This window comes from Coenobita brevimanus, chromosome 61 (genome assembly GCF_032717465.1).
Source record: "Coenobita brevimanus isolate Jiangsu-jjx chromosome 61, ASM3271746v2, whole genome shotgun sequence".
Lineage (NCBI taxonomy): Eukaryota > Metazoa > Arthropoda > Malacostraca > Decapoda > Coenobitidae > Coenobita > Coenobita brevimanus.
This window is the reverse complement of record NC_137014.1, coordinates 8717165-8789253: the sequence shown is the minus strand read 5'-3', so window position 1 is coordinate 8789253 and position 72089 is coordinate 8717165.

Sequence of the window (72089 nt, the reverse complement as noted above, 5' to 3'; positions counted from 1 at the left end):
TCAGGCATTTAAAATCTTTCAGTAGTCCTAATACTTCTCCATGCACTATCACATAAAACTGGGAGTTTCCTTCCCTTTCCATAACCATCACTTGCTTTTATCTATATGACCTTTCGAGACAAGACGCGCACAGGCATCTACAAAACTCTGCACCAGACTTCCAAGCTATTGTCCAATATCTGTAAGCAGCATTACATCTTCTGCATACATCAGACTGGAGATACTCCACCCTTAGCTGTTCCATGGCTTGGGTTTTTACGTCTCTCATTTGTAGAGAGAGAGAGAGAGAGAGAGAACAGCCAGAGGGACACAAAGCTGTCTCGCACCTTCTCTGATCTTAGATCATTGACTTTGTTGCCAATCTTTACGCATGTTTCACTATCATCATAAAAACTTAACGACATTAACCAGCTTACCATCTACACCATGTATGCGCAAAGCCTTCCCTCTTTACTGGCTTTGTTGTATGCTTTATTCCAGATTCATAAATGTCATCAATACCTTTTGGTGCTCCCTACAAGCCTTCTCTATTTGTCTCATTGCAGATATTTTATCCCCACATCCTCAACCACTCTTGAACCTGTTCGTCACTCACCTGTCCTTCTAACATATCCCTTACTTTCTTTTTGATAATTCTTTCATAAACCTTTGCAACAACACTCAAAAGCCTTGGACAACGATAGCCTTTGTACTTACCCGAATCACCGTTGTCCTTGTGTAGGGATTTAATCACAGCCTTTTTCCACTTTACTAGTTTTGCTTTACATATCCAAGCTTTCATACATATCTTACAAGCACCTCATTCCATTCTCTCTACCACACTTAATCATCGGTGCCTACACCTCATCAGCACTCAGCCTTCCTATTCCTCAGCCGCTTCAACTCTCCGCATCTCCCAGTGTCATATCATCTGGCACTATATTCCTTCTCTGCTCGCACTGGAGCCAACTATATCTATAATAGCTCTGCTCTCATCATAGCCATTCATCAGTAACTTAAAATATTTTTTCATGTACTACTACAGCTACTACTACTACTACTACTACTACTGCTACTACTACTACTACTACTACTACTGCTACTACTACTACTACTACTACTACTGCTACTACTACTACAACTACTATGGATAATAATAATAATGATAATAATAATAATAATAATAATAATAATAATAATACGGTAATAATAATAACAATAATAATAATAATAATAATAATAATAACATAAACAGCATTAATAATAACAATGATAATAATAATAATAATAATAATAATAATAATAATAATAATAATGATGATGATAATAATAATAATAATAATAATAATAATAATAATAATAATAATAATAATAACAACAATAACAACAACATCCTGCCTTGGGCCATAAAATTCTCGGTGAATCAGTATCCTCCCTATCATCGATTTCCTTTCAGTTTACTCATGAAAGTGACGTGCTAATATTCCTTTGCTTACGAAATGAAAATTATTACGGTATGAAGAAGATGAACAAAACCTAAAGTACAGGTAATTATAGACTTGTAATAAGCAAAATAAGTGACCAAAGGAGAGGTGCTGACGATTCTTCCAAGATTACGACATTGCGGCTGTGTCACTGAAATCCGCTCATAATATTGCCACTCAAATTGTTCTATCTCTTTGCAGGTAATCGTGGTTCATGGTGTCCTCCTTCCGTGTTGACTCTGGTAAGGCTTTAGGTAGATGGAAAAATAGATAGGCAAACATATAGACGGACAGACACATAGATTGATGGATAGATAGATAGATAGATAGATAGATAGATTTGGGGTTGGATACTCTAGATATGAAGGTGGGTAGGTGGATATGTAAGAAAGTTTGTTTAGTTTCGTGATGAGTTTTGGGGTGAATAATTTGTTTTGGATCTTGGGCGGCTAGAAAGACGGATCTGATGATGAGGAATGATGTGGATAGGTAAGTGAGTCGTTTTATTAAATCATTTTTTAATGCATCTGACTCTAAGCATAGGCTTTAACAGCCATTTCTCTAGGACCCAATAGTCCTCTTATGTACCATACACCTCCACATGTCACCATTTCGGCCCTAACACCCACCGTCCATAATGAATACTTGCTAGGGCGGTCCCATAAGAGACTGGTGTGTTGGTATAACGGGTGTGTTTTTGCCACATGTCGGCGTTTTTTTGGCAGATTAGTAAAGTCTTTATCGAGATTAAAATCCATTAAACTGTTCCCTTCCATGGTCGGGACTCGAACCCGTGACCATTGGAATGACAAACCGCCTCTCTACCAATTCGGCAACCGCCTCTCCCATGCTGAGTGGGAGTGTGGAAGAGCTGTTTGTAGGGGGGTGAGTAAACTTATAGGTGTGCAGGACAGTCAGTTGGTGGATGGGTGTAATGGCTGGGTAGGTGGTGAATGAATGGGCGAGTGGGTAAACGAATAGGAGGATGGATGGTTAAAGAATCTCTGGAGGATGTGGTGAATTTGGTGGATGGATGGATGAATAAGTCGGGCCGATATTTGGATTGTTAGTGAATTGAATGAAGGATTTAATGAGTGGATGGATGATCTGTTGGCTGAATGAATCGATGTGGAGGGTGGGTGGATTGGCAATGAAGTCTGGTGGGTGAATATGTTGATTTGTGAATGAGTGGTGGGAGTGAGCTGAGAGGAAAGGAATGTATTATGCAGATGAGAGTAGCATAGAACTGTCATTTCTCGCCGCAGTGATATTGACGGGTTATGGGAGAGAGAGAGAGAGAGAGAGAGAGTCCTATCACCCTCACTTCAACGTATAACTCATTCAACCTTGTATCTTTGGACGATATCCTTGTCGGCTTAGGATATACCCAAAAGCACGGCGTGATAATAATTTCTAGCACCGGGTATATGAATTACGAAAACTGTACCCTTGTCTGACGGTGATATTGAAAATTAAGCTGGAATATGGCTAATAAACTCTTCAGGGAGGGGTGCTAGAGAGCTTCCTAAGATCACGAGAATATGGCCTTGTGAATCACTTATGTATCTCATATACCTGTATAGTCTTCCTCGTCTCTCTTCAAAGCATATCTTAATTATATTGTTTCTCTTCATTTACTGTTTCCCAGAATATTTACCTTGTAGAATTTTTGTCCTGTGTGATCTTCCTCAGTTTCATCATCATTCTTTGGTTTTAGGGACTGCTGAGTTGACGGGATTCTTTCGCTTTACTAACTTCAAGGAATAAGTACCAGAGTCAGTTTGTTAGCAAAAGTCTCCCAATAATAATTTATGTAAGTATGTTGGTTTCTTCTCAACATCTTTACCCTCTCACCTATCCCTTTCACTCCTCATCTCTCTCTTCTTTCACCCCTCACCTCACCCCTCCCTCCCTATCCTTTCACCTCTTTCGTGTAATTTTTTCATCTTACTTTCCCCACCCTACCTCCCCAACTCTGTCCTTCCAACCTCATCATTTCCTTTCCCTCTCCCTACTTCCTCGCTTGTCTCCTCCCAAACTTTTCACCTCGCTTCTCATTACCCACCGCCTTATCATGCATCTCATTACCTCTTCCTCACCTCTGTCTTTTTTTTCGTTCCACCTTCACCTAACTCCCTCCTGTCAGTTTTATTGTTCATCTTGTCTACTGTTTCCTCACTTCTCCTCTCCTAACGCTCCACGTTTGTCACCTTTCAGCTCCAAACATTTTCACCTCACACCCTCTACCTACTATATCTTTTTCCCTCTCCACCGCTTCCTTACCCCTCCTCTCCCCTCCCGTCCCTACCTTTCGTTTCAATTTGTTCACCTAATCACCGCTCCTAACCTCGCCTCACCTCCTTTGTGGTCGGCGTGTTAGGTAAATGGTTGGTTTGGTGAGGTTGCCGGATGGTCAAGCAGGCAATTCCACCTGCACCGTGTAATTTCATGGCCAATCATACAGTTTTATTCGGAAGGGGAGTGGGGGGGGGACAAATGGGAATGGGTGTGGAAGGTTGAGAGAGGTGGGTCTAGTGGGGGTCAATGAATGTTGTGGTGAGTCAGATGGGAGGGTGAGTGAGGCAGTGGGAATGGTGGGAGGGTGAGGGAATGAATTAGTGGATATAATGGGTGGGTGAGTGAATGAGTTGGTGGGTGTAGTGGCAGGGCGAAGGAGTGAGTTGGTGGGCGTGGTAGGAGGATGAATGAATGAGTTGGTGGGCAAAGTGTGAGGATGAGTGAATGAGTTTTGGGTGTAATGGAAGGGTGAGTGAGGAAGTCGTTGGATGTAGTGGAAGGATGAACTAATGAGTTGGTGAGTGTAGTGGGAGAATAAATGCATGAGTTGGTAGGTGTAGTGGGGGGATGAGTGAGTAAGTTGGTGGGTGTTGAGGCAGGGTGTGTGAATGAGTTGGTGGGTACAGTGGAAGGATGAATAAGTTGGTGGGTGTAAAGGTAGGATAATGAATGAGTTTGAGTGAATGAGTTGGTGGATGTAATGGGAGGGTGATTTGATGAGTTGGCGACTAAATTGGGAGGATGAATGAATGAGTTCGTGGGTGTAATGAGAGGATGAATGAATGAGATGGTAAGTGTTGTGGAAGGGGGTGTAGGTGAGGGTTTGGCTACAAGTGCTCGAGTGGAGGGTGGGTAGGTGGAGGTCTGGATATAGGCATGGGTAGGTTGGTGGGTGGTTGGCTCACGTGAGAAGAATAATAAATAAGGGGATTTAGTGGGAGACGACGAGAGCGAAGGTGTGTGGGTGGATGGGCTTTGTGTGTGAGTATTGGAGTGGTTTTGTGGGCCTGTTGGAAATAACTGTGGATGGAAGGATACGTGGTCTAGTGGGAGGGTGAGTGAATGAGTAGGTGGGTCTTATAGTAAGGTGTATGGGTAGACGGTTGGGTCTTTTTGAGGAGGGATGGAAGAAGTGAGATGAATTTAGTGGGAATAACTGTGGATATATGGATGGATAGGTGTAGTGAGAGACTCTGTAGACCACCTGGTGGAACTTGTGAGAGGAGATGTGGCTGAGTGCAGAGGGTGGATGGACTGGTAGGTCGTCACAAGTGGTTACGGTATGTGGCGCCCACCTTCCATTCACTCTATGCAGTGCTGTTGTCAGGTGATTCTGCACTGAGTGAAAAGCCAAATGGTTTCTTGTGATTCTAGGAAACCATTTACTGCGTTGTGTGGTAACTATGTGAAAAGCCAAATGGTTTCTTGTGATTCTAGGAAACCATTTACCGCGTTGTGTGGTAACTATGTAATTTAATGACGCCTGATGATCTGAGTTAAGTTGCTCCAACCAGATGGGACTCATAAGAGTGTGCATCTGAGGGAGGCTAGGGATCAGGGAAATGGAATAAACAGTTCTTGTATATAATGGAAGGGGATATGGGTTGGTGTGGTGGGTGGACGGGTAGGTAAAGCTGTGAATGATTGGTGAAGGAGCTCCAGAAACAGACTGGGAGGGAGTATAGTTGGTTGGGTGCATGGATGGATGAGTTTTGAGACTGAGGTGACGAGTTGCTAATGCTATTGGTAAGAAAAGAGAATGAAGGAGTGGACTGAGAGTGAGTGAATGATGAGAGAATGAGTGGATATTGGGTAGTCGTGTAAATGGGTAGGTCTTATATATGGGAAAATGAATGAGTTAATGAGTCGGGTGCGAAAAGATGTGTGGAGAGAGGCAGATAGGAGTCTTCGATGATGGTATGAATAATTGGGAATGATGGGTTGTGGGTGGGTGAATAGGTGAATGGATGGATTGATAAAAGTTTCCGGTCGGTGAGTGAAGAAACTAATGCATGGATGAATAGATACGTGGATGTAGTGGATGAGTATTTTTAATCTTTTCCATCAAAGGGGGTTATTTTTAGAATGCCTTTGCTTGGCTTGGAGGACTACATGAAAACAAAGTAAGCATCGCAATTCTGAAATAACTAAGAGATTAACAGATGCAATATTTAACCCTTCCAGGTGACAAAATTTCCCCAGAGTTGAGTATAATCGTCCTGAGAAAGCAAGAAGGAAGGAGTGGAACGGTTTAAAGGGTGAGCGAATTCTGTAGGCACCGTGGGAGTGAATGTGTGAATGGATCATTATGGAGACTGGACTGGTTGGTAGGTAGATATAGTGGATAATTATGGTGAATGGATTGGTTGATGGGTAGATGTAGTGAATGATTATGGTGACTGGATTGGTTGATGGGTAGATGGAATGGATGATAATGACAGGATTGGTTGATTGGTTAAGATAGTGGATAATTATGGTGACTGGATTGGGTGATGGGTTAATACAGTGGATAATTATGGTGACTGGATTGGCTGATGGAGTGGACTAGTGTGCATGTGGATGTGAAGATGCCTATTAAGTGTACAAAATTAGAACTAAGAAACTTTCCTTAGCAAAAAATAAGAAAACTCACATGGGGGAAGTAATTTTAAATAAGCAATGCATTACATTACTGAAGTGTTCATTTGAGATTAATTAATGTTATGGTTACTCTTCTGGTGTCTGAAATTTAGTCGACTGTGAAGAGTTAGATTCTCTCTCTCTCTCTCTCTCTCTCTCTCTCTCTCTCTCTCTGTCACACACACACACACACACACACACACATACACACACACACACACACCAGAACATTAGTTATCATCCCCTTCTCTACGACGCGTTGCCTTACTTTACTGTTTCCATCAAGCGATTTAATATAACTTAGGAGAGACTTGCCATACTTAAAGGGCTTTCTGAGGTCAAAATCAACCCCCCCCCATTCGAAATATTTCTCCAAACATATATATATCGTCTAAAGAAAAAATAATATTCGTTGTGTGACTTAATGTGTTAAGATCATTAACACGTATTTAGCTCCTTTAAAAATGATGTGATAATTTCCACTAATTGTTCCACATGCATCAGACACGAATGATTAAGTAAAAGGGAAGTTGTTGGGAAATACAGTAACCACGTATATATTGTGGAGAGAGAGAGAGAGAGAGAGAGAGAGAGAGAGAGAGAGAGAGAGAGAGAGAGAGAGAGAGAGAGAGAGAGAGAGAGAGAGAGAGAGAGAGAGAGAGAGAGAGAGAGAGAGAGAGAGAGAGAGAGAGAGAGAGAGAGTTTGCCTGTTCTTGTAGATGAATTTATAATAGGAAGTGATGGTACTGTCTTGGCAATCAGTCTCCTTACCGGTAGCATCCCAGTGTAAGGCACCCAGCATAATGAAGATAAATTCCACACCGCTTGATTCCTATAGTTTACCTCTTGCTGTGTACATTGACTAGCTGTGCAAGATCTCTGTAGGTTGAGGCATATCTTGAGGGTAATGTATAATCTTTAGTTTTGCAAGATTTATTTATTTCGTATATATGTAAGGCAGTGTAAACTGATTAGACTTGGAAGATTTTTTTTCCCGCATTGACACATTGAGGAGGTAGTGTAAACTGAACTGAAGATTTTCGCAAGGTATTTCAACATTCTGAAATCTCGCAGGCAGTGTGAATTGATAAGCTTCGTCGGAGATTTTTAGGTCACGACAGTTTCCAGGAGGCGTAAATGAATAAACGAACTCGACTATTAAATATTTACCCATGTCACTACTAGAAATCATTCTTATTCTTTAAAATAATCGTGTGGGGTCGGTACAAGGGAAACAGAAATATTTTTTTTTATACGTATTGATAGAAGCTGTTTGTAATACTTTCATTACAAAGCTCTTAATTAAAGTCATTGGTCATTAGCAGGCATACACTAAAAGGTGTTTTCATACTGAAGCGAAAAGCTCTACAAAATACTATTCTGAAAAATAAATAAATAATAATAATAATAGTAATAATAATAATAATAATAATAATAATAATAATAATAATAATAATAATAATAATAATAATAATGAAAATAATAATAACAACAACAATAATAATAATAGTAGTAGTAGTAATAGTAGTAGTAGTAGTAGTAGTAGTAGCAGCAGTTGTAGTAGTAGTTGTAGTAGTAATAGTATAGTAGTAGTAGTAGTAATAGTAGTAGTAGCAGTAAAAACAAGGGAGACAGGACAAACGTAGGAGGAGCATTTCATAATTAAGAAATGTGAGAACTGCCGTGTTAAAAAATCGTCAGACAGCCTCTCAGACGAAATTCTAGGAAAGGCCAGAGAGTGCTCAGAGTCGGTAAGAAAAAATAAGCACAACGAGGCTAAGAGAATGAAGAAATGCAGCAAAAATGGAAGACAAACATTGCAGTAACAACGAAATTGCAAGGAAATTGTTGCCCAAGAGAGACTAGACTAATCTCGTTATTACTAGTGTCTTTTGATGAAATTTCGAAACCATTTTATTTAGCTTTGGTGAGACTTTTCTGACTTGGGAGGCAAGATACTAAGCCTCATTAACCTGTGCAATACAAGGGGGATCTCGTAAGTTAAATATGTGTATGACTTTAGCTATGTCAGGATGAAAAAGAAGCTCTCGGGATGAAGGGAATAGCGATCGTGGAATAAAACGAATAAAATAGCAAGTAAATATTGATAAGAGAATGTTACTGTCATATATTTTGCCCGTCACTACTTTTACTTAAGGATGAAAAATCTGTTATACTATTGCAACCCCAAATTATTTTATTCAGCCTACTGGAAAACTCTCATAATGAACGGATGAACCTCTAATAATCTTTTTCAGTATGATGACGCTTAATTTACTTATTGTTACCACCACCAGACGATTTTACTCAACGGGCGAAAGGACAGTAGTAATGAAGGGGCTGACAAAGAAGAGAGCAGTATGACAGAATCGGTGTGTTATGTAAAGGCTGACTAAATGCTGAAACTAATCGCACAGTCACTAATTACACTGAAAAGTATACATAATTTGCACAGAACAGCGATACAAAAATTAGTTCTTACGATAGGAATAACTCTGTAATCTCTTCCGGATGATGACACGATTTTATTCAAAGGTTCGCATTCTCGTCGCTTAAGGAGGCTCCCTAACACCTCTTCCTTAGCGATTTATTTTAAGATACTGCCCTTTTGTACGTTAAATATGCAGTGTGGCGATATTTGAATGATTTATTTAACACAGAAGGAGCCAATAATGTGTAATAAGAAAAATAAATCGTTTAGGAAGAGGTATCAGGGAACTTAAAACCGAAGGAAATACGGGCCATAGAAGCGAGAGCGTGTTAATACTGTCACCATTAACCCTCTGAAAGTAAGGACAGCTCTAGTATCTCATTCCTTGCGACGACAGACGATTTTATTGAGCAGGGAGTGAGATTAAAAGCTTGAGAATGCTAATAAAGTGTCATAAAAAATCTGCCAGTTACAGAAACGAGTTGTGAGTGAGGGTGTAAAAGAGATAATGGATGTAATGGAACAGGGCAACGCTGCGGTAGTGAAGAGAACAGTATTAGGAAATCTGCAACTTACGGTTAAACATTACGACAGTGATATGTTAGAAATTACGAGTTACATATAACACAAACTAGTATTAAAGATGAACAGAACTGGGTTTTTTAACAGTAATTAAAGGGGAGAAAAACAAACGACAAAAGTTAAATAACTGGCGGATCAACAGGCTTTAAAACGTAAATTATGGACAATATAGTGATGAAAAAGTATATAAAAGTTGTACAGATTATCATCATCATCATTATCATTATCATCATCATCACCAACATCATCATCACCATCATCAGAACCGTAATTCCTACAAAACAACGTCACAGAAACTAACAGGACGTCACAACAAAGGCTGAGATATTTTAAGTAACTTAGGAACGCGTCAGCAGGATAAGATGGGTTAGATTCTTCACACGGAATATCATCATCATCATCTTCAAAACGGTATTTCCCATATAATCATGTTACAGAAAGGAACAGAATAGCATTGCAAAAGCCTGCAAATTATGAAAAAAAGTTACAAAAGCAGCGATAGAAAAGACGAAGATTATTCAGTACACAAGAGACACCACCACCACCACGATCTTCATCATCATCATCATCATCATCGTTCGAGTCCTTTTTCCTACATGCTATTATTACAGCAAAAAACAATACGGTACACGAGAATTTGCGAGTGATTGAGGAACATTACAAACATGGTACCAGAAAAGGCGAAGGTTACATAATAACCTACACAGATCATTATTACTAACATCATTAAAGCTTTACCGTATTTATCATTATCATTATCATCATCCCAACCCGATTTCTCACAAACCACTGTTACAGATCCGACAAGAATAGCATTACAAGACTCAGTGAATTGTGGAAAAACCTTAAAACGACTTTGAATTAAAAAATAGTTACATAATTTACACGGCAGTATAGGAACTAACAGCACTGCGTCACAAATGTGCGAATTATGGAGAAATGTTACGAAAGCGAGCGGGTGAAGCTGAGCAAAGGAAGAGAGGTACAGGGCCTGAAACAATGCCCAGCCAACACAGACAAAGGCTCACTCCATTCACCTCCAACTTTGGTACGGGTGGAGTGAGGAAAGGAGAGACGGAGGGGGACGGGGAGGAAAGGCGAGAGGTGAACGAGAGAGAGAGAGAGAGAGAGAGAGAGAGAGAGAGGGGAGGAGGAGAAAGGTATGTAAAAGGAAGGGACGGGACGAGGAAAGATAAAGGCGAGTGGGGAGATGGAGGGAAAGAAGAGAGGAAGAGGAGGAGGAGAAGCAGGATGAGGATGAGGAGGAGGAGGATGAAGAGAAGGCAAAGAGAGATATGTTATAATGAGGAAGGGAAAAAAGTAAAACAAGGGAATAAAAAGGGAAAGAGTGGAAAGAAACAGAGTCCATAGGAAAGAACGGAAAGTACAGACAATACTGGTCTTACTGACCAATAACAGGATTCTTCTATAGAGCAAAAAATCTACCAGAGATCTCACTAACACATGTGTGAGATGGACAGAGAACAAGAAGGACGAAGTGAAAAGGAGAAGAGAGAGAGAGAGAGAGAGAGAGAGAGAGAGAGAGAGAGAGAGAGAGATGAGGATGAAGTATGAGGAAAGGAAAGAGGACGAAGGGCATGATGAATTCAAGAACAGGAAGTGATTCGAGTGGGATGAGAAGCGAATGGGACAGGAAGGAAAAGGAATAGAGAGGATGGAGGAGAGGAGAGAGAAGAATGGGGGTGAAGGAGGGGAAGAGATGAGGAAGGAATAGAGAGAGAGAGGATTTGGGAAGGGGAAGAGGAGAAGAGAGGAAGGGGAACAAAGACCCTGAAAGCCAAAGAATTCCAAAAGAGGGCCGACTTCAAAGATTGTTCGAATTTTTGAGCGGGCAACAGAGAGGAATTAAAGAGGCAGCCTAGTTCTCTTGTGACGGGTATTGGGTCGAACAGAGAGAGGGGAATGGCAAAAAGGAGAGACCGAGATTGGGTGTGCAGGCTGAGTGACTTGCGAGGGATGAGGGGATTACTGTACGCTTAGGGGGCATGATCTTGAGGGCAGGGTTAAGCTTGGGAGGCAATTTATGTCAGACTAACTGCGTATAACTGCATTAACTGCTTATATCCACACACACACACACACACACACACACACACACACACACACACACACACACACACACACACACACACACACACACACACACACACACACACACACACACACACACACACACACACACACACACACACACACACACACACACACACACACTTTATACTTTGGGATATTGGGTTCAGCTCCGGATACTTCAGGGAACAATTTGAGGATCTGAGTTCGATATCACTGTATTCACTGCCCTTTACATATGGCCCCACTGACATCTCAGAAAAATAGAAAACTACAGGGTGCCCTAGGGGGGAATCACAGCAGCCGGGAGCCGATACATAGCTAGCGCGGCACGGAATATGACCTTGACCGCGACCTACTTTCGCCAATTTCGAACTGGTAGGAAATTTTCATCCCCTCTACACACCTTTAAAATTTTTTGATGATATTTTGAGCGATTGCAAAGTTATCGTGGTAACAGACACACAGACCTTGACCAACTTTTACAGATTTCAAACTCGTAGGAGATTTTCATCCCTACTACACACCTGTAAAATTTTATGACAATATATTGAGCGATTGCGTAGTTATCGTGCTAACAGACACAGAGACTGACAAACTGAATACTCATAGATTTTCATCCCCATTACACACCTGTAAAATTTAGGGATGATATCTTTAGCGGTTTTGAAAGTTATCTGATAACAGACAGACAGACTATGACCTGCTTTCACCTTTTTCGAAGTCGTTATCGTTTATCTCCCGACTACACAGCTATAAAACTTTGTGATGATATCTTGAGCGGTTGCGAAGTTATCGTGCTAACACACACACACACACACACACACACACACACACACACACACACACACACACACACACACACACACACAGGCAAACTGGAAAAAACAATACTAGCTTCGCTATCGCGGCTGATGTAAATAAGCGTGGTCGCAAAGATCGTACGAAGAGCTCTGATTGTCTTACCCCAAGATTATTGCAACTCGGATAGTGGGTAATAATGTCCAAGGAAAGACGTTTGAAGTATGCTGTGGATGAACCCTCCGTTGTGTGTGGTAGATGGGCAATAACCTGAGGTGGATGTAGAAAAAAAAAAAATTACCCAATTCAGCCAGCACTTTTGCTCTCCATCCACCATCGCCCATTGTCATCACTGCATAATTTTTCACTCATATTAACCAACACCTCCTTAACCTCCTTCCACTCACAGCTATTCATTTTGCACCCATATTTCATTCTCCTTGTCCCATTGCTAGTTTCCTAGCTCGCTTCTACACCTGTCATAAACTAGAACTCTGGTAAATTCCAGATCTCACACTTTGCTTTCTCAACAAGAAATAGTTAACTTGGGAACCTAAAAATTCACAGGATTCTACGCAGGAAAGAAACACACACACACACAAAAAAAAAAAAAAATCAGCCTATCACTACAAGAAAGCAGAGTTAGAGGTTTGAGGCTTTTCTCAAATCTTAAACCGGTGTGACAATTATGTAGTCGCTTCATACCTTAAACCGGCATCGCTTACTGTCTTAATGACCGGTGTGCAGTAGTTGAGCGTAATTTCTTATGTAAAGTGATAGTTATTGTCATACTCAATATTATTACTGTATTATCCGACGAACCTGGATACTTGCCATCTCTCTCTCTCTCTCTCTCTCTCTCTCTCTCTCTATATATATATATACATATACACACACACCAAGGACAGTACGTCTCTTGTTTAGGAGTTTTATTAAATTACCCATCATTGTAGACGAGTTGGCTATATAAAATTAAAACATCGGAACATAGTAGTTCATACAGTGTGCCGGTAATGAATCTCCTTAGAACTGTGACGGATGGCAGAGTTATATGGTGACTTAATCATTTTCAGTAGTCTTTGGTAACTACGTAATAAATGGTGATGCTTCCTTAGAAGAGGTGACACCAGATGTGAAGAGTTAACTTCGTACACAGGATCATAGAAATCATCGGGGAAAGAGTCCAATTACAGCAAAAAGAATAAAAAATAGCATAATGGTGTTTTTCTCAGCAAAGCGCACCATTCTAAAGGAGGATGTTGGGAGTGCTTCAAATAACGCTAACCTTTTGCTGAATTTCTTGTGGTATTTATTATACAGTCACTATATATTAATGGAATATTTTAGATATACATGATTGGCTATATTATTGACCGGAGATAAACTTTCATCGATTTACCATTATGACAAATAGTGTGGAGAGGCAGAGAGATGCATGGAAGAAAGATGTACGGATTGGCGGATGGATGTAGGTTTGATACATAAGTGATTCAGATGCTGGATTGGTAATTAGTCAGATGTACGGATACATAAGTGGACTGTTAGCTTGGTAGAGGAATTGATGAATGGTTGGTGAGTGGATGGGTTGATGAATGGATGGGTGAATAATGACTGAACAGGTGAGTAAGTGCCTGGATGGATGGTATATGACTGATTAGTGCACTGAATAGATTGATCGCTGACTAGATATAAATTATGTTAAGGACTGGAAATACTTTAGTTAATGAATGTTTAATGAACAGTGATTAGACGGACGTTGGCTACCTGGCTGCATAAATGAATGAGAGAATGAATGTATGGATGACTGGTGGCTCACATGATACGATGAGTCAGAAGGATTAATTTTTAAGTAACGAAGATATATTCGATACGGAAGTAGATAAGAGTTCCATTAAGCATCCATGTACCTTAAAACACATTAACAGAGGAGAGAGAGAGAGAGAGAGAGAGAGAGAGAGAGAGAGAGAGAGAGAGAGAGAGAGAGAGAGAGAGCACCTTCCCTTTTCCTGTAATGCCTTTCAGGCCACCAGCTCGTGACGTGACACCCCACTGGAAACCCACAAACAGCCACCTAAGCATGGACTCAAAAGGCCTCAGTCTGTCGGCCAAACAAGACCCCAGACAATTAACCAAACAACCCTAGACAGCCTCCCAGACGGCCACTTAGACCGACCGTCATATAGCCAACAAGAGAGCAAATCATACAAGTCCAGAAAACCATAACCCAAGACACACAGCGGAATGCTTCTAATCAGCCCCCCAGGTTGACATCCACAATCATCCAAATATCTCTTTACATCTACCCAGATTTCCCAAGACAACGACCCAGGCACCCCTAGTCTGCCACCCAGACAGCCACCAAGAAAGGCACCCAGATTGCTACCCATACAGTTACTCATACTCGCCTAGAGATATCCAGTCACCCTCAAACAACCACTCAGAGAACCACCCGTGCACCTCAAGGCAGCCACTCAGAGAGCCACCCATACACCTCAAGACAGCCAAATGCACACCTCCAGGCAATCACTCAGATACCCACCCAGACAGTCCCTAAAAGATACTCCAGATCACCTACAGTACTCAGACACCCCCAAAATGCCGCCCAGACACTCACAGACTTCAGGAAAGTAAGTCAGCCATACATTTCCAGACAGTCACCCAAAACCTCCCATACATACGCTCAGAAACCCTCAGACAGTCACACAGACAGTTGTCCATGCAGCACGAGACAGTCACGCAGACAGCCAAAGAAAGCCATCCAGTCATGCGCAGACTGCCACGCACGCAACCCCAGACAGCCACCCAGACATCTACATCCCCCACACTGTCAACACAAAACTCGTGCGATGAGGTTATGAGTCAGTGAAAACTTGCTGTCATAAGGCCATAAAAATCGCTTTCTTTATGCTGCTCCACAGTTTAACGTGCTTTGAACAACACAGACTTTTTTATTTCTTTAACTTTGTGTGGTAGCTACGTCTGTGCAGAGGCTTTGTTTATAAGACTGTAGAATACTGCAAGTGAGCACACACACCACAAAGCCAGCCAGAAGACAGGGCGTGTGTGCTGGGCAATCCCCAGGCCCTGTCTTCCCCCTTACGTTTTTTACGTCAGCCCACACCCCACTGACCGGGCTAATGTATGGCCCGGCCTGCACTATAGGTGCAGGAAATCTTTAAACGAACGAACGAATGCAAGTAAGCTCAGATTACACAAGTCTCTTAAAAAGGATGGAATAAAATACTTTCATCTCTTCAGCCCCATTCCTCTTGCTGACTTCTTTCATATGAAGAAGTGTGATATTTGGAAGAATAGCTGGGCCTCAGGGAACGAACTGGTAAGTCTGTACCCGACAATGGACGCATAGGAATTAACCGTCATTCACAGTGTTCCATCACTCTCTCTGTTGTCATTACATTAAACACTAAACTTCTGAACTCTTTGTCTATATACCTGTCTTATTACTACCACATACACCCAGCGTACGTCTGTCAACACACTGTTGCTGCTATTCTTTCCATTATTTAATCGATACTCAGGCCTTGACGTACAAAAGTAATCTCATCTGAAACAGTCTTCCTCAGTCAGTTTTTTCCTTTGTGTATGATCTTCATCTTTTAAGGCAACGTATTCTGGCATCTCGAAATGACCTGATTTTGACTCTTGTTTTGATTTGCTCAACGTAGGAGTAATATTGTTTCATAAAATACAAGTCTTTCTTGGTAGATGGTGGCGACAATTAGCCACTCAGTTGATGTTGTGCTGTCTATGTCTTCCTTCATTTTTATCACTCTTATTTTTTTTGTCTCTTGCTTTCGTCACCCATTGCTCTCACCCTTCTTGCCGCTTTTTATTGCTCGTCTTTCCACATCAGGTGACTCTATACTGAATGACAAGCCTGTTGGTTTCCTGTAGTCCAGGAAACCAATAACAATGTTAGATGATAGTCATATATGCAAATAAGGTTGTAATGTGGAGCCTACTATGGTGCCCCTGTTAGCTTGGTGGAGAGACGCAAATGCTGTGTCCATCCTGAAACCAAATTTCAACACTCTTCCTCACGACTCCAGTGATGCGTTGTCTTCCACAAAGGAATATCGGTTTGCTGCTGCACGGAACATCCTTGCAGGGACAGTTGTTTGCCTGTGATTGATGGGTCTGTTCGGCCAGGCATACAGGGGTTGCTCAACAACAAGTCTTATAAACCGTGGGTCTTTTGTCTCTCTTTACATAAAAAAAAGACACTCAAGCACCCCCAGATGGGTACTTCAGCATCTTCATACAACCTTCTAGATACCCTTGGAAACCACTACTGTAGATACTCGTCGACACTCCCAGACGCCCATCCACACGCCCACCAACAGCCACCCATACCCCCAGCAACAGCCACCCATGCACTCCCCAACAGCCACCCATACATCCACCGACAACCACCCATACACCCACTGACAGCCACGCATTCATTCACTGACAACCACCCAAACAACCACAGACAGCCGCGCATACACTCACCGACAGCCACAGATATATCTGTGCTTATACACACCGACAGCCGCCCATACGCCCACCTACAGCCATCCGTACACCCACAGACAGCCACCCAGACACCCTCACACTGTGACCCTGTTACCTCCAGATAGCCACCCAAACATCAGACAGCCATCCAAGCAGCCATACACCTCCACCAGACAGTCACCCAGACAGACCCAAACAGGCACACAAACACCCACAGACAGCCGTTCACACACCCCTTAAACTGCCACCCAGACACCCCCAGACGGCCACCCAGACATCACCAGACATCTCTCCAGACAGCCACCCAGAAAGCAACACAGACACCCTTTGACACCAACTCATCCCGTCACCTATGTAATCATCCAGACAGTTACCCAGACAGCCTCAGACAACTACCAAGACATCCCACGACAGCTACATAGACATCCCAGCGACCTACCGAGACACCGCTGACATCCAAACACCCACTGACAGCCACCAATGCATGATCAGACAGCCACCTAGATAGCCCCAGTAAGGCATCCAGGCACCCCAGGACAGCCAGCTATACACCCTTTAACAGGCACCCATACTTCTTCAGAGAGCCACCCATACACATGTAGACAGAAACCTGCACACCCCCAGATTATCACCCAGACAGCCTCCTAGACACCCCGCGATACCCCTATACACCCTTAAATGGCCAATCAGACATCCACCCAGAGACCTCCAAACAGCCGCCCATACACCCATTGACAGCTGTCTATACACTCTCTGAGAGCCCTACAAATAACACACCAAGACAGCCACTTAGAAAGCCTCCCAGACACCCCTTGCGAGTTATCCAGACAGCCATCTCTATAGCTTCACGGCCACCCCCAGACTGCCAATCAGACAACCGTTCAGACAGCCACTTTTAGATATCCCCGTTCACCCCTAGACCGCCTCCCACACTCTCCCCACACAGTAAACACACAACTCGCCTGATGAGGCTATGACATGTCCAAGTGCGTGGTCTCTTACCTGCTTTACTGCGTTCGTTATGGGAAACTTGTTGTTTTAACGCAACAAAAACCGCTCTCTCCGTGCTGCTCGACAATTTCTCACACGAGAACCATATTGGCCTCTGTTCAGCAGTACACACTGCTTATTTCTGTAACTCTGTTAACTATATTAGTCTATGTAAGTGTATTATACCCCAGTGTGTAGACTACACTTCCCATGTGTGCGAAGGGACTCACAATGTAGCTCTTTTAAACAGGGTGGAGCCAAAGGCTTTTGTTTCATCATCCCCCTTCAGCTATATTGCTGCCGGTGCTCAAAGAGATGACTTAAGTCAGCGCTCTGAGTTGGAAATATGCACACTGACACGCACACAAACACACACACACACACACACACACACACACACATATATATATATATATATATATATATATATATATAGATAGATAGATAGATAGATAGATAGATAGATAGATATATATATATATATATATATATATATATATAACGGATACAGTAATCACCAGAATAATCATTACATTCCTTGAATTTTAACCTCTAATCTATATATTGCAATGTGTCCAGGCATCTCGAACTGACCTATTGTTGATATTTGATTTCTTTTGTACGACTTTCTTGGAAAGGGACTATTTTTGCAGTTTTCCAACCTTTGGTTCCGTCATAAAGAGAGAGAAAAAAAAAGACATCCAGGCCCCTTCATATAGCTACTGCTGCATCTCCAGACGGCAGTCAAGACACCTCCAGAAACCCCTAGATGTCATCCAGCTCCACCCGTATACCCTTTGATAGCCACTCAGTCACATCTAGACAACCACGCCTACAGCCCCGCATACTCACTCAGTTATCCCCGGACAGTCGCACGGACACCCCTAGACAGACACACACATTCCTCTAGACAGCCACCCATATAGTCACCCAAACTCCCATAAACAGCTGTCCACACACCCCTCCAGACATTCACGCAGACAGCCACCCAGACACCCCCAGACAACCTTCCTTTAGTCACTTAATCGGTGGCTATTTAAAGCTCATGTCTAAAGGCCGCTCCCTCCTTTACAACAAGATCTCTCCTTGGTGGGTCATGAATCGTCTCGGATAATGAATCTTTTGGGTGGATTATGAGTCTCCTGCGTGAGCTGTCAGTCTTTTGGTTGCATAATGAGTCGTCTGGATGGGTTGTGAGTTTCCTGGATGATTCATGATTCATTTTGTTTATGGCGGGTTACCTGTATTTTAAGCTTGAATGTCTGAATGAACTATGAGTCTCCTCAGCCGTGAATTTACATGGTTTATTTGTGGGTTCTGTGTTGTGAACCGCTTGGGTTGATTATGAACTATTGTAAATTGTGAATCACTCGAGTCTACCTTGTGTTTGTGTGTTTGTCAAGTGGAGAATGAAGGAGCGTGTTGGGTTATGAGCGTGTTGGATTGCGAATGATGGAGTGTGTTGGGTTATGAGTGTGTTGGATTGCGAATGATGGGGGTGTGTTGAAGAATGAGTGTGTTGGGTTATGAATGAGCTGGGTGATGAAAGAAGGAGTGTGCTGAGCTATGGATGCGTTGGGTGATGAATGAAGGAGTGTGTTGGGTTATGAATGCGTTGGGTGATGAATGAAGGAGTGTTTGGGGTTATTAATGCGTTGGGTGATGAATGAAGGAGCATGTTGGCTTATGGATGAGCTGGGTGATGAATGAGGGCGCCAGTGAGCAGAATGAGTAGCGATGTGGCCAATGAGGCGGACGGCCCAGACGGTGTACTCCCTCCCTCCCTCCTGCTGCTGGCACTGAATCTCTGCCCTCCCTCATGATCCTTCTCTCTCATCCTCATGCTCCTTCTCCTTCATCCTCATGCTCCCTTATTCTTACTCAGTCTCATGTTCACTCTCCCTCATGCTCGCTTACTCCTTCATCATGGTCCCTCCCTTCTATCATGATATCTCTTCCTTTCCATCCAACTCCTTTATTTCCTTCCTCTCCCGTCTCTCTGCTTCTACCTTGGTTCCTCTTTCTCCTCTTTTCTTATCCTCCTGCCCTCTCGCTATCGTTCTTCATCTCCCTCATGTTCCGTCTCGCTTTTCATTCTACTCTCCCTATCCCTTCTATCTATTCCTTCTTCTTCTTTCCATCCTGTTCTCTTTCCTCTTCCATCCAGATTTCACTCCCTTTTGTTCCATTTCGAATCTCTCTAATCTATAGTTCTCTCTCTCTCTCTCTCTGTCTCTCTCTCTCTCTGTCTCTCTCTCTCTCTCTCTCTCTCTCTCTCTCTCTCTCTCTCTCTCTCTCTCTCTCTCTCTCTCTCTCATCCTCCTACCCTTTCTCTGTCCTGCTCCTTATCTCTCTCATATTCCCTTTCCGCTAACATCTTATCCTCTTTTTCTCCAGCTGCCTGCCTGTCATGTGCCCTCTCTATCATAATCCCTCTCTTTCTTGATTCCTTTCTCTCTTGTTAACAATCCCTCCCGTTTGCTTGTTAACTATTCCTCCCGCCCTCTTGTTAGCTGTCGCTCTTGATCTGTGCCCATCTACTACCAATGAGCAGAAACCCCTCCTGGTGATGATGGTAATTGCTGTGGTGACAGTGGCCAGTGGTGGGTCATGGACTCGTGGTATAGCATAGCTGGCACATTGATTTCCACAGTCCGATGGCAGTGATTATAGTCAACTTCCTGCTAGAGCCAGTACATTCTGTTGAGTTAGGAGAGCCCCTGTGTGGAGAAGGGGTCAAAAGACTATACGTAACCTACCCAGTTCAGAACATATCTTCATGGGTGGATGAAAGGGTCTGTATGTTAAAGTTTCTATTCCTATGTGTTTGAAAATCTTTGGGCGGAGCTTGGGGGAGTAACGACTTGTGTTCCAGTGCCTCCCACTGACTGATGATAGGGTGGGAGGAACTAAAGGATATGACGTCAAAGATACTAACGCATCGCATTGCTTGTTTGGACAGTAGACTGAGCTTAAAGGAGTGACATCACAGGTCCTGGCTCCTCCTATTCGTTAAGAGCTTGGGAGAAGGGTGGTTGGGTCCCAGTTTCCCGAAGAAATTGCCTAATAAGCTTTTGGCTTCAGATGTGCCACCAGAGTTGATTTATGAAAAGTAAGAAGTTGACTGTCTCCTCTAGAAGGCAGGACCTTGCTTTTGAGGAAATGTTTCTTCTAGAGGGGATGGATTCGCGAGGGAAGCTTAGATTCATTTGGGGTTACTGCCGGTACAGAGATTATCACCAAGAAATAATACCCCAATGACGTACATGGGAGGGGGGGGGGTTAATAATGTGTTGCACGTACATGCACCCTGGGGAGGTTACACGAAAATTCAGTAGATTCAAGAGCATACTGTCATACCACTCTTTTATTATTCTCATCCAGTGCCGGTGACGGCCTTATATTGAGTGTAAGGGAAAAAAAAAAGTAAAAACACGCTGGAATAGTGAGGTTAACAGTCCCAACAGACACACCAAGTAGATAAGGAGTATAGTATTCTATAATGCTTTCGTCACTGTTATAATACACAGATGCACTGTTATGCTTATCATTTTAATACGCTTTTCCTAGCAATGTCCTAGATACACCAGTGTGTACCTTTCTTTGAGCTGGTCTTTAATTACCATTTTAATGAGTGCATGATCAGAGTTATTGGCTAAACGCTAACTGATTTATGGATGACTTCTCGAAAAGTGAAAAATGGTTCAAAGTGCAGATTTCTTAGTGCGGTGTACGTTACCATCAAGACGGATATGAATTTTCACATGCATTCTTAAGGAACTGTAACTATTGTTCTGTCAACACAACGTGACCAGATACCACATTCTTAACCCGCCCCGTCCCGTCGACGTATGGGTACGTTGCAACATTTTGCATTTGCCAGTCCCGGCGACGTACTGGTACGTCGTGCAATTGCAAGGTCCCTAATTTGCACAATTTTCAATTTTCGCGCCTGATTTTTCGTACGTATACGCGGGACCCCTTCCTCTATTCCTCTACAAGATGCCAAGCAGGAACAATGCCTTACACCACATAACCTCCCCCCTCCCCCCCTCACGCCATTGTCTCGGCAATTCACCTGTTACCAGTGACCTAGCAAGTAAAGATATTCAGGGCCAGAGTGATTCCCCAATCGATGACAATGTGGAGGACAAAGTTTACATAGCATTAGAAGAAGAAACAGTCAGAAATAATGATCAGGTAATGTGGCAAAAAAAGGTCAGGTATGGTGATTAGTTAGTGAGTGGAACAATGCTTATAATGCCTATATTACTGCTTGAAAACCAATATACTCTCATACTACATATAAATTCGTACCAAATAAATAAATAAATACCGTTTATAAGTTGTGTGAAATAGTTACCCTCCCATAGAACTCGTTTTCTTTGGTGCCAGCATGTTAGAAAACCCAGTCAGGTAAGGAGGAACTCCTACCTGGATCGAGTATTTTAAACCTCAGGCGAGTGATTTCTCTATGAATTTTCGATGTTTCTCACCAAAAGCGGAGGTTTTAGCCAAAAAAAAAAAAAAAATCGAAAATACCTCGGGATTGGGGGATGTCGGAGGTGCGGAAAACCTCGGGACGTGACTGGTTAAGTTCACAAGCATGCAGTCTTACAATAAAAATATCAGCAATAACAAAAGTGTGTGTGTGTGTGTGTGTGTGTGTGTGTGTGTGTGTGTGTGTGTGTGTGTGTAATCCACTATGTAAACTCGCCTCCAGTGTACTATACATGAAGTATAAGGGTAGATGCAGACATCATAGCTACAGGTCAAGTGGAACAAAATCTGTACTGACACAAGCTACAGTAGGGCAGTACCGATATGGAAGCGTTGCCTGCATTTAATTTGAATATTTTAGGATAAAAAAAAAAAATGAAGGGTAGTATCTAGAAAAACGGCCATATCTCAATTTTGTGGTGGATAATTCGAGATGATGTCACTGGACACTAAACCCAATGCAAATGCATCAGTCTACAAGCACTAATGAAGATTTTGCACATAGCGAATGTAGTCTCAAATATGCACAATCATATATAAGTAAAATTCGAGAAAACAGCTTTATCAACTTTGACTAAGCGGCTACACTGACATACCTATGACAGAAGAGTCCCATAGGCATGAAAGTCCTTGAAGGTGACAGAAAAGCGAGAAAATGGAGAGAGCTACATAATGGGTCAAGACTAGACATTCACTTTCCAAGCATTCCTATTTGAAGCGGAATCGTTTTGAAGGTGGCAGTGTTGGTTGGTTGTGTGTGTATTTATGTGCGTGTGCAATATTGTGCTGAAGTGGTTGTGCAGTACTTGGCCTTGCAAGGTCAGTGTGACAAAAAAGCATCATCTCTACCATAGCTGTCCCTCATTGTATAAGAAATCAAGCATCGAAGAGTTTGACATTTACCATACGTCCCCTTTTTTCCAATGCTTTTCTGTAACATATATTTAATATGTAACTCTTAGTTGGCATTATATGTTTTGATGAAGGTTAAAACATAGTGGTTTCGATCACCCTTGGGCAATATTAGCAGTTAGAGAGTATGAAAGTATCTCCACTATTCCTTTCACAAGGATGACGCCTTTCTGCATAAATTCTTCCTGTGTCCAAATGGTTTTATTTATCACAGAAGAGACTTTGCTAACTGGAAGGGCAATACAACTCTCAGTAATTCCTTCACTGCTGATGGTCATTATTAGAAGTATTTTTAGAAGTACCTCCTCGGGTTGAAAGGATTAAGGAATATTAATGAACTTTTTCGGTCAGAGTCGGTTGCCTGTAGCGTTATGACTGATTGTTTGAGTACTTACCTTGTCAGTTACACTTGTTGTTTGCGACTGTTTCCTACCAGCAGGTTGTTGCCAGTGGAACACATTAGGTTATCCCGGACACTTGTTCCTATTCCTCAAATTCACTTCCCCACCATCTAATTCTTCTCCTGGCCTCTCTTGCCCTTCATATTCAAGCTCCACAACATTTTTATCCAAGCTCATATCAGTAAGTTTATCTAATACCACTCAGCCAGCGAGTTAACCAGAGCATAGAGATAACTTAATTAGAAGAACTGTACTCGAAGAGGGTCTCGAACAGGGACAAAATTGTTGTATCTTTCATTAAACAACATTGCCATATGTGCGTACAAATTCGTCCGTTTGATTGATGCCGGCACTGGAAATGAAGACCCAGCAGTTATAGTTCATTATACGTCTCTCTCTCTCTCTCTCTCTCTCTCTCTCTCTCTCTCTCTCTCTCTCTCTCTCTCTCTCTCTCTCTCTCTCTCTCCACCAGAAGTCTAAAGAAATCAATTCATTTTGCTCATCAATTTTCTCTTTCCGTCTGTGCAGAGGATCAGGGTGTGTGATGGTCCAGCGAACAGGGGACGAACTCTCTCTCTCTTTCGACTGTCTGTGTCACTTTCTGATTAGCCTCTTCAGCCCAAGAACGCCAATTTTGTTGCTTGTTCATGGCAATAATATATGTCTTCCTGCTGGTATGTGAGCCCCATACTAAAAGTGCTATAATCTGAGGTTATTTTTTCATTCACGTTAGCAAAATAAACTAGACAGTATACAAATTACGTCACCTGCCTTGAGAGTTTATCCCTTTCAGTACAGGTATCTCATATCTTTTACTCTGGCTGCGGAACAGACAATTTTTCCTACATGTTAATTACCTGTTGTAGTGATCAGGTTAATGAGAGTTGATGCTATCCTCTCAGTTTCTAAAAATCTCTCCACTTAACTGATTATAATCGTTTGGAGATGACAAGAATGTAGTATAAAAAAAAAAAAAGCATTGCATTAAACGAGAAAATTTATCTTCCTTTCCTCATACCCGTACGTGACTTGTCTGCTTAATAAATCCTATTATTATCTAAGCAGTTTTACATGATTCTTGTGCCTTTAACTTAATTATGGCGTGAGAGAGAGAGAGAGAGAGAGAGAGAGAGAGAGAGAGAGAGAGAGAGAGAGAGAGAGAGAAGCCCCTTAGGGTAATTGCGCAGACGGTCCTCATAGGGAAGTGGAGGGGCGTCGAAGAGGGGTAAAGGCACTCTAAGGAAATAAATAGGCTCCATAGCGAAGTGAAGGGGCATCTCAAGGAAGTAAATGGGCACCAAAGGGAAGTAAAGTTACCTTAAGGAAGTAAAGGGGGGCTCAGGGAAGTAAAGGATACCATAGGAAGGTAAAGGGGCTCCTCAAAGATGTAAAGGGGCACCATTAGAAAGTGAAGTGGCATGTAATGGAAATGAAGGGGCAATTAATGGAAGTAAATGGACACCCCAAGTAAGTAAAGGGTCACCATAGGGACGGAGAGGGGCAACATAGGGAAGGAAATAGGGCTCTACAAGGACGCTAGTCAGTTCATGACATGGAATAATTCCGAACTTTGTTTTACTGAAATCCCACTGATGTACTTTTTTTTTTTTTCCATTAGGAGATATACAGAAAATAATTCTGAAGTTTTTCCTCCTGACGACTGCTGTGGCGTCTTTTTTATTTCATTTCTGTTACCTGCAGACAACATTTTTGAATCATGAGGAAACTTTAAACCGTGACGGAAATATAAACTGTCTCCATTAACTTTTACACTGCGATAAGTCTCCCTAAATGTAACAGTCAGATGGTAAAGAGAAAAAAACGAAAAAAGACGTCATGGAGGTAAAGTGATTATTTGCTCTGTAATTCTTTCCGCTGAACAAAATCGTTTGGGTTTGGGAAAAATAATGAAACATGATCGCAGCAAAAGGGTTAAGCTATTCTGTATACTTTCACTATTTTTGTCCATACGAGTATATCATTAGTCTGAGATATATTCGTATACTTAAAGCCAACATAGCGACGGCCAAGGCAAGTTCCCAGTATTTGGCCAAAACATCTGAGGCAAGAAGAACGAGTTATCTTTTTAATGTCTTTGCTGGGTGCACTTAGGAGTGGGTGATCCCGGCTGATCTAATCTAATAACCCTAAGTGTTCCGTGATTGTCCCTTTATTATTAGGGTTTTCCTTCCCTTGTGTGCTTTAACAACCTGACGTAGGTGACGTACTTCTTTCTTATATTCTTGCCATTCCCAGATGATTTCAGTTCGATTTTTTATTTTTATTGGAGGGATGAAGCACTGCATTTCACCGTGTAAGATTTTTCCTGAGCCGAGTATACCGTTCCATTGTGGCAATTATTAAACGATGTAGTGTGTAGTTTCAATTCCACACTGATGCCGACACTTAAGTTGGGTGTTCGTAGTATGTCCTTCATGTGCTTCTAATTGTTTGCACCCTGCCAGTCCTGCCGGTGACGTATACAAATTTCAGTATAACCTATACAACACATCGACTGTTACATACAGAACATCATTCATTCTACAAAAACACCCATCCCCATTGAATTTTGGTACTGTAAAAGATTATTCTGGCTATAACTCTCCTCAGAGTGTGAAAAACGGCTCCCACACTGGACCTAATATAGACTGATAAAGAAACAGATACACACTATATATATATATATATATATATATATATATATATATATATATATATATATATATATATATATATATATATATATATATATATATATATATAAAATCTTAAACTAAGATGTTTAGGTCACAGGAAGTGCTTCGAAAGTGATTTAAATGAATATAAGAACTTTTTTTTTTTTTTTTCATACAAAGCTATGTACTACTTACGCTGCATTGTTGAAGCTAAAATTACGGCTGCCCCATCCAGTACTATAATTAAAGTGCCTCAGAGAGAGAGAGAGAGAGAGAGGGGGGGGGAGGGGGGAGGAAGAAAAAAAAATCTCCGCCGGAGATTCCTTATGCTGGCTCCTTACCAACACTAGAAGTCTGTCCAAGAAAAGGAGGGCAAAAAAAGTCTGGAAGATAGAAGAAAAACTGAAAAAAAAAAAGCGTGAAAAGGTCTCCATAAGAATTGAGAGAGAGAGAGAGAGAGAGAGAGAGAGAGAGAGAGAGAGAGAGCGAGAGAGAGAGAAATGTTGAAATGTTAGTGTCGTAATGTCCGCGAATCTCATAATGTTTTCTCTTTCAGTTTTTTCCATTTCTGTTTTCTGCCAGTTTTACAGAGACGCCTCGTTGAAGTACAAAGGTCGCCCCCTGTTTGTGTTGCTTCCCTCCTCTCGTTTTTGGATGTATTTTCTTTGTATGTGTTTTGTAATACTGCCTCACATTTATGGTAGACCGTCTGTGTGTGTGTGTGTGTGTGTGTGTGTGTGTGTGTGTGTGTGTGTGTGTGTGTTTAGGAAAGTACTGGTTTTGTGCAACTTTTTTCTCCATGTTGTTCCTGGAAGCATACAGACTGAAGTCGCCAGAGTTTCACCTATCATGTGCGTCACCAATTAATACCCGCCCGTATCTCCAGTCTTGGGAATCAATCAACCGTATTATTACCCTGTTCAGTTCAGTGATATATTTTATTCATGCCATGTTCCTACAGTTATATATATCATTATATATATACAGAACCTCAAGAAGTGAAGAGGTATACAACGTGAATCCTCAACCTAACCCCTCCAGTCTGAAATTCTTCCCCTAAGCTGAATAGTAATTTCCGGGAAAAGCAAGGAAGGATATAGCCTAAAGCACGACCTGGACCTGAAGGGACTAAACCTTTGAGGGCGATGCAGAACAAACACCTCTACTTTCTGGGATTTACTTGGAGAACAGCTGCAAGCAATCAGTGTATTTATCCTGCGTCTTACGTTACAAAGCACATTGAGCAACAATACTGCAAAGACAAATACACCTAACCCCCATCGTGCGCCTAACAAATTTCCTTCAGAAACTTTTGGCATGTCTACATCAACGCGTTCTTACCCTTTCCCTTTGAATCAGATGACATATTTTACAGGTAATATTCTGCTATTCCCGCACGATTTTATTCAACTTAGGAAGCTTGAGTTGTGGAAAGAAGGCTGGAGATCGCAATAGATGGTGAAAGGTGGACATTAAATGTATATGGAAAAGTATGCTGTAAGTATTATACGAACGGAAGATTTGCAGATTGGTACAGAGCTTTCTGAAGTGTGGGTGTAGTGTTTTGAAAGTTTATGATGCTAAGGGTAAAGTGCTGATTGTTAAGAGAAAAAGTACCTTCCAGTGTGATGTGCTGTGAGTGAAGAATGTCTTGAAATGATGAGGGGGTTTGAGTACCTACGTGTAGTACGAGAGAAAAAAAAAAAAGATGTTAATGTGCAAAGCAAATGAAAAATAGAATGGCACAGGGAAGGAAAGTTGCTGGTTCTATACATGCCTTGGTATTAAATAGTTTTGAGTCTGGAGTTTGCAAGAAGACTGCAAATGATATGTTAGTACCTACATAAACACACAGATGTGACGCCAAGGTGAGGAATGGGAAGAAAAAATCGACAGTTGGAGCAGTGGATATGGAATTTTTTAGGAATGTGTGTGAAGTGTGTAATGTACACAGGGTAAGAGATGAAGTCGTTCTTGAGAAAATGGGAATTCTACCGACAGTAATGTTTAACAAAGTGCTCAGATGGTACTGTCATATGTGAGGAATGGAAGTAAACAAAATGAAGAAAGGGATATGGGTGAATGAGTTTGAAGGTGGGAGGAGGTGTGGTAGGAAAAGAAGAAGGTGGGCATGGTAAATGAGTGTGTGAAAAAGCTGAAATGAAACTGATGAAGCTAGTGAATCCGACAGGATATGGAACTGAGTGGATGAAATATGCACTGTACACAGGAGCACATGGCAAGAGTCTGGCATCCCATTGTTTAACTCAGCAATTGACGGAGGGACTCTTTTTGGCAGTTAATGTAAAGTTCATCTATTTAAAAAATTACCGTATCTGAAAATGGTTAAGCCTGTGGAGCAAAACTAGGGTTCCGGAGACTTGAACGGTGAACTAATGACACTCTGGTCTACGAGCATATTGTTGGACATGTTTTTGATACTCTCGCTCAGTTATTTTTTCTTTTCCTGCTTTCTGGATCTTTCCTCATTCCATCCTTAGGCGAGAAAAAGAAGATGATATATTATTGGTGATGTGATGATGATAATAATGATGGTTGGACCATTACAGTCAGTACAGAGAAGTTTTTCTTTGTAGAAAAGGTTGGATATAATAGTCATCAGCTCTTTTAGTACTGAAACTGAATACAAGTGCAGAGCAAAGTCGTCTTGTTATAGTGGGAATAAAATAAAAAGTACGTCATGACAGCCGATAGACTCGTGAGAACCAGCTGCCTTTACGTGCCTAAGGAGGGTGCAGCGCCATGTGGTTAGCGTTAAGGAAAGAGGGCGCAATTTTGTGGTTCGATCGCTGGGCATAGGTCACGACATTTGGGGGGCTCGCTGGAGTAGGTTCGAGCACCACTGACTGCCATTGAGTTTGTGGGATGGACACTGACATCACACCGGAGATGCGGTGGCTTAGTAGTAAGCTTATGTCTCGCCCTAGGTGTTCCGTGAGTGTAGTGTTCGAAACCCAATACAGTTCCTTGACAGACACTTAACTTGGATGTCCATGCACATGCTTGCATATTTTTGTAGCCTGATAGTCCTATGGATGACATATACGGACTCAAGTACACAACAAGCGTGTTGCTACAGCACTTTGACTCTCTCATGTATCACTATCTCTACAGACACCGCTTCCCCATTTGTACCTCGCCAGCATGGGAAAGAGTAAATTGGTCCTGCAGCAGACCTAACACGGACTGTGACAGTTACAGCTACACCATGTCACTATCTACTATCACTCTCTTCTGTCGCATTTTCTCTATCCAATCCTCCTCCAACACCCCAGTGGGATGAGAGAGTCTGTGCGTGTGAGATAAAGGTTAGAGGCAAGAGAGGATGGCATTAATCCCTCCACTGCGAAGGGTAAGAGTCAAGTGGATGTGTGGTGCACTGGTCATCGTAAAAGTAATAGTAATCCCAGGTTCATCTGAAACGTGAACCCAGTAGACTGCAGGCCGAAGTTGCGCCCCTCTTGAAGTCCACCATTCCTCTTTCAGAGGACAGGGAGTGAGCTGAGGAGCGTTTACATAACCAGGCAGCGGGACCCCCCAATGTCAGTGCCACCGGCCGATGGCGCCCCTCTCCAGCAGCATAGGTTTTCTTAAAGCGTACAGTTGATGATGGTGAATGGGGCTGACGAATGAAACGAGGCGGTAAACAAGATTGAGTTTTGTTGTGCTCGAATATGTGGTAGTTTCCCTTTGAATCAAATGACGCACTTTACTGTTCTATTCTTCTTACTACTAGACGATTTTAGTCAGCAATGGCAAGGCTGAATCTAGTCATTTATCGCGGAACGTTTCTCTTATACCAAGTAAAATAATATGCTAGAAATAAGAATACAGTAAGAAAGATGACATCGTATAGATGGAATTATGGGAAAAAGGCAGCGGGTGTTGATGATGCATATGTAGATATAACATTTGGTGGAGGGTGAAAAGGATTGTGTATGGAAAACATACCAGAAACCCTGGATGACGGGTTGCAACAGTGTAATGGAAAACTTGTATTGTTGTATTAAAACAAATGCAATGCTTATCGTGAATTTACTTTGTCTGGCGATGTAAGAAAGTTGCCGTGTATGAAGAATGACAGCAAAGATAAGAAGGATGTCAACTTTTCTGGTTAGAGATCGTATATTTGTAACTAGGCAAATGGCGGAGAAAACATGAAATATATAGACCTTGAAAAGGCATTTGGCTATATCCTTTTTGCCATTATTAGACTCTAGTGGTTGTTAGCTTTTCGGAAGAAAGTTCTCAGCTTTATGAGGACGAAAGATTACTAGAGCTGAATACGATCGTCTGGTGCTGGCCAGAGTAATATACTGACATTCGACACACACCTGATAGGGTTTATGTCAGCTCATCTGCAGTAGGAGGGGCTGGGCGATGGACTGCAGATCAAAAAGAGGGGATCTCAGTCTGGATCAGGGAACAGTTTGGGGATTTAAGGTTCACTAAAATAGGGTAAGCGATACTAGAGAAGATCAACTGACACATAAAAATGCCCCCTCTATGCCATCACAGCGTCCTGAATGATACAGTCCTAGTATGTATTCAGTAAGGACGATGAACATTTTACACAAGCGATGATGAACGAATGTGTATGTTGGCATGTGCTGTGTGCAGGGGGATTGCCCACCCATAGAGAATACACTAAATAGCCTAATCTCTGCCTCAGTCGGATTAACAAAAAAAAAAAAAACTGTGAACACCCTATGTCCTTCCTAATCCTTCTCCTTCCGCTTCCTTCCTTCCCTCACCATTTTCTTCCTTTTCATCCCAACTTTTTTTTTTTCTCTCTCTCTCTCTCTCTCTCTCTCTCTCTCTCTCTCTCTCTCTCTCTCTCTCTCTCTCTCTCTCTCTCTCTCTCTCTCTCTCTCTCTCTCTCCCTTCCTCCCTTCCTCCTTCCTTGTCATTCCTTCCCTGTCATCTAATTTCTCATCAGTCTCGCCTGCTTCACCGTCCATTCAACACTCTCACTCTTCCTGGACTCTAAGCTGAATAAAATCGTTTAGCGTTAACAGAAATGAAGTACCAGAGTTGTCCTGATGATGAAGTTAATAATACATACAACTATTAACACTAGGCTCTTGTGACTCCCTTTTAACAGAATAACATCGTTGTTTTTAGCTGGCAAGAAATACAACACTCCGACACATGAAAAGCTAACTCCTCTTTAAGCTTACATAACCCTATCTCTGTGATGTCTCCAAGCTGAGTAACACCATCTGGCAGGAGCAGAAATAAAAACAAAAGGTATCCTACTAATAAAGGAGATGGAACTGGTTTTTAAATATCTTCATCACAATTGGTCCAAAGAGGAAATAATCATAATTCTGAAGGCGTTAACTCCTTCACTCTATGACTTAACTCTTTTAATATTAACTAGACTGCCACCAAACAACCTCATTCAACTTTGGAAGGATCCCTAGTAGTGACCTAAAAGAAGCAAATATAATTTAAAAAAAACTGCTGCATCGGATGAAATGCTTTAAAGAGTGTAAATGCAGGAAAAATAGCATGGATGATTTGAAGTTTGTAAAAGGATTATATCGCCTGTGTGTGTGTGTGTGTGTGTGTGTGTGTGTGTGTGTGTGTGTGTGTGTGTGTGTGTGTTTAGATTTATTTGACTGAGAACTTAAATTAATCCTAGTAAGTACACACACTAAAATAGCAATAAAATAACTGAACGAAAAACGAATGATATTTACTTTGAAATAAATGGACGCGAGAAAAAAAGAAAGAAAGAGAGAGGCAAATAAAAATAAAAAAACTAGGTGAATAAAGAATAGGGAGGCAAACAACCAACCAAACAAACAAGGGCAAAATAGGCGATAAAGTGTGATACAAAGACCCCTGATAAAAAAAAAAAAAAAGAAAGAAAACAGAGAAGCTCGAAAAAGAAGAAATAGAAAAAGGTGGTGAAGTAAAACGTGTAGGCGGAAGCAAAAGTGATAAAGCACTTGGCTACGGTTCTCATCTCCATAACTTATGCCTTTGAGCTTGTGGTGGGTTGTGCGTCCACTGTCCTGAATCCAAGGTAACTGTATCACCCAGGTTTCCTCAGTTGCGTCGTATAGATATTAATAAGAGGTGATCGCTTTGCCTTCCAACTAATAAGAAGAGGAGGAATGCCTGAGTCGAGTGGCGTCCGTTTCCCACATCGAGCCGTGAGCTTTAAATTTTTCTATGCTAACCATTTGACCACAGGGATCGAAGAGTCAGCATGTTTTATTGATGGTTCTCAATTCTTTGTGCCGAATTTAGTACAAGTGCCTACAGTAATTGTTCCCCACATTTTTGCTAACAGAGAGAGTGGGAGAAAGACTGACAAACTGGACATACACATAATATCCTAGTGTGTATGCGCTTGAATGTAAAAAGAAGAATATAAGTAAAGTAGGTGACAGAATGAAAAGAGAAGTCCAGAAGGAGCCAGGAAAGAATAAGGAAAATTCGGTAAAGAGGAAATGGAGAAAGAAGGTATGTACATTTCTGAGAGAGAGAGAGAGAGAGAGAGAGAGAGAGGGAGGAGAAAATTAGAGGATAAAATATACAAGGCGTTGAGAAGGAATGAGGAGAAAAAATTAAGGAAACTCTCACCAAAGAGAAAATACAGAGAGGTCGGCGGCAATGAATAAAAATCAATCTATCAATCTATTGTCAGACGCTGCAATCCCGTATGGGGTGGTCACAGACAAATCACCTTCATGTCGCCCTGTCCCCCGCCAGTTCACTGCCCTGCTTCCAGCTCACACACCCTCCTTTCTCATATACCTCTCCACTCCATCCCTCCGTCTCATCCTTGGCCTCCCGCTCCCTCTCCCCCGCTCCACTTCACTCACATGCACTCTCCTCGTCAGTCTCTCGCTCTCCATCCTCTCCACACGTTAAGTATAAAATTGGAAGAATGAAAATAAGCCAATGTCGTCATAAAAGGAGGCTACGGTGAAGAAGGGAAAGAATGAAAAGAAATACAAAGAGAATGAGGAAAGATGGAGAGGGCGAGAAACGAAGGGGTGTCAGCGAGAGACGAGGAAGGAAGGAAGGTGTTGAGGTGATAGTAGGATGAAAGAGACGAGAGAGAGAGAGAGAGAGAGAGAGAGAGAGAGAATGTGTGAGTGTGTTTGATTATACAGATAGTTGGATAGATGGCTGGATATAAAGACACATTTCTGAAGAATAAAAATAATGTATCCAGTAGAGTTATTAGGCATATTTGGCAATGTCTAGTTTTCACGCTGACAGTAACACCTATACAATGTGCAAATGTGAGGATCAGTTAATGTAGTTACGTGTATGTGTATGTGCGTATGTTTGGATATGTGTATTGCAGATATGTATGGGAAACTACCTGTGTACTGTATATATGTATGCGTATCTTTGTTTTCATACGCATCGTGAGTGTCTCTTTGGGTTTTTGTGAGTGTGTATGTGTAGGTGTAAGAATGTGTGTTGATATGTGACCCTGAGGCGTCTGCGGAGCCCCTTCTAATGGTGCAGAAACCCCATGTCTGGCTAGGGTGGGAGAGAGAGAGAGAGAGAGAGAGACAGACAGAGACAGAGAGAGACAGAGAGAACAGTAAAGAAGGCTGAGAAAGGAGGGAGCGAAGGAGGTAGGTAAAGGGAATCAAATGAGCAGCAATAAAGAGGGAATGTGAGAAAGGAGTTGGGGGAGGGGGAAGGATGGGAAAATAGGGGAAATGAAGACGAGGCTGAGGAAGGAATGAAGAATACAAAGTGGGTGAGAGAGAGAGAGAGAGAGAGAGAGAGAGAGAGAGAGAGAGAGAGAGAGAGAGAGAGAGAGAGAGAGAGAGAGAATTCCAAGAGTATTTTAAAGGAGTTATTGCAGACTAAATTAGGTTAAATATAAACAATTTTGATACTGGTAACAAGCTAAAGAGAGTTTTAAAAAATTACGTTTGACCAAAAAAAAAGAGGTTAAATAAAAGTCATTTTAGGATACTCTACTTTAGATTTTATGTCGATATCTGAGGAAAATATAATGGTTGAGTGTAGTAGGTTATGGTGGGTTTGGTTATGTTAAGCTATTTTATGTAGGTTAAGGCAAATTTGGGTTAGGTTTTGTAGATAATTTGGGGGAAGAACAGGCTCATAATTAAAGAGGTATATAGATAGAGATCAGGGTGGTTGGTGGCTGCTGCACTATCACTGTGCCATCTACATTCACATTCAGCGCTATTTTTTAACATCCATTTAACTCTCAGTGGAAAAAAACATGGATGAAAAGTGTGTAAAAGTGCAGTGCTACCTGGCGTAGTGAAAAAGCCAGTGCATTGTGGGACCTGATACATGGTGGCAATGACTGTGTGGCGTAGCGGATAGACGGTAATGATTGACAGTGACTGCTTAGAATTTGGGGTCATATTGAAACAAGTTTCAGCATCCAATTCCTTCTTTGATTTTTAGCGGCCCAAAGCTATTCTACTATAGTCTAGTTATGGGCAGATAACTAACTATACACTTTTCCCCTTAACTTGGCCCAGGTTTTTGTCCTTTTGCTGCTTGTTTCACGTAGCTCACTGGCAGAAAAACATGTGCTATGGCTCTACATCATCTTCCTAGCACTTCATAATCTAGTGATAACCTTCTGTCACAACTCAGCATTCAAGATGGAGAGATAAAAATTTTAAGCCAGGTTAGAGTTAGAAGTGTATAACCTCGACTTCTGATGGCATCACACGATTAAAACTCATCCAGCCTCTACATGAAAATTCAATGCCAAGGCGAGAAAGGCACGTAGCCGTCTCTCTGACTGACACTTTAATCTTTTCTATAAGATGACGTATTTTTAGTTTGATAATGCAACATTCGGGTTACATTCTGCTTGGCGATGCACCAGGAAGTGAAATAATTGAACTTACTGTACGGTATGCCTGACTCCTCACTTTCGAAGCGTTTCTTCTACTGTAGGCTGAGCAAAATCGCCTTCTTGCTGCGTGGATCAGTGGATAAACATCCCGTATAATTTGAAGACTAAGTAGGTAAACCACACGATGCACATTAAAAAAAAAAAAGTCAAAATTAATCGGTGTCCATAATGACATTTAGGAATATTAAATTACCTAAACAGAGAAAGTCTCAAAATAGGGCTAAAGCTGAACAGAAGTAAAACTAAGTAATGTTTAATCCAATAAATCCAATTACACCAATTAGCGTCATCAAAATAAGTGAAGAAATTCTTGAAGACGTCGAAGAGTACAGTTACTTCGGGCAAATACCAAAACTAACGAAAGACCATGAAAACTAAATAAAACGACTCATTACAGTTGGATGAAGAGCTTTTGGTAAACATAGACATCATGCAAAGTAGCTTTCCAGCATGTATGAAACGAAAAATTTTGTATATAACGAATATATAATCATAGCTATGACTAATGGTTGTGAGTCCTGGAAAATGGCAAAATCAATGGGAAAAAAAAAAAATTAATTGATCAGTTCTCAAAATACAATGGAATGGCTAATGCTGGGAATATCTCTGAGATCAACCTGGGTGAGAGAGCAGACTAAAGTCAGAGATATTACTAAGGTTATAAGGGAACAGAAATGGAGGTGGACAGGTCATGTAGCAAGAATAAGGGATAACCGATGGAGCAAGAGGCTGACTAACTGGACTCCATGAGACTGCAAGCGAAGCAGAAAGAGGCCAAACAGGAGGTGCAGACATGAGACAGAGAAAGAAGTTTGCAGGCAAAATGTGGGGAAGATTGGCTCAGTCAAGGAATTCGTGGAGAAAGTTGGGGGAGGCCTTTGTTCAGCAGTGGACTTGCAGTGGCTGATTCTGATGATGATGATGATAATATTGATTCATTGGCGGGAAAAAGCTGTCATACAGTCAACAGTTCTTCTGTTTCGTTATTTATATTTTCATTTTACGGAACTGGGCTACTCTCACAACTCGAATACTAAATCATGGTTGCATGAAACTTGATGAACCGTAGACATAAGATAGGAATGAATCTTCTTGTTTACAAGTCAAACTGATCCACCAGTCTAACTACAGGTTTGTCGTTGAATCAGAACCAACATGTCGTAGGAGTATACTACATGACTGGTAAGAGCCATAATATCTTCACTCTTTTACCCTATCCATTAGCATCGCCACATATTAGTAAACAGTTGTTAGAACGCACTTACCTTTAACCCTCTGAATTGAATGACGTATTTTGAACTATATTCCTGCATCGACGAAGCCGAACGATTTTATTTTGCTTATGGGTATCTTTTTGAGCTTGAGGTAGCCTTTATAAGCCGCTTCACCTTTTGCAGCAATCATAAGTTGAATACAATCGCATGGAAGTAGAAAGGACAAATTAAATTCATACGGCCTTTAAGTGAGTCAATTATTTTGATTTGTTAGGAGTTATGGAAGAACCACTTGCCTGTGTGTGTGTGTGTGTGTGTGTGTGTGTGTGTGTGTGTGTGTGTGTGTGTGTGTGTGTGTGTGTGTGTGTGTGTGTGTGTGTGTGTGTGTGTGTGTGTGTGTGTGTGAGAGAGAGAGAGAGAGAGAGAGAGAGAGAGAGAAGGCAGGTGGTGTGGAAGTTGAAGCCTGACGTCCAGGTGGTGGTAGTGGAGGGCAGAGCAATGAAAATAGCACTAACTTTTTTACATTTCTTCTCCTTTACTCTTGTTACCGTCAATTGGTATCATTTAGTTCAGCAGAAACTGCTCTTCCCTTGATGAGAAAAATAATAGTTAAACATTACAATAATAATAGTTTAACTCCCACTACTATCATGGCTTGTCTACTTTATTCTTGCTACCACCAAACGATTTTATTAAGGCAGGAAAGTCCCACCCCCCAGGACAGGGTTGGTAAATGTTACTTATAAGAAGATTGATTCTTTATGACTTGCAACTGACTCCCGATGTGAGCTGAGGAAGAAGAAAAAGAAGGCTTTGATTAACCCGTTTGCGCCCAGTGTCCTCAGTACAGTATATGACGGAACTGGGCATTTTCAAAATTTAATAAAGAAGGGAACCCCGGGGCAGGGACCCATGAGCTTCGCAACTATGAGCCGATAGGCGGAGGGCAGTACGCTTAGCACCCTTCCAGCTCACTCTCTCACACAGGAACCCTGGGAGCTAATAGGTTAATGCCTGTCAGAGTGCAATTTTTTCCCTACGAATGCGCTCCACTATAGTCGGTGTACCATCCAGGTCCCTAATTGCACTGATGGGTGAACAGAGATGCGGGGGGGGGGGGGATAAAATTTGTCCAGTACTCCTAGCGACACAAGAATCGAACTCAGGTTGTCCCCAGTATAGCATCACTCACCCAAGACGCAGTAGTTCAGCGGAGAGGCAGCAGATGGTGCCACTCTCACGTCACTCCACTCAGTCTTTAGACCATGTCAGGGATGTCTTCCAAAATATCTCAACTTGTTTTTCATTCATTAATCTTGTTAATCGACGTCCCAGGAAGCAGTAGAACATGCGAGTATATTCATATCTTTCTGCTTCCAACCAATATTCTTAAGATTAGGAAGGACTTCTCGCACAACAGGTGTTGCTTAAGGTTGTATGTAACCCGTCCAGTTCAGAAAGTCTCTCCTAATTTAAATTAAATCATGTGCAGAAAACAAGATTTATATACTCGTAAACACTACGTCCTCTGGTTGGGGAAATTTAGCGGCATTTCTTTCATGTAATTTACTGTGCACTTAATAACAGAAAAAAAATCACCCTCGCCCTACATCTGTTCTAGGAGTCGTACCTGTGAATTTGCCCAGTGACTGTAAACTTTTGGCTGACTGTGTTCAGCTGCTTCATTCTTTTCTGGTCTTTACCAATTGAATGAAAAACTTAATCTGCCCTTGCCCTGTGCCCTTGACCATTGTCCTATTGTTCCTTTGATAGAATCTTTTCATCCTGGGCTTATCCTCAGTCCTTCCACCGACTTTGGTCCAGTTCAAAGCAAAAGTGTTTTAGCCATTTTGTTCACACACTGGCCCACACTCGAGTCGAAATTTAACCTTGTCATTATAACCTTTACCGTCGACTGATTGTCCTCAAAATCGAATCCCTTCATCCTTGCCTTTCCCAGAGCCCTTCCACCAAGGTTGATCAACGAGTACACTGGACCAAACTTGACCAAGTTTGGTTAAACTCGGATCAAAACCGTTTTGGGTATACTGTTCACACACACACACACACACACACACACACACACACACACACACACACACACACACACACACACACACACACACGCACACACGCACGCACGCACGCACGCACGCACGCACGCACGCACGCGCACACACACACACACACACACACACACACACACACACACACACACACACACACACACACACACACACACACACACACACACACACACACACACACACGTGCCGAGCGAAGCACTGCTGGTGTATTGCACATGTGGATAAAAATAGACCTATAGCGATGATTTTCAACACTAGTGCACGAATCCCACTGTCAGAATTGTGCAACGCTCAAGATAACTAGTTCAAGGTAAGGTAAAGGTGGAGGCAGACACCATCAGGCGCTTAGCCGAGGTGCCCATCTCTTTAATAAGAGCCTTTGAGCCTGTGGAGGGTTATTCACTCAATATCCTTGGATACAAGGCCACGGCTCATCCATGTCACAACAGCTACTTCCCTTAGGTGTTACACTAGGTCCTCATTTTACCCACCAACCCGCAAATGGTAGATGGACACCTGAGTCAAGTGACGCCAGCTGCCCGTACCAGGATTCGAGCCCAGGCGCTAATGGAGCGGCAGCTTCCTCAGCGATGCTAACCACTCAAGTACCTTGGCTGTTCAGCTATGACGTAATGGTATTAACAGGGATGCTGTAGCTCCATCACCACGAGAGGTCTCAACAAGAATTAATAAAATCGTTTCCAGTAGCAGGAACCAAGAAGATAAGACGTCATCACACTGACCTACTTTAACCAAGCTTACCGTCCAGTTAGAGGACTTTGTTTTATACCTGCCTTTACCAGATGAAATCTTTCAGCCCAGCAGAACCCCGTCGAAGCCAGTGAGTTACTGAAGGCTGTATCTAACCCGTCTTGTTCAAAAAATTCCTCTTTAGCTTAGTACCGAATTGAAGATATAGATATATATATATATATATATATATATATATATATATATATATATATATATATATATATATATTCTTCAGACTTCCTCTTTGTAACAAATGGGCGTTTATCTCGGGACCTTGAAATCAGCAGTCCAGTTCCCTGCCACTGGTTTACTTCCTTGCCGTACATCCCTTTCATATCTTAGTTTTTCCTCTAATCCTTCGCAACAATTTTTCTCCTTCCTCATCCCTTTCCTTCCGTCTCTCTCCTTTCGTCCATCACATCTCTCACCTCCTTTCTCTTCACCCATTTTTCGACCCTCTCTCCTCCATCCTCTCCTTCCACCGCTCTTCGCTCTTCTCTCCTTTCCTCTTCTCTCTTCCACACACCTTCCACCTCTCCCTTCCCTTTTCCCTCCCGTCACCCCAGTCCTCTTCCATTCTCCCTTCCCCTTCCCCCTTTCTCTTCCTCTTGCTCTCCTTTCACTGCCTCTTCTCTCTCCCTGTCTGACCTCCCTTCATTCACCCGATTCATACCCTCTTCCCTCCTGTCACCCCAGTCCTCTTCTATCCTCCCTTCCCTTTCCCTGTTTCTCTTCCTCTTGCTCTCCTTTCACCGTCTCCTCACTCTCTCTGTCTGACCTCCCTTCATTCACCTTACTCTTACCCTCTTCCTTATCTTCTTTCACTTCACCATCACCCTGTCTCCCCCTCTCCCATCACTTCATTCCGGTCCTCCTCCACCCTCCTCCATTCTGACCTTCCGCCTGCTCCTCCGGTCTGACCTCTCTTCACCTATCGTCCTCCCCTCACCTCTCCCTCTTTCCATTCCCCTCACTTCATTCATCCATCCTTTTCCCCTTCTCTCTTGCTTTTTTATTCTTGTCATAATTTCCCGCCAAGATTCTGACCCCGTCTAAACCCTCCATTTCCCCTACTCTTCTTTTTATTTTTTTTTTACACTTTCCGTTCTTTCCCTTTCCCTCCTTTCTTTTACATTCTTATTACCATTCCTTTCCTCCTCCATTTCCATCTCTCCTTATTTCCCTTTCTAACTCTCCACCTTTCATTCCGATGCCTCGACTCCTCAACCCCTCTCTCTCTCTCTCTCTCTCTCTCTCTCTCTCTCTCTCTCTCTCTCTCTCTCTCTCTCTCTCTCTCTCTCTCTCTCTCTCTCTCTCTCTCTCTCTCCTATCAGATAACGATAGGAATAAATTACAGGAAGAACCAAATGAGAGTAATGGATGGTCATTACTAAGAAAAATGCCAGTCAACTCAACCTCATTGTTACCATAAAGGAATTGTGATAATATTCGTACCATTAACACATCATTTTGTTGCGCTTTGGGGAGACTTTTTGAAACGAGAAAAATATACGCAACTTTCATTAATACGTGTACCTCAAGCAGTCTTTCCTGTGTTTAATGAAAGTGTCTGAAGGTAGCAAGAATGTTTATACTGGTATACTAGACGTCCTAGAAGTGATGGGCACCTCTAACTAATAATCTACCCCAGACGCTTTTACGTGGCACTGCAAACCGTCCCGAGGCATGAACATTAATAAAGGCAAATATCAAATCGGCAGAATAGGAAAGTTTTAAAAATGTAACTGAAACACTACGCAAAAACTAAGATAGAACGATAACATGATATGGAAGTAACAATCCCAAAAAACTTCAAGCTCACAGCCCAGTGTAATGATACTGACAATGATATGCTGGGATGCATTAAGGGCAATTTTGTATTCAGCCTCACCTGTAGTGTACATGCCGCGACGTTTTGCTCCAGTTTCCTGTGAAAAGGCATAGGCATCTTAGAATTCAGCACAAGATAAAGAAAACAAAACTAAAATTTCCGCTTCATAACAAGCACTGTGAGGAGCGACTGCTGGGCTAGACCTGGTTTTCTTTGTCACTTCTTACAGCTTTTGACACTGTAGACATTGCAACATTTTCCCTTTTTACCTTCATCTCACCACCCCATTGAAGTGCCTTTCCAAGCCTAAGAAACAATGAGGAAATCTAGACTGCACATAAAACGTCTCTCTAAGTATGTGGTAGAAAATTACACTGCAATTGTGTCTGAAAAGCGGGTTACTACCTGTAAGCGAGTGACAGAAAATAAGGATGTGTCATTTTCTATCCACAAACAATAGTAATTCCTACCACAGAAGATATAGGTTTGTATAGATGAGCACAAAGATATGACTGTATGATACATTGCAATAGAATTTAAAAAAAAGGTTATTAAGAGTTGTCTTCTTGGTTGGCACAATGAGTTAGTATTTGCATGTACAACTAAGCTGTGGGTGAGGTACCAGAGAGCATGACTGATATACTGTAAGTGCGCTGAAGCATTACTCCATAGTGATGAATGAACAAATTACTTTATTACTCCATAGTGATGAATGAACAAATTACTTTATTACTCCATAGTGATGAATGAACAAATTACTTTATTACTCCATAGTGATGAATGAACAAATTACTTTTTTCAGGGTACATTTTATTTTTTGTATCGTTTTCATAACCATGACGTAATTCTAATTAAAAGAAATAATACCAATATACGTTTTTTTACAATCTATAATTAATGAAAAGCCTCGTCTCTCCCATGAAACTACTAAAATAACAAATATAATTATTAAATGGAATATGAAACCGTGACCATGAGTGTGACGCAGGTAAATCTGAACCTTTCACTTTCAGCACATTTCCTGCCGTAAAGATTTTAGCTCTACAGGGTACAGCTTCTGCCAGTTTTCCTGTTCAGCTGACTGTCGGAGGGTTTTAAGGGTTGGGAAGAACATCTCTACTTTCCATTTCTCTCTTTACGCATTTTCAAGAAAGTAAATTTTTTTTTTTTTTACATTAAAGCCGACGTCCTAATAGGACCTTTAACGTCTGTGTTCCTTGTGTATGTGTGTGTGTGTGTGTGTGTGTGTCTCTCTCTCTCTCTCTCTCTCTCTGTCTCTCTCTCTCTCTCTCTCTCTCTCTCTCTCTCTCTCTCTCTCTCTCTCTTTCGTGCCAGGAGGGTAAGAGAGGGCCGGATAAGACCTAGACTCGAGGCCATTATAGGTCGCTGAGATGGATGGGGGAGATAGTGGGTGGTGGGGAGAGAAGGGGAGAGACGGAGAGAGGAAGGAAGAGAGGAGAGATAGTGGGAGGGTGGGTGATGTAGGGAGAAAGGGGGAGAGAGAAGGAGGAAGGAAGAGAGGAGAGATAGTGAGGAGAGGTGAGGTGTGGTAAGGTGTTAGGATAGGTCAGGTCAGGTCAGGTCAGGTTAGACGTGTGGGCGATGTTGGGAAGATAGATAGATAGATAGATAGATAGACAGAGAGAGAGAGAGAGAGAGAGAGAGAGAAGGGGGGGATGGAGGCGGGGAGTTGAGTTATGCAAGATGGTTAAATTTTTTTTTTTTTTTTTTTTTATGATATAGCCCCGTCACCCCCAACCCTCCACTTTTCACATTCATTCCTCCCCTTCCCCTCATCCAACCCCTCTTCCATTCCGCCTTTCGTTCATAGCCCTTTCCTTGCCTTACCTTTCCATTTCCCACTCATCCTTTCCCCTCTACCATCTCCTCTCGCACTTCCTTTTCTCATTCACCATTCCTTCCTTTCCCTTTATCCAAGCAACTTTCCCCTTTCTTTCTCCTTTACTCTTGTTCACTCTTCCCTCTGCTCCCCTTACCGCCTCCTGCTTCCGTCCACCGACCCTTCCTTCACCTATTCTTTTAACAGTTTGCTCTCTCTCTATCCTCAGTTTCTGCCCTTTCCTCTATCCCACTTCCTTATTTCTTACATGTTCCCCTTCATTCATCCTCTTTTTTCATTTCCCCCGTGATTGAATATTTTACCTCTCCCCCCCTTCCGATCTCGCTCCTTTCTCTCTCCCTTCCTTTCTTTCTTTCTCTTCCCATCTCCCTTTTTCTCATGATCTCATACTTCCCTTGCCCCTATTCCCATGTGTCACTTCTACTCTCTCTCTCTCTCTCTCTCTCTCTCTCTCTCTCTCTCTCTCCCCCTAGTACCTGGCTGAGCCCCAGTTGGTATGAGTCCAGAGAGAGAGATAGAGAGAGGATAATTCACTTTCTCACCGCTCAAGCCTTCTGTTCCTTGGTAGATAATTCGACCCTAATTTTAACTTTACTTCATGTTGAAATAATGAAACCAATAAAACAGCAGAAATCTCTCTCTCTCTCTCTCTCTCTCTCTCTCTCTCTCTCACACCACTATCCATTCTCTTTCACAACGAACAAGGATAGGAGTGCTAAAAACTTCTTGATTTTGAACATAATCAGAACTACAATATTACAGATTACATCAACCTTGACCTTTGCCTCATTACTGTGATTTCAGGTACATAGCGGTAATGACCAAAGTTGCAAACAATTTTCTCTCTCATTTTAAACAGTTAGTCTCGGAAAATTTTGAGCGGAAAAAATAAATAAATGAGGAAGATTTGGGGAAACACTCCTGACCACGGCTCCTGAGGTCAAACTGGGATGCTGGATTTTTCTCTTGTAATCTATTATTATTTTCTTTTTTCATTTTTTTGGGGAGAAGGATATGGATTTCAAGGATATTATTTTCCCTTCAACTCTTCTTTACTTCTAAATCAGTGGTTCATTTTTGGCAGGTGTCTGAGAAAGCGGATTGGTGTCACTGTCATTATTTTTTTATTTCTCTCTTCTCAGCTTTTCTATATTCCGAATTCATTACCTCGTCTTGGCAAGCTTCGAACAAAAGGACTCGGTCTCAGGGTTACTATTTTTAGCCCTTCTCCTACTATCCTGCTTTGAATTCATTGCCTCATTTTTTGGCAGCTTTCGACAACTAGGGATCTGCCCCAGTGATATTATTTTCTTTTATGTACCTTTTCCCAACTGTTCATAATTTGGAAGGCATCGGTTGGTTTTCTGCTGCTTTTCATTTTTTCCCATACATCGTTTGAGTAACCTTCTCATCCCGTCGCAGTGCTCAAACCCCACACCCATAGCTGCCACAACACACCACATGACGAGGGTGTCAGTGTTTCACCATCCTCTCTCGCCATTGCCTCCTCCTACCGCGAATACCTATACCATCATATGACTTCACACACTGTCTCACACCATCAAAGTCTGTCCCATCGCTCACATCACTACGCTGTGTCCCACGTCTACTCACACTGTCATACTAGTTCAGTCACACCATTACCCCATTCCATCCCACACTAATTTCTATACCATTATATTCTCCCACGACCTTCCACACCATCACACAATCATCCAAGTGATACTACACCATTATCCAACCTTCCACGTTCTCTCATACCATCATACCATTCCACATCACTTCTCATACCATCATACCATCCCACACCACCTCTCATACTATCATACCATCCCACATACCATCCCACATCGTCTCTCAGACCATCATATCATCCCACACCATCGTACCATCCCACACCACCTCTCACACCATCATACCATCCCACACCATCTCCCACACCGTCATACCATCCTACACCACCTCTTGCACCATAATACCATCCTACACCATCTCTTGCACCATAATACCATCCTACACCACCTCTTGCACCATAATACCATCCTACACCACCTCTCACACCATCATACCATCCTACACCACCTCTTATACCATCATACCATCCAACACCACCTCTCCACAGCACCTCTCACACCATCATACAATATTGCTGGGCTCTTGTTAGAGTAATGCAATGCAGAATCAATATTTTTCTTCAACCAGCGCGACACTTCCTAAGAAAAGAATAAAAAAATAATAAAAAAGGATAAGAGCCAGTCTTTTATAATCCTTTTGTGGACCCAGAAGGGCCAGGAGCTACCGTAGTCCAAATAATTTAAGTCGTAGGAGATCACCCCACGTCTGTACCAGCGTTAAATAGTATGTCTAAAAAATCCTGCCACCTAATAATATATAAAGGTTGGCTCGATAATACACTGATTCCTGTGACCATAACTTTACCACTGTACATTCAAAACACATGAGCTGCAGAAAATCGTTTAGTATTAGTTAGAACAAAAGGGATTACCTAATTCCTTCAGCAAGAGAGATCCTCCCTTAAACTGAGGATAATGGCATTGTGGTAGTCAGAACTAAGTGAAAATAACGTACTGAAGGTGCTAATTAGTGTGTTTGCATCCTGGTGCAGGATGATCAAAACACGCTAATGGCCTATTGTGTTAATGTGGGAGGAGGTTACATAATGACTGTTCGTGGTTCCTGCTGATGAGATTAATGATCACAAAGATAACAGGGCATATGAGAAACAGAGACTCCCTAGAGGCAATTTAACAAATATTTTCTTCCTGTTTTTATTTTATGTTATTTCTATTCGCCTTTTTTTCGTTATTCGTCTTTCCTTGGCGTTCCAGCTTCCGTTTCCTTCCGTCCAATTTCACCCATCAAGTTACTGCTGTTTATCCTCCTCTTCCCTTTCCTCTGCTTCCTCCTTCTCATGCTCTTCCTCCTACTTAATCTAACCTAAACTAAACATATATGTCTATGTTAAACCAAACCATACTGTTCCAATCTCAGTTGTTGTCTAGCCAGTTCTAGGGTAACCTAGCCCACATAAAGCCATGCCTTGCCATTTCTCACCATCTTACCTCATTATAGGTTATTGGCAGACTATTCCTGCAGCACATCATCATACCACCAAAACCATCACATACCATCAGACAACGTTGACCACTTCATCTCAATACAGCACCCAGAGGTGCTGGAGAGCGGCGCCTCCACCAAATGATGCTGATATAACGAGGCTGCTCCACTCCAGTTTATACAGTCGGCCCTCAACCTATTATATATCCCCTAAAATGGGGTAGTGGACTAACGGAGAGCCACCCACAGTCTACTGGGTTCATGTCCCGATGAACTTGAGGCTACAACTACCCAGAGCTGTACCACCATAACACCACCGTTAGCAAACACCAACACTATCACATCACCTCATGATTCCTGTAATATCGCAATACCAGACCACATAACTACTTGTCCCCTATCCACCATACCACCAACGCATCATATCGTCACACAACGTTGATCATGTCTCTACCTAACAATCCCAAGACCATTGTCACCATAACACCACTATTATAGCCCCTCAGCGAAAACTTGGCAAAGAATTTCTTCCTTCCGCAGCATACTTCACGTAGCTAATGGTACAAGATAATACTACGTATCCACCTCCTCTGCGCAGGACTTCTTCATTAATCGTTCCACAATCTTGTGTTGTCCTATTATTATTTTTATTATACATCAGCCCTCAGGATGAAGAGATAGCTATTTTAGGCCAAATTAAAGTAGAGACCCATACGGTACCAGACCAGCACATCGCCGTGATACCTGAGACTTGAAGTTTTTTTTTTTTTTTTTTTTCGCTGAGAAGGAACCCTTCATAATTATGGGTTTTAAAAATCTCCATTGACCACGTAACTGGAATGACAAAATTTCTACTCTCTCTCTCTCTCTCTCTCTCTCTCTCTGAAGCGGAACCCACAGAATTAAAGTTTTGTGGCTGAGGTTTTTAAATTGCTTGCCAGATGAGAATGACCCGCACCGAGTCGCTCCCCTCCAGCTAGTCTTCTTGTTTGCCTTGCTTGTGCTGTCTGCCGTGGCTTGTTTGATTTTCTTGTTTGCTTTCTTATTTGTGTTTAGGTTGCTTGTTTGCTTGCCTTTCACGTTTTGCTTGATTGTCTCATGCTTGCATCGTTGTCGGCCTTATTTGCTTATTTTCACCTTTTTTTGTCTATATTTTTTCTTTTACTGTTTGTGTCTGACTTGCTTGTTTTCATGGCTTCCTCGCTTTCCTTGCTTGTTTGTCTCCTCACTTTGATTGTTTGCTGGCTTCTGACTTGCTTGCATGACCTGAAACTTGCTTGGTTCTTTGCCATGTGTTACTCGTTCCTCACGTCTCTTCTTTACTTGTACTTGCTTGCTTTCTTGTGTTTGACTTGTTTATTTTCTTGACTTGTTTCTTTTTCTCGCGTACCAGTCTTCCTGTGTTGATTACTTGAATAGTTATAGCTTGCTTGGTTGTACTGGTAATGGCTGACTTGCTCCTTTGCTTGCCTTGCTTGCTTTTTTATTTCTTACGTGTTGAGTCATAATCAATTTTTCTACGTTCTTCTTTTCTTCCCTGGCCTGGCTTGCTTGTTTATGTTGATCTTGTACTGCATATGCCCTTTCCTTGCGACTATGCTTTCTTCTGTCTGTCTGGCTTTCTTTCTTGCTTATTTTTTGTTTTTTTCTCTAACCTGTTTGTTTATGTGGATTTTGTTTTGCGTGAGCTCTAGTACTGTAATTTGTCACTTTGTGTTTGTTTGCCAGGCATCCTTGTTTGTTCACTTGTATATTGCCTTCTTGATTGTTGTGGCTTCCTTACTCATATGTATTTTGCAGTTCATTTTGTTTTTGTCTTGCTTCCCTGCTTATTTTGTACAGCTTACTTGAAATATGTCTTGCTTTCTTGTATCTCGTTCTCGTAATCGTCTTGGCTGCTTGGTTGCTTGTATTTCCGCTTGCTTGCTTCACTGATTGCATCGCATTTATTTGATTACCTTTGTTGGGTAGTTCCTTGCTCCATCTTAGCTAAGTTGTTCGGATCTTGCTTGCTTATTTGCTTGTATCTTCCATGCTTTCTGGCTTGGCTTTTGTTTGCTTGACTGTTTCTGTTTTGCCTGCATGGTTTTTCTTTTCCCTTGTATCTCCTCAACTCCTTTACTACGTTGGAGTGTTTTAACGATTCCTTATTAATACTAGATTCCTTTATTGGTCTCAAGTGAACCCCATACATCAATAACCCCTTCAGTTCGAAAAACCTCCTCACAGTTGAAGATAATGGTCTAGAAAAAAGGAACAAAATCTCTATGGCACCGCAGTGAAGGGGTCAGCTCTGTTCCTTGCTTTCCCTTGCCTTACTTGCTTAAAAATGGCTTACTTGTCAATCTGCCACTTGCTTGTATTTTGCTTTTTTCTTTACGACTTTGTGCTTGCTGGCTGTGGTAATTAATGGACGAAGAATTATACACCAACTCCTGCAATCCAGTTCCATCTTGTTCAGGTAGTTTAATTTGGCTCAGGGTTGGTTGGAGAGGTTTTAAGGTACTCTGACTACGATTAGAATAATATAATAAAATAAAGGTTGACAGACAGATGGGTAGCTTGGTAGATTCTAGGTGGATTGATAGATGGACTCATTTTAAGACTGATAAGTAGACAGAATGATAATTATATAAACGGTAGAGCGATCGGTGAACTGACTGATTGACAAGTAGATAGACAGATTGACAGGGAGTAAGAGATGTAGATGGATAGACAGAACTACTGACAGACTTGGAGATAGACACATAGTTTGAGTGAAGGAGATATGAGTATAGAGATTGATAAATATGCCATATATAAATTTATAGATAGATAGATAGACAGATAGATATAGATATAGATATAAATAGATAGATAGGTAGATAGGTAGGTAGATAGATAGATAGATGGATAGATAGATATAGATAGATAGATAGATAGTTAGGCAGATAAATTGATAGATAAATAGATAGATATATAGATAGATGGGGGGGCAGAGATGCAGTGACAAATATATACAGCAGAGAATGTGTAGAATCCTATGTATGTTACCAGGCAGACACTGAAGAATGGCAGTGATGGTCTTACTTATCTTTATAACTTCACCTGTCAAAAGGCTGAGGTGAGAGGACTGGGTCATGCAGTGTGAAGGTGCGGTCATTTAGTGTGAAGGCGGAGTTATGCACTATAAGAACGGGGTCATGTAGTGTGAGGTTGGGGTCATGCCGTGTGGGGGTGGGATCATGCATTGTGATGATTGGATCATGCACTGTAAGAGTGGAGTCAGGATTGGGTTATGCACATTGAGAGTTTGCCCATGCACTGTAAGGATTAAGGCATCCACTGTAAGGGTTAATTCATGCAATGTGTGAGTCGGGTCATTCATTGTGAGGGTTGGGTTCTGCAGCGTAGGGGTTGGGCCATGCATTGCCAGGATTGGGTCATGCAGTGTGAGGCTAAAGCCATGCAGTGTTGAGACTGGGTCATACACTGTGAGAAATTAAACATACAGTGTGAGGATTATGCCATACAATGTGAGAGTTAGGTCATGCAGTGTGTGAGTAGTGTCATGCATTGAAAAACCATAGTCATGCAAGCAAGGACTGGGTCATGCAGTGTGAGGGCTGGTCACATAGAATGATGGTTAGGTCATACAGCTTGAGGTTGAAGAAAGTTGAAGTCATACGGTGTGAGGACTAGGTCAATAACTGTGAGTGAGGTTCGTGCAGAATGACGGTTGAGTTACGCAGTGTGATGGTCGGAAAGTGTGTGTGTGTGTGTGTGTGTGTGTGCGTGTGTGTGTGTGTGTGTGTGTGTGTGTGTGTGTGTGTGTGTGTGTGTTGCTATTCTTGCTGTTACTCGTGTATTGCTGTTGCTGATATACTAACTGTTATGAGGTAATAAATCACGAGAACGAAGCCTGCTCCTCACCAGCTATAGTGTCTTTCTTGATAGTGTTCATTCCTGTATGATCTCACATTCTATATGCTTTCCGCCGCAACTTGCCTTAGAATTACCTATTTTTCATTTCACATCATCGGACGTCTGACGATTATATCATGAGAATTTAACCTCAGGTAGTGAAAACGTAAAAAGAACCAACGCAATTATTGATTTGGCAGAAGAAAAGTATACTTCATATATCCATTTTACGACCAACGACTTCCTCTTCGTCATAGAAATCCACTGCATCGAGAGGGTAAAAAAATGTTGCTGCAGTCAGAATTGTGTCTTTACGTATCTTAATTGTGTAACGGGAGCAATGATGTTGGGCTATGTCGCTCTACTCGATGGCTATATTGAAATTCATACAGCTAGATAGGCTAGATAGGCTAAATCTTACATCCCCTTGGTATCTAAGATTACGCTAATACACACTTAGAGCGATATCCTTCAACAGGAACACAAAAATTTAAAGTTTTATCCCAACTACCCTGAGACAAATGATTTCAGCTCAGGATGGATCTCGCAGGAAAACAACCTCCATGACCTCTTCACCACGATATTCATCTTTCCCTTTTGTTTACTACCACAAGATATTTTTAATCTCAAAAATGATGAATCATGAAGAGGTTTAAGAAATGGGGTAAAAAAGAGACAAGAGTAAGCAAATATTCTTCCTTGACAGAAATCTAAATCGGAATATTGGGTAGACAGCATTAAATGGTAGAAGACCCTGAATATGAGGCGTTTGAGGCAATAGAAATGAAACCTTCTTCCTTTTCAAAATTATCCTGTCTCCATTTCAACCAAGCATCCCCTGATTTTACTAACTGAAGCGGAGACAGCTTATAATATAGGAGTTAATGAAGGCTATATCTAACGCCTATACTCCGAAAGTTTTATTCCATGGCAACTATAAACTTCTCTAAGTAGGAAAAATAAAGCAGTAAAATACGTACCTGATGCAAAAGGTTTAGGAAGACAGTATAAGTAGTGGAAGAAAAAAAAAGAAAGAAAGAGGGAAGAAGTTTGTGAGAGATGCTAGCCAATTACGAGCTGAGGACAAAATAAAACCTCCCCAAAAAAGTGGACAGCAGCTCGTGTAGATAATTTTAATTGAAAGAGCAACTCAAATTGAAAAAAATAATAATACTCTCTTGATAATATTACCTTAAGCCTACATTAACGCAAAGAAATATTGAAATGTAGATTTATGGACAGATAGATAAACTGATTGACAGGCAACAGTGAGAGAGAGAGAGAGAGAGAGAGAGAGAGACAGCAATAACCTGGAGCAACACATATGCTATAAAGATGGTTGGAGGGGTCGTGGTAATAGGGTGGTGACAGATGGTGCGGTGAGATGGCACTATCCCTATTCTCTCTCTCTCTCTCTCTCTCTCTCTCTCTCTCTCTCTCTCTCTCTCTCCTTCCCATTCCCCCATGTCATCCCATCCAATCCCACTCTCCGCTGCGAATTCCCTCTCTTCTTTCCCTCCCTCCCTCTCTCTCCACCTCACCCTTTACTCCCTTCTCTCTGTCCTCTTTAAGTTCCCCCACCTACACAGCTTATCACTGTACCTCTCTCTTCACCTTTTTGCACACACACACACACACACACACACACACACACACACACACACACACACACACACACACACACACACACACACACACACACACACACACACACACACACACACACACACACACACACACTATAATTTTGCCTATTTATCTATCTGCCTACCTGTCTCTCTCTTTACCTTTCAATAGATAGATTGATAGGGATTATATAGAATTATATAGATCTATCTGTCTATCCATCTATCTATCTATCTACATATATATATGTATATATATTCGGCCTGGATGTCCCCGGGGGATAACCATAAAAGCCTCCACCATTCGCCCCTCCCGGTGATGACCAAGTGACATGCATGAAACCATTATCTGACTCAATATCTATTTATTTCTGCAATATTCGAGTCCTTTACTCTTATTTTCTCCCTGTTAGACACCACCTCTCTTCATTTAATCCCCACCTCTTCCTTCTTGAAACTCAACTGTCTGAGCCAACTGATAGCAAACCCGTCTCTGTATCCTCCTACGCTCTCTATGCCCAAGCCAAAGCCAAGTGTGGTAGTGTGTATGTGTACAAATCAACATATCTTGCTTTCGTATTCCTGAACTTGAATTATCTGAATTCTGTACTCTCTAGGTTTGGCTATCCTGTCATTCATTGACAAAATGTTTATGATGTGTCCCTATCACTTAATTCAACCGACTATTAAAAATTCTTTGACCATCATCGTTGAAGATGGAACATCCTAACAGTTTCTCCTTACTCTGAAATTTCCATTACCACCATCTTTGACAAACATCTCCATTTACTGATCCACCTGGTGATCCTTAATGACCTAGAGCAGCTTGTACAGCATCTTTCCCGTATCCCTGACTGCCTTGGAGCATGTGATTTCCTACATACTTCTCCTTTCTCTTACAACTAATCTGTCTGCTTATTCTGTTAACCTTGTCTCTCCGTTGGGGTATTTTGATCGCAACCTTATCGCTTTACCTGTCCTATCACTCTTGTAAGCATTTAGACCATCTCAAGGAGTGGCAGCTGTGGCACTTTGGAGCTGCTGTTTGGCATGCCCTCAGGAAGTACTTCTTTAATTTTCCTTGGAATGATTATTGCTTTCATGGCCAAGAGCAATCTGAGTTTGCCTCGTGCATTACGGAGTTTATTCTCTCGAACCTGGAGGCATACATTCCTTTCTCTTTTCTATGAGTAATGAAAAAAAAAAAAAGTGGTTTAATCACTCTTGTTCTAATGCTTTCCACAAAGAGAATGCCTACAGAAGGTATTGGAGCCAACCCATCCCTGAATCTTATCTAGTTTATGTCTGTCTGGAACTGTGTTAAGTCTCTTCTCCGCCCTGCTAAGAATACTTTCATTCGGACTAAATGCTCTGAACTCTCAGACTTAGATTGTTCCCCCTCCTTCGTGCACTTCCCCCAAAACTTTTCAAACAACTTTGCTTCATCCTCTTCCCCCCCCCCCCCTTTTCCGCTTTGATGGTTCTGTATCTGTTTCTTATACTGAAAAAAAGCAGAACTCTTTGGTCAGACTTTCTCTCCCAGTTCTACCTTAGACGATTCCGGTGCTGTTCCTCCATCTCTTCTCTCCTCTGACTTCCTCATGACTGATTAAAATTTCTTCAGGTGATGTACTTTCTGCCCTCACTGGCCTCAGTACTAACAGGGCATATGGATCTGACGGGGTCCCTTCTGTTGTCCTGAAGAACTACTTTCGTACTCACGCCCTGCCTAAGTAAACTCTTTCACCATTGTCTGTTGACATCTATATTTACCTCTTGCTGAAACTTTGTGCTTATGCAGCCTGTCCCAAAGAAGGATGGCCATTCCAAGCCCTCTAGCTATTGCTTATTTGCTTTAGCATATATAAACACTCGTTCATCACCTTCTTGTATCATAATCATCTTTCTGATCGCCAGTATGAATTCTGGCAGGGAAGCTCCACTGCCGATCTTCTCACCTTCCTTTCAGACTCTTGGTCATCCTCTTTTCGGGACTTTGGCGAAAATTTTGCCTTCGCGTTTGATACTGCAAAGGCTTTCGATCGAGTCTGACATAAATCTTCAAAAACTAAACTGACCTTATACGGTTTTTTTATCATTCTTTCTGTGCCTTCACCTCTAACTCCGTTTCTGTTCGTTCTAAAGCTGCTGCTGTAGACGGCAACCGTTCTTCTAGAGTTATCAATAGTGGTGTTCCATGGGGTTCTGTTTTGTCACCAACTCCCTTCCTTCTCTTCATCGATGGCCTTCTAACCTGTCCATTTAACCTTATGCACTCATACTCTTATAACCCCACCCTTCATCTTTCCATTTGTTTCTCGCAGCATGCATCTCGCAGCTACTTCACCAAACACGGGACGAGGCTATGGCAAACCTGGTGTCTAATTTGACACATATCTCTGATTAGAATAAAGTAATCTTGGTTTTACGCATTAAAAACTCATTTCTTACATCTTCGAACCCGTCAAAAATTTTCCGCAAGAGTACTCCTTATTTTTTTAGCAATATACAATTCAACCATCATCTTTGAACATACATGGGATTTCATTCTCTCGGGATTTATCTTGGAAAGATCATATTAACTTTCTTGTAAAATCTGCTTCTAAGAGATTAGGTGTGTTAAACCGACCCCGTACATTATTTACATTCGCACAGTTGTTGACTTTGTACAGAGGTTTTAATCGTTCTTTACTGAGTACAACTCTATCTGTACCTTCAACTTGTAGAAGTAGATATCATGGTGATAGTCTTCTCTGTAACAAGCAACCTCGAATGGACCTTTAGGTATGTTGCTGTTTGCTTTCCTTTGTACTCCTTTGTACATGCCGCCCTTAGCAAGGTGTGCTCCTGGCCTTTGATTCCTTCTTCCTTAAATTAAAAAAACAAATGGAGGGGGGGGGGTTCATTAACTCTCCTCTTACTGACTACCTTCAGTCTCTCTCTTCGCAACATTGTTTCATCTTTATCTCTTTTTTATTGCTACTTCAATGGTCACTGCTCTTCTGCACTGTCTGCTTGCATCCCTCCAACACTACGGTGAGCTAGTAGCATACGTCAGGTAGCAAACTCATCACTTTTTGTCCAACTCTCTGATGCAAGAGATAACCGTTTCTCGTAGTCCTTCATGTATGCAATAGGTCAACTCTGTAACTGTCTTCCTTCGTATTTCGCACTGCCTATGACCTCCAGTCTTTTTAGCGCACTGTGTTCAGGCATCTCGAAATTACAGGATCTTGAATTTGACTTTTTTTTTTTTTTCTTGGAGGAAACAATCTTTCCGGCTTCCACCCTTTGGTTCCTCCTTTCTTCTCTCTCTCTCTCTCTCTCTCTCTCTCTCTCTCTCTCTCTCTCTCTCTCTCTCTCTCTCTCTCTCTCTCTCTCTCTCTCTCTCTCTCTCTCTTCACTTTCCTCAGTCTCAGTCTATCTCCGTCACACACACACACACACACACACACACACACACACACACACACACACACACACACACACACCTGGCCACCACCACACCTGTCGCCCATAAGTGGAAGAGGCCAAGTAGAATGGAAATGTGGAGGAGAAAACCCCAAACATTTTGTGCAGATGGATTGTGAAAAGCCCACGAATATGTCTTGGTTGACTATGATTTTATATATATATATATATATATATATATATATATATATATATATATATATATATATATATATATATATATATATGTGTGTGTGTGTGTGTGTGTGTGTGTGTGTGTGTGTGTGTGTTAAAAGACATAGAGAAGGGATATGGAATTTTTCGGGAGCAATCGCTTTCAGAGAGAGAGAGGGGGGGGGGGAATGGCTAGTTTTCCAGTTATATCTTGAAATGTATGCAAAGCAATTGTGGTGTTCATTATCAGTAATATAAAACTATAATTTGCTTATTTGAATATACTTTATTAAAATTTATGAAGGCAAGAGGTATATATATACCTGCATTCCAAAAGCTCTGTCTATTTATGTCCATTTCTACCCCAGTGTGAGTCCCAGCTCCCGTTTCAGTCACTTCAGGACGTCACAGCAAGGTGGGGTGCTGAATTATGCAGCACCCTGGCAATTCCTTCGAGATATGTGGGCGTTCTGAGTGTTGCAGGGGTTGGGTTTGAGGCGCCGTGTTGTGTGACGGGATTGAATTGTGAAGGGGAGTTGTGTGCCTTTGTTGCTGGCGAGGGAGTGACTGAGGTGTGAGGTTTATATAGTGTATGTCTGATGCAGCTGTGATATACGTAGGTGTTGTAAGGTGTTTGAAGTGTAAATCCATGTAGTGAATTCACTGGAATATTGAGGTAAAGTTGTGTTATCGGTCTTTGTGTATGGGCTAAGTCGACGTCTGTATGATCTTAGTTTGGTAGAACGGTATTGGCATAAAACAAGACCCTCACGCCCTTATAGGCCGCAAAGCTCTGGCCCAAATGAGAGCCGTTTCTGAGCAGCTACCGTCACCATCACCACCACAACCACCATCGCAGATACTACAACCACCACCACCACCACTATCACAGATACCACAGCTACCACTGCCTTCACAGATACCACAACCACCACCACCATCACAGATACCACAACCACCACCACCATCACAGATACCACAACCACCACCACCATCACAGATACCACAAACACCATCATCCTCACAATTACCACAACCACCAACACCACAGCAACTACCACCACCATCATCACTGCAGCTACCTTCAACACCAAAAGCACCACCGCCATCAATTTCCACCACCACCACAGCTACCACCACCGCCATCAATTTCCACCACCACCACAGCTACCACCACCACCATCAAAGTTACTACCACCACCACCACAGCTACCACCACCACCATCACAGTTACTACCACCACCACCACAGCTACCACCACCATCACCATCACCATTATCACAGCTGCCACCACCACCACTCTCATGATCATCACAGCTTCCACCAACAACACAACCACCGTCATCGTCATCATAGTTACCACCACCACCACCACCACCACCATCATTACCATCATCATCACAACTACCACCACCACCACCACCATCATTACCATCATCATCATAGTTACCACCACCACCACCACCACCACCATCATTACCATCATCATCACAACTACCACCACCACCACCACCAATATCATTATCATCATCATCATCATCACAGCTACCACCATCATCATCATCACAGCTGCCACCATCACACCACCACCACAGTTGCCATCACCACCACCACCACCATCAAAGCAACCATCCTTTTCTGCAGAAAGATATCTTCCATTCGTTGCATCAGTGAAGTAATAGACATGGAAGTGTAGATGTACAACCCTCCCACTCCTCTCTCTCTCTCTCTCTCTCTCTCTCTCTCTCTCTCTCTCTCTCTCAAGTACGAAACTCCACGGAAATGCCCCACCGCCTCCTCCACATAACACAGTTAGGGACAATTAATAGGTGCCAAAACACCCCTTCAAAAAATATCAGTCAACATGAAATTGAAACTGGCCTATCTGGGACCTAATTCTAACAATCTTGCCCAGTTTCATCAAAATCCTTTTTCCAGTTTTGACTGCACCCCCCCCCCACACACACACAGGATTATAGCATATTAGATGAAGGAACGAACTGCGGGCATTTGAGGGGTATTCCTTTTGTATATATTACGGATTGAAAAATATGATTATAATTTTTGTATCCTGGTGCTATGGTCTAAAGCAGAGAGTCATATATGCATGGTAGGTTTGTATTCTGAACTTACAAAATGCGAATTACATGGCTGGTGAGTGTTTACAAGGGCTGCTAACTCATTTTCGACTTGCATGATGAGTTCTGCGGTGGAGAGGGACACCTTCCTGTTGTGGGGCGGTCCCGAATACATAAGCGTGCCTCAAATCCCCCACCTCCCAAAAGGAGAATGCTCTGTTGCAACGTTAGTTTCCTGCAATCTACAGGGTTCACGTCTAGGTGAGTCTTGGAAATGCAGCCACCAGTACCACCACCACTACTACTACGTTACCACTAATACTACCACTGGTCTTGGCTTAATGCTTGAGATGTCAGCGCTTTATCCAAGAGTTTATGCTCGTGGGCGAGATGTAATGTCCTCTGCTGTGTTCGGAGTAAAGGTTTCTGTTCTACTGATGAATGCTTCATGTCAGCACTCTATGTGTCATATGATGTTCTGCGTTTCTTGACTGAGCTGGCGTGTGCTCTAGTACTGTGTGCGTTATGTCTTAGTTGTAGGTTTATCTGAAATATAGGTATAGTATGTTCTGTTGTTGAAAATTTTATGGTTCTGTTCGGGTTTCGTTTAGCGACGTAAAACAGCCTGACAACGAGAGTTCTGGCATATTTATAGTTCGGGATTAAATGTTATTTGTTTAGCGTTCGAGTTGCAAGTGCGTTCCAGTATTCAGACCGAGGGGTGTGACTGGAAGGGTGTTGTGTTTATGAGCAAGGTTGATGTGTGGGCGGGGCTTTGGAACGGATACAGGTGGATGTAGGCAGGTGTGTTGTGCTTAAGTCACGAAAGGCAGGATGGGGTCGTTCACAGTGAGGCAGGGAAGAAGAAGTGGAGGCAGGAGGTGGGCTGGGAAGGTCGGCTGAAGCAGATAGAGACAAACAGTGGTTGAGTGGGATAGGTTAGAATGAAGCGGGATGGGGCCAAGACAGGAAAAGCGAAGAAGAGTGAGATAGGTCAGTCCGATGCCGGAAAGGGCACAGGAGGCAAGATTAGGTCGGTTGGGGAAATGGAAGATAAGGTGAGGAAGGATGGGATTGATCAAAGTGAGGCACGGTGGGGCAGGAGAAGGCAAGGAGAAGTAAGAAGGAACAAGAGAATCCAGGAGTATAATGGATGATGCAGGAGGAGGGACAAGAAAGACAGGCCAGGCAGGGCCAAGACTATAGGACATGACAGGCCGGTGAAGAGTGGAGCAGTGAGAACAGAGTAAATAATGGCGAGAGTAGGGAGAAAAGGTCAACTAAAAACAAGCAAAGGCGATGCTCGAAAAGACAGGGAAAGTTGAGATTAGGATGGAAAAGAAAAAACAAGCCTCGAAAATGAAAGACAATTTAGTGGGGATTGGTTTGATCAAAGTCGGGCAAGGGGCAGGGTAGGTTAGGTTGGGGTGGGGCAGATGAGAATAGGTTCGAGGAGGGAGAATAGATGACAGTAGTCTGTAGAGGGGTGGGTGATGCTAGGTCAAGGTTAGCAGGATGTGGTAGGACAAGGCACCTGGGATGGGGTGGGATAGGCCATGGCAGTGCAAGAAGGGACAGCACAGGTGGTGTGATAGGAGATAAGGCAGGGTGGCGCAGGGCAGAACAAAAGAGATCAAAGCCAAGATGTACAGACAATAGGGTGAGAAGGGTGGGCAGGGCAAGACAAAACGCATCATAATAAGGCAGAACGGAGGATGAGATAGGACTGGGCGGGCCAGAACAGGATGGAGCGGGGCAGGGAAGGGGCTGAACAGAGGATGGGGTAGAGAGGGGCGGGGCAGAACAGAGGAGAGGTTGTGTCATGACAAGTTAGAAAAACGAATGAAGTAGAAAGTGGGGCAGGACTTACAATGGGCAGGGTAGGGTAAGGCAGAGGAATGGGCGAGGCAGGATGTCATGAGGGACAAAGCAGAAGATGGAATGGGACGGGACGGGGAAGAGTGGGGAAGGAAAAAGGATAGAGGGGGGGAGGGGGATGTGGTAGGACGAAACAGTAATGTGGGGCGGAGTGGGGCAGAGCAGAACAAAAACAAAGAATGATGTGGGACGGAACGGGACGGGACTGGACAAGAGTCGGGGCGAAGCGGGGTGGGGCGAGGCGAGACTGGACAGTGAGGCGGGGCGGGGCGGGGCGGGCGGAGCGGGCGAGGCGGGGCGGAACAATTAGGGTGAAGGCCGCGAGTGGAGTGGTGGGTCAACACTTGGCTCCCTCCACTAATGGTCACACTGACACCGACACTACCTCCCGCACTCTACCTCACACTGACTGCCTCATTCTACTGTCCTCACGCTGTCTGCCTCACATTACTTTGCACACTCTTCTTCATTCTGACTGCTTCACTCGATATTCCTCACTTTATTTGCCTCGTACTACCTGCCGCACGATATCTCACACTGCCTACTTCACTGTACCCTCCACATGGTACCTGCCTTACACTGCCTGACTCACTCCACATCACACAACGTGTTCCACATTGTCTAACACTACTTAATCCTGCTTCATTCCATTTCTAGCTCCCTTACTTAAAGTCAGTCTTCTTCACTCTACCTTAAACTCCTTCCTGCCTCACTTTTTCTTACCTTGTCTCATTCAGCCTCGTACTACTTCATACATTCTACCTCAAGGAGGAGGCAGTCCTAATGGATCCAGGTTAGAATCCTGGCCGGGGCAGGGAAGAGTTTAAGGATTTGAATTTCATTAAAACAGACTTTACTGATCTACGGAAGACCCGCCGACATGTCGTAAAATCACCCCCTGCTAATACCAATACACCAGTCCAGTATGAACCAGCTCCAGTATGTATTCAATATGGACGGTGGTTGTTAGTGCCGAAGTGGTGACATGTGGAGGTGTAATGTATGTGGGAGGACTACTGGGCCTTGGGAACGGGCTATAAGCCTATGCCCAGAGCCAGACACATAAAAAAAAGGAGCCTCATACTGTTTCGTTGTACCTTTTTATATCTCACTTTGTTTCATTCTGGCTCACTACATGTCACTGTTTCATTCTCACTACACCTTACTCTGCTTAATTATACCTCACTGCTGTACGCCCCATTCTCTTTCACTTTACCTCATTCTGCCTCATTTTACCTCTCTATACCTCTTACCACTTCACTGTTCTTCCCTGAGTCACCATATTACATAAACTTACCCCCATAATTACTATATTTTCTCGCCATCATGTCCTACCATTGTAATAATAATAATAATAATAATAATAATAATAATAATAATAATAATAATGAAAGGTTGGAAGCCTGCCAAAGATTCTCCGGTTTAAGAATAAATTAACAAAAAAAGGCCACAAATGAAGATCCGTTCATTGCCGTGCGCCCAGACAAATTACTTTTAAGAGACTGGAGGTTAGAAGCACAGAAAATATAGAGTAAGGAAGACACTTGCGCAGTTGCACAATTTACATTTATGATAAGAACATAAAAATATAAGGAAGGATAACTGCTGTATGCAAGTTGGCCCGTATTAGGTAGGTCCTACAAGATCATGGTTAAGCTAATTAGGAAACTGACTAAAAAATGTGAGAGAAAACACCAGGCAGTCTAGAAGAAAACTGGCATGGAAAGTTTATGCTGAAGTGAGAAAGGAGAAAAAAGGCTATCGTAGAGAAACCTTTGAAGGAAAAAGAAAGAATTAGTAAGGGTAATTAGATTATTTTTATTTTTAACCCCTATTAGCTTTATGCTTACCTAGTCTGTGCTTGAAAATCTCAATAAATGAGGCAGCAACTACTTCACTAGGTAGCATATTCTATCTTTTTTCAGTCTGCATCCACTAATTCGAGTTCTATCCTGTATCCTCATTTCAGGTGTCTTGCTAATGCTCGTATCTCCCTTATTTACTCATGTCACCCACTTAAAAACAGCTTAATTAAGTCTTCCTTTACCCTACACCATTCTAGTGAGTGAGTGATGATGGGCTTAGAGTATCGGCTAAATCCTGCATATAGAGAGTTCGACAGAAAAGAGGCGAGGGTCCGTTTCTTGATAGGTAACGGGAGCCCGCCGGATTGGGGAAGGAATGCAAACAGACATCCCAGAAGGGCAGTGATCAATAAGTAGTGATAGTAGAGGGAAAGGGATGCAACTCGGCAGCCAGTAAAAACGCTGAAGAGAGTCAGTGACAGGAGGAGAGTTGGCGAGACGAAAAGCCCTGTCCTAATGCTCTTCATCATACCTCACTGTCGTTTCTTCCACCTACCACATTCATTGTATTCTCTTCCATCTCACCACACCTCACTGTAAATTCTTCCACCTCATCGCACCTCACTGTAAAATCTTCCACCTCACCACACTTCACTGTAATCTCTTCCACCTCACCACACCTCACTATAATCAGCCACCATGCATTACCATATGTTTTTTTATGTTTTGTTATTCTCTTTCATTATTTATGTATTTATTTATTTATTCCTTATTCTAATGCCACTCCCTTTCATTTCATTTCCGGGCCGCTACACTGTTACTCTTGATGTCCACATGTAAGCATTATACCTTTCTTTTTAAATTAAGAAGTTATATTGGGAGAGTGGAGATGAACTGGTGTAGGAGAGAGAGAGAGAGAGAGAGAGAGAGAGAGAGAGAGAGAGAGAGAGTAAAAAATGGGGAAAAGTAAGTGAATGACTGTGGGTGACAGTGAGTGGGGCTGGGTCGGATTAGGTCAGAATCTAGTGAATGGACGAGTGAGCAGGTAACAAGTAAGGGTGAATCAGGAGAGAATCAGTAAGGATGAGTCAGCAGGGAACGAGTAAGAGTGAGTCAGCAGGGAACGAATGAAGGTGAGTCAGCAAAGGACAAGTGAGGGTGAGTCAGCAAGGAACGAGTAAGAGTTAGTCAGTAGGGAACAAGCGAGTGCAAGAAAAGGGGGGACGACTGAGAGATAGTCAGTAGGGAACGAATGTGGGTGAGTCAGCAGGGAGCGAGTGAGGGTGAGTCAGCAAGGGACAAGTGAGGGTGGGTCAGCAGGGAGCGAGTGTGGGTGAGTCAGCAGGGAACTAGTGAGGATGAGTCAGCAGGGAACTAATGAGGATGAGTCAACAGAGAACTAGTGAGGATGAGTCAGCAAGGAACGAGTGTGGGTGAGTCAAAAGGGAACATGTGTGGGTGAGTCAGCAGGGGAGTGAGGAAAAATCAACAGTGGAATGAGGGGGGTAATCAGCAGGAGAATGAGAGTGGGTCAGCCAGAGAGTAAAATAGTTGGTCATGAGAGTGCGGGTATGTCAGCAAGGGAATGAGGGTGGGGTCAATAGGGGGTGAAAGTTGGTCAGCAGGGAAGTGAGAGTAGGTCAGCAGGAGGGGTACGGGGGTCAGCAGGAGGAGGTAAAGGTGGATCAGCAGGGGGGAAAGAGTAAGCAGGGGTGAAAGAGTCAGCAGGGGGTGTGAGTGGCAGTACCCGAACTCTGAGTAGCGTGAACGAGGCTGAGTCGTCAATATTCTTTTGGGAGGGAGGACGTCCGTGCCTTCCTCTACCTGCACGTGACTCGCAGCGCACGTGCACGCACACACACACACACACACACACACACACACACACACACACACACACACACACACACACACAGAAGAGAGAGAGAGAGCAGACGGAAGAAAAGAAGGAAGGAGACGAGGAAATCGACTGACAGAAAAAGAATAAGAGAAGGAAAGGGCATTGAGGGTAATGGAAGAGGAAGGGAAGAAGCAAGGGACTGACTGAGGAGAATAGTATCGGCCTGAATGAAGTAAAAAGGATGGAAAAAATGAAAATGAGGGGAAGGAAAGAGGAAGTGTGGTAAAGAACGGAAGAAGGGTGAAAAGAAAGGTGGGACAGAGAATAGAAAAGGAGAGGAGGAAGAGAAGGAAGGAACGAGGGAAAGGAAGAGTGAGGAACACAGGGAAAACAAGAGAAGGGAAGAACGAAGACTGGACAGTGAATAATCAGTGCAGGAAAGGAGGGAAGAAGTGACAGGCAAAGAGAAACAGGAACGTATGGAGAGAGAGAGAGAGAGAGAGAGAGAGAGAGAGAGAGAGAGGAGGCTGTACCAAAGCTGAAAACAGGATACAGCATAAATTTCACACACACACACACACACACACACACACACACACACACACACACACACACACACACACACACTGCATTCCCGAGCCCACACTCAGGTCCTAGTATATAAATGGAGTATAAGGGAGTGTGTGGAGGTGTGGGAGGTGGTGTAGAGGTGGGTGGAGGTCCGGAGGTGGGGGTGAGGGGGGGTGGGGGAGGCAGGGAAGGTCGGCAAGGTGTCCAGAAATAGAAATACCGACCTAACTTTATAGAGGGGGGACTCCTTGGAATATTCTCTTGCTCGCTTGCTTCCTTTCTCTCTCTCTCTCTCTCTCTCTCTCTCTCTCTCTCTCTCTCTCTCTCTCTCTCTCTCTCTCTCTCTCTCTCTCTCTCTCTCTCTCTCTCTGTTCTCCTCCCATTTCAGTGCTTTTATGATGGTCTCGTGTATCTGTCTCATATTGCTCTTTGTTATCATTCTTTTAGTGGCACGTTCTGTTCTTTCATCCGCGCCTCCTACAGCTGTCTTATGTAGAAATTATTTTACTTTCGGATCATGCATCTCTCTTCCACACTGTCGTTCCTCTGTCTTTTTCTTCAACGTCTTCACACCGTTGTCATCCATTATTTTCTTTGATTTGCAGATTATGTTGTTTAGCTTAGGAAAGACATCTCGTATTTAAGGGGTTAATGAAGGCTAATTCTAATCTATAAAATTAAAAAAAAAACTCTCCAAAAGTTAACAGTATCACCTAAAATCCGGCATTGCAGTGAAGTTCTTAATTATCTTTATCCTTCCCTTTCCCTCTAGGCCATTTTTCTGCCTACATTTCTTCCATTCTTTCTTCCACCGGTGCAGTACATCAGACAGGGACGCTAAAGATGTAGCCACCGTGACTGCGTCCTTTTCTGTGTATCTGTGTATGTATTTTTATGTATTTGGCGATCACTCTGTTGTGTTGATCATACTGCACTTGTTCCGTTTCATTTTTCTGTTAAATACTTTTCAGCTCGATGCCACTCCTTCATTTCTACACCACTTCGCTTCCTTGAACATATGCCCCTAAACGCCTTTCTCATATTCTGGATTTAGACTTTTTAAATTGTTTTATTGGCAAATGGCAAGTCATGAAAACATAAATGTATGGTGAACTATGGCAACATGCACCCGTAGAATTCAGTAACTTTGCCAGCAATATATCTTCATTCCCTTAAGGAAGTTGGCAATCTTTAATTATATTAATGAAACCCCTCATAAATACCTAATTCGATTACAATAAATATTTGCATACAGGTTTACGTTGTCTGTGGATCTAGAAAGAACTGATTGGATTTTGGTGCAGTATGATCATTATTCAAGGTCATGGATCAAAGTCAAGTTTCATGGCACTACTTTATTTTATGACTGTATAATGAAACCTGAAATAAAGTTGGTACTTACATCGTGTGCAAGGATAGAAAAAAGTTAAACGATTTTGGTGCCATTCCATGAAAGGTTAGAGTAGGGTACAGTGTCAATGTACTCAGTGCGTGATGTCGGTCTAGTCTACTGTAAATTTACTAACATCGGAGGATATTGTCCAGCCTGGGAGAGACTTATCATACTAGAATAGTTAAAATTGATACAGTTTTCATATCCCCCTCCACCTTAACAAGAGGGTGAGCCATGAAGTTGATTAAAACTCTCCTGGTGACCTGAATAAAACTGGTGTCCTTGTTGTGAAGTGGCTAATAAACGTCCATTACCAAGTTTGTTTTGAAAGTTTGTACATCCAGTTCTGACTTAATTAGGTTGAGGGTTCAAGGTCAAAACACCAGGAGATAAAAGTTAATTCCCCCCTGACGCAGAGTATATCGGGGTTTGTGTGTGTGTGTGTGTGTGTGTGTGTGTGTGTGTGTGTGTGTGTGTGTGTGTGTGTGTGTGTGTGTGTGTGTGTGTGTGTGTGTGTTATTGCCAGTTCTTGACAATAAAAACTATTTCATCTTTTCAGCATGTTCGCGGGATTGATATTTTGAACCTGCAACTTTCAGACGATTTAATTCACTTGAGAATGCCCTCCTGCAGTGAAAGAAACAATGGAGGGTATAATGGAGGGTATAATTCAAGGTATAATTGAGGGTATAATGGAGGATATAATGGAGGGAATACGTAACCCCTTCAGCTATAACATTCTCTCCTAGGTGGCATACAGTTCTAGGTCAGCAGTAAAAACCAGCTGATAATATACGGCACTGGATTGAAGGGGCTAATGATATACTGGGCTGATGTGTTTATTTGGTGGTGTGTAAAGTTATATAATTATATCTTTTGGGTTATTTTTCTGCCAATGCTTAAATTATATTGTGGCCTTTTATGCAGATTATGCGTATTTTTAATTATTTCAAAAGAACTCGCCTGAGCTAATGTGATTTCTTAGGGGATATTAACTCCTTCACCACGATGACCTCTTTTGCAATTAAGTCTTGCTTCCACTAGATGATTTTTTCACGAATTTAGAGAAACGTCCCTCAGTGAAGTGTTGAAAACTATCTTTGCAACTTTCTGCGTCAGTCCCTTCACTGTGGGAAGTCTCTTGAAGGTTGAATACAATCTCCAAATGGTGCTGGGAATGTAATAGGAAGGACAAAGTATTTTTTATATTATTTTAACTACTTGTTGCACTTATATTTCAAGCATTAAGTGAATTAAATGACTTCTCTTGAGCTTTTTATTTGTGCTTTTGTAAAGCTATTCTGTCTCTAGTATTTTTAAATTTCCCACCTATTTTTGCCACTAAAAAAAAAAAAGTATGTATTCGGTATTAAGTAGACGCAGATCAGACAGAGCTATGGATAAACTGATGGATAGATTATTAGATAAACAGATAGATGATAGGTAGACCGAAAGAGCGGTAGATAAACTGATAACTGATAGGTAGACAGATATACAGATAGGTAGATGAGGCTATGGCACACCTAATGTCTGACTTGGCTAGTATCTCTGACTGGGATAAAAATAATCTGATTGTTTTTAATGCAGCAAAGACTCAGTTTTTACACCTAACAACACGACAAAATCTTCCACAGGTATACTTCCTAATGTTTAATAATATTCAACTTAATCCTGCATCGTCCTTGAACATGCTTTGGGTTTCATTTACTGGGGACTTATCTTGGAAAGATCATATTACATCTCTTGTAAAATCTGCTTCCAAGAGATTAGGTGTGCTAAGCCGACTCAGTTCCTTCTTTACCCCTGCACAATTGTTGACTCTATATACCGGTTTTATCCGCCCCTGTTTAGAGTACAACTCTCATGTGTGGGGAGACTCTACACATACAGCTCTTCTCAATAGGGTGGAGTCAAAGGCTTTTCGTCTAATTAACTCTCCTCCTCTTACTGACTTCCTTCACCCTCTGTCTCTTCGTCACACTGTTGCATCTCTATCTCTTTTCTATCGGTACTTCAGTGGTCACTGCTCCTCTGAACTGTCTGCATGCATTCCTCCACCTCTACGACTGGCGCGTAGCACCCGTCTAGTAGAAAACTCTCATCCCTTTTCTGTCCAGCTCTCTAATGCAAGAGTTAACGGTTACTCCCAGTCCTTTATTTATGCAACAGGTCAGCTCTTGAACTGTCTCCCTCTGTCTGTGTTTCCTGCTTCCTATGATCTCCAGTCTTTCAAACGCAGTGTGTCCAGGCATCTCGAAATGATCGGAACTTGAATTTGGCTCTCTCTTGTATTTTGTTTTTCTCTTGGAAGGAACAATAATTGCGGGCTCGCGGCCTTTGGTTCCTTCTTCTTCGCATAAAAAAAAAATAGAGACAGGCAGATATCTAACTAACTAGCTAGATAGATAGGCCGATATGCATGCAGGTAGCGGTAGTAGATGTAGCAGTTGCAAACTCAGGTTCATCTGAATTTAAGCTCAGTGGACCTCAGGCTTAAATTAACCTTCTCCTGCGTTCACCATCATCGTTTCGGGGGATAGGGAGCTAGTTGAGGAAGCATTAAATGACCTGATAATTGAGCCGCCCAGTTACATTGGGGCCACCACATGAAGGCGTGCCTCTGCAGTACCAAGTAGGTAGGTGCAATAGACAGGTAAGTAAGTACATGGACTATCTGATCACCCAAGTATGCAGTTAGACAAAGAGATAATGCAGATAAGGACTCAGATATAAATACGATAAAGGCGTAGATCGGAACACAGATATGGAGACAGCCAGGTAGACAGACGAAAATTAGAGATATTCACTAATCAGCTAAACACATAACAGAGAACAACGGCGATCACGAAATCTATGTCACAGCTTTTTCACATTTCAATTCTCATCCCATTTTATGTTTTAATTTACCGGGTCTTTATACGCTGATTTTTGCGAGCCGAGTCTGCGTCCCACCAAATCCGTTTGTTTACCTCGTGCTTCGCTGGTATGTTCTGGGGGTTCCGGTTAACTGAGGTCTTCGGCTCTACTACTGTACTCTGAACGTCACTTCCATTTCACTCATTCGGGGAAGCGGTGGTGTGGCTCTGTGTTTGTGATTGCAATGACAACAGTGGTGTTAGTAGTGGTAGTGGTTGTAGGAATAACTTTGATATTAGAAGTGGTAATAGTTGTGCTAGTTCTGTTGCAGTAGTAGTAATAGTAGTAGAAGTAGTAGTAGCAGTAGTAGTAGAAGTAATAGTAGTAGTAGTAGCTGCAGTAGTAGTAGAAGTAGTAGTAGTAGTAGTAGTAGTAGTAGTAATAGTAGTAGTAGTAGTAGTAGTAGTAGTAGTAGTGGTATTTTGTTTCTTAATGTTTACACTCAGACCCTTTTTCCAGTCAGCGACATCATCTTATCATCATAATTTTGTTTCCCACAACTTTTTTTTTACCACAGTGTAACGCCTCCTCCCCACCCCCTCTCTCTCTCTCTCTCTCTCTCTCTCGATCCTTAACTGCCTGTCTTCTCTAATTTCCCATTTCCATTCATATCTTCTTTCTTATCAGTTTCCAGTGTTTCCTCTCATCCATTCTTTATCAGTCTTCTTTTGACTTCTTTCTGCTAGTCCCTTTGGTTTCTTGTATCTTTTCTTTTCCCCTCATATTCCTTTTCTTACCTTTCTGATCCTGTAATTTCCTAGAGTACCTGTATCTTCTCTTTCATACTTTCCCCTCTTCTATTTTCACATCTCCCCCATCCCATTCTCTCGTCTCACCTTTTTTCCCTTGAACACTCTTCTCCTATTTCCTCCTCTCTTGTCAAAAATTCACTGCCTGATTCCTGTAATGGTCGTTGAAATCTTACCAGTCTATTTATTTTTATTTTTTTATTCTTTCATCGACATAAATTTGTGCAATAAAACAAAGGCAATTCAAATTTTCCATCTCGATATCCAGAAGGTATTCGTAGCTTCACAGTGTAGGTGTTGTTGTGCTTAGGTGGATCGAAATTTTGCCAAGGAAAATTAAAATCGGGAAAAAACTCTTCATTATGAGGACTGTCTTCTTAGAGAATAATCTTGTAGCAAAAATTAAATAATATACATTCATCGAACGTCTGTGACAAATGAAATCGGACAGTAATTTCTTCACTACGAAGGGCCTGAAGTAAGCTGAATGAAATCTTATGGTAACGATTAATTATTTCTCTAAGAAAAAAATGTCATCTTACTGAAAATATTAAGAAAAAGATTCAGACTGGAAGAATGGTGAAAGTAGAGTCCTACAAGATGGAGTTATGGATTCTGTTACGTTCTAATTCATATAAATAACACTATCGGATAATATTACAAATTATCCAACTCTGCTTAAGATACAAAACTTGGCACGATACAATGTGAACACATGCCCAGTCTTAATATGTAGCTTATCTTTACGTAGATATGGCAAATGTATATGAACACTGGAAAATGCAAAGCCCTTGAACACTGGTACCAGAAATGAAAACTTTGGCTCTGTATACTGTGAATAAGATTAATCTCGAGCATTTAAGTCAAGAATAGAATTTATAAAGACAAGAAGCAACTGAAAATGAAGTCGACACTGCAGAGAGGCTGTAGGAAAAAAACAACACGTATTTATATTCATAGGTAAAGCATTCGAATTTACTTATATTCATAGGTAAAGCATTCGAATTTACTTATATTCATAGGTAAAGCATTCGAATTTACTTATATTCATAGGTAAAGCATTCGAATTTACTTATATTCATAGGTAAAGCATTCGAATTCAGCTGAAGTTCCCTGTATAGCTCCCTAATTTGCCATTACGCTAACTCTTGAAGAATTATGACTGAAACAGGTGAGACAAGAAGGATGCAGAAAATATTATAGAAGACTGAGGAAGTTACCATTCAAGAAACGTATTATCAAAGTATATACTTCGAACGAGTGTTAATATATTACATAAAAATCTAAAAGAGCATGAAAACATTTCCATTCAAACAATTCTATAGTTGATATTACACAAGTAAGTGTATCTAGTCAAGTGAAGCAAAACATTCCTTCTTCAGTAGGGATGTAAGCATATTGAAAAAAATGGTCTTGTAGTGTGGCAGGTACATTACTGGCATTAGAAAATCTTTTGATAACATACATAGCTTCTCATCTCCTGTTAGGCCTACTTACGGTCACGGCTGACATTTTTTTTTTAGTCAGGTCAAGTGAATAAAAAGACAGCGCACGATCGTTGTTCATTTAATGTCCTCCTTCTTCTAAGGGAAAAAGATAGTTTATAATATTTCTTCCATTCACCCTTTCCAAGAAAATTGCCACTTTTAAAAATTCCGACTGTCTCAAGAGATTAATATGATGATAGAGCCAGCTTGTTTACCGTCCTTTTCACAGACTTTATAGAGCAAAAAATATAACAAAAATTGATTCTTTATTATACATCCTTGAAAAGACCAGTATGTCTGATGCTGCTTGCTTTGTATCCTTCGTAGCCTACATTCCTCCCATATTATCTCCTCTCCTCTCCCGTCCTTTCCTCACACCACATCACAACTGCACCCCTCTCCTTTTTCTCCCCTCCTGTCTTCATTCCTTTCCTAAAGCCCATTCTCCCTCCACCCCTTCACACACCTCCCCTCCATCGTCCCTCTCCTGTCACCTTTTCTTTCCTCATGCCCCATCCTCTTTCCACCACTTCACACCCAACTCCTCCTTCTTTTCCCCTCTCCTCAGTCCGCCCCATTTTCGCATCCCACACCCTCTCCATCCTTCTGTATCCCTCCTGTCCATCTCCTCGCCTCTTTTATTCCAACCCCATTCCCTTTCTACCCCACTTCTCCCTCTTTTCCATTCTCCTTTCTCTCTTCCTTTCCTCACAGACCATTCCCTCCCCACCCCTCCGTACTCCTCCTCTCCGTATCTTCACACTTCTCCTCTCCGCTCACACCCAATTCCCTCTCAAGCCATCTAGTCTCCTCCTCTCCCTCTCTTCCCCTCTCCTCTCCCTCTCTTCCCCTCTCCTCTCCTCTTTCTTTGCTCATACCCTGTGCTCTCTCCACCTTTCCACACCCCCTGTACTTCCTCCTCTTCCTGTCTTTTCTCCTTTCCTCTCTTTTGTTCACACCCCATTCTTTCTCCATCCCTTCACACTCCTCTCCATCCCTTTCCCTCTCCTCTCCTCTCCTTTGCTCACACTCCATTCTCCCTTCCCCCTTCCACACCACACCTCTTCCTCTTCTCCCATCTCATCTCCCTTCCTTTGCTCACACCCCATTCCCTCTTCATTCCTCCCCCCCATCTCTTTTCTCCTCTTCTTCGCTCACACACTGTTCCCTTTCCACCCCACCACTTCATTTCCTGTCCTTTCCTTTCCTATGCTCATACCCCATTCCCTCTCCACCCCTCCACACACCTCTCCATCCCCTCTCCTCTCCTCTCCTTTGATGATACCCTATTCCCTCTCCATCCCTCCTCTTCATCTCCTCTCCTCTCCTTTCCTTCGTTCATACCCCATTCGCTCTCCATCCCTCCACACACCTCTCCATCTCCTCTCCTAGCCTCTCCTTTGCTGATATCCCATTCCCTCTCCACTTTTCCTCCTCATCTTCTCTTCTCTCCTTTCCTTCGTTCATACCCCATTCCCTCTCCACCCCTCCACACACCCCTCCATGTCCTCTCCTCTCCTCTTCTCTCCTCTCGTCTCCTTCGCTGATACCCCATTCCCTCTCCACCCCTCCACACACCCCTCCATGTCCTCTCCTCGCCTCTCCTTCGCTCACACTCCATCCCCCTTAACCACCCCTTTACCAGATATGTAAATACGCTTCAGCCTTCCAGCCTTCAAATGATGTTATTGTCCCTAATCCCGGCTTGGAGGCACGGGGAGATGGAGTGTGAGGATGGGGAAGAGGATGCAGACGGGGAGAGGGGAGGAGGGTGAGGACTGTGGAGATGGGGAGGAGATTGATACGAATGGGGATGAGATATGGAAGATGAAGATGTGAGAGAGGAGTGGGAGGGAAGAAGAAAAAGAAGTAGCAGAAGAAGAAGAAACTGATGGCAGTTATGGGAGTTTGTAATGATGAGGAAGACTGTAAGGATTCTGGTAGAGAGGAAAGAAGCCTGAGAAGATGGTGGAAGAAAGGACGGGAACAAGACTGCGAGGAAGGGGGGAAGAAAGAAGGGAAGGAAGGAAGGAAGGAAGGAAGGCTTTTAGGGAGACATGCGAAAGGAAGGGAGGAACAAAGGTATAAGTGAATGAAGAAAATTTACCATACAGAAAAAAAAAAAAAAGGAAAAAGGGAAATGCACAAGGAAGGATGGAAGGCTGCGAGAATAGTGTAAGGAAGGAAGGAAGTAAAAAGAAAAGAGGGAGA